We start from the raw sequence: 72089 nt of genomic DNA on the forward strand, positions 1-72089 counted from the left end.
ATTCTGGATTATGGGAGGGTAATGTCTTAAAAATGTAAAAACAACCATGATTTCCCATTCTTTTACATATATTTTGAATAAATGTGTCACTTAAACCCCTACTGAGTTGATGAAAAACACTTATTTTGGAGCCGGTCATACACTAAAAAGCCTAAAAGCAGAAAAAACCTGACTTGATATGAAAAAGAAACATCCAGATGAGTTCATATGTACCACATAAGCATCAAAACATGCATTTTAAAATATCTATCACTATATTGTGGCTGTAGGGATAAAATCTTAGTATAAATGGCATATTTACCAAAACCCGCAGTTTTACAACCCTGGTCCTGGCTTGATTTTAATTTCCCCATCTGATAGTTTACTCTAAAACACTGCCTCTGGTTCTTTTTAAAGTACATTCAATGTGTCTATAGCACTTTGGAAGCAAGTTTGGGTTGATTCATTCTTTTTTAGCTTCTAAAAAGGAGTTTTTATATAAGTACCCCTGCACTATGTGAAAATGCTCTAATATTGCAGTGTCATGTATTAAAACACATATTTCTGTCTTAAATCAGATGGAAAGCTGACTAGCTGGTCTTTTCTACTTCAGAAACATGCAATTGCAATGGAAATAAAGAAAAAAAAATCAGAAAATCTGTCAAATATTTGAATTGTGGCTATTTAGAGGACACTTCCTCACCCAATCTGCAAAAAGTTGAAGTCGCGACATATACCATTGATATAAAAATTGCCATAAATCATTTATTTTTCAACAAATCTCTGTAAAACTTTGCAGTTAGAATTAGAAATGAATAGGCTTTCCACAGATGAAGCCTTTACTTGAGTTTCAAAATAAGCCGATCTAATATAAGAGAGGTCGCATTTTTGTAAAACATGCTATTTTTCTATGTTTTGGGAGTTTATTTCTCAGAATTCATGGAATAAACATGAAATGCAGCAAAAAAACCTATTTCTTTTCTCATTTTTTGCATTTTAGTCCAAAAATGGGTTTCTATGGGACTTTCAATGTAAAACTCATAATTGCTTATGGCATCAGGGTACAATTGGGCAAATGAGCTAATTATTGTCTCATTTTGAGTTTTTTGCACACACAGTGTCATAATAACAGCAAATAAACACTATTCATAAGCAGTGGACAGGGTAAAGGTGAAAAATTTAACATTTAGAATCTGTTTTTAACCTGCGGCAAGGGTCATTTGGCAAAATTACAGTGTTAGTCAATTGTCTCAACTTCTTGGAATACTCCCTTGCACTGCATTGGTATGAAATTCTGGATTATGGGAGGGTAATGTCTTAAAAATGTAAAAACAACCATGATTTCCCATTCTTTTACATATATTTTGAATAAATGTGTCACTTAAACCCCTACTGAGTTGATGAAAAACACTTATTTTGGAGCCGGTCATACACTAAAAAGCCTAAAAGCAGAAAAAACCTGACTTGATATGAAAAAGAAACATCCAGATGAGTTCATATGTACCACATAAGCATCAAAACATGCATTTTAAAATATCTATCACTATATTGTGGCTGTAGGGATAAAATCTTAGTATAAATGGCATATTTACCAAAACCCGCAGTTTTACAACCCTGGTCCTGGCTTGATTTTAATTTCCCCATCTGATAGTTTACTCTAAAACACTGCCTCTGGTTCTTTTTAAAGTACATTCAATGTGTCTATAGCACTTTGGAAGCAAGTTTGGGTTGATTCATTCTTTTTTAGCTTCTAAAAAGGAGTTTTTATATAAGTACCCCTGCACTATGTGAAAATGCTCTAATATTGCAGTGTCATGTATTAAAACACATATTTCTGTCTTAAATCAGATGGAAAGCTGACTAGCTGGTCTTTTCTACTTCAGAAACATGCAATTGCAATGGAAATAAAGAAAAAAAAATCAGAAAATCTGTCAAATATTTGAATTGTGGCTATTTAGAGGACACTTCCTCACCCAATCTGCAAAAAGTTGAAGTCGCGACATATACCATTGATATAAAAATTGCCATAAATCATTTATTTTTCAACAAATCTCTGTAAAACTTTGCAGTTAGAATTAGAAATGAATAGGCTTTCCACAGATGAAGCCTTTACTTGAGTTTCAAAATAAGCCGATCTAATATAAGAGAGGTCGCATTTTTGTAAAACATGCTATTTTTCTATGTTTTGGGAGTTTATTTCTCAGAATTCATGGAATAAACATGAAATGCAGCAAAAAAACCTATTTCTTTTCTCATTTTTTGCATTTTAGTCCAAAAATGGGTTTCTATGGGACTTTCAATGTAAAACTCATAATTGCTTATGGCATCAGGGTACAATTGGGCAAATGAGCTAATTATTGTCTCATTTTGAGTTTTTTGCACACACAGTGTCATAATAACAGCAAATAAACACTATTCATAAGCAGTGGACAGGGTAAAGGTGAAAAATTTAACATTTAGAATCTGTTTTTAACCTGCGGCAAAGGTCATTTGGCAAAATTAGTGTTAGTCAATTGTCTCAACTTCTTGGAATACTCCCTTGCACTGCATTGGTATGAAATTCTGGATTATGGGAGGGTAATGTCTTAAAAATGTAAAAACAACCATGATTTCCCATTCTTTTACATATATTTTGAATAAATGTGTCACTTAAACCCCTACTGAGTTGATGAAAAACACTTATTTTGGAGCCGGTCATACACTAAAAAGCCTAAAAGCAGAAAAAAACCTGACTTGATATGAAAAAGAAACATCCAGATGAGTTCATATGTACCACATAAGCATCAAAACATGCATTTTAAAATATCTTTCACTATATTGTGGCTGTAGGGATAAAATCTTAGTATAAATGGCATATTTACCAAAACCCGCAGTTTTACAACCCTGGTCCTGGCTCGATTTTAATTACCCCATCTGATAGTTTACTCTAAAACACTGCCTCTGGTTCTTTTTAAAGTACATTCAATGTGTCTATAGCACTTTGGAAGCAAGTTTGGGTTGATTCATTCTTTTTTAGCTTCTAAAAAGGAGTTTTTATATAAGTACCCCTGCACTATGTGAAAATGCTCTAATATTGCAGTGTCATGTATTAAAACACATATTTCTGTCTTAAATCAGATGGAAAGCTGACTAGCTGGTCTTTTCTACTTCAGAAACATGCAATTGCAATGGAAATAAAGAAAAAAAAATCAGAAAATCTGTCAAATATTTGAATTGTGGCTATTTAGAGGACACTTCTTCACCCAATCTGCAAAAAGTTGAAGTCGCGACATATACCATTGATATAAAAATTGCCATAAATCATTTATTTTTCAACAAATCTCTGTAAAACTTTGCAGTTAGAATTAGAAATGAATAGGCTTTCCACAGATGAAGCCTTTACTTGAGTTTCAAAATAAGCCGATCTAATATAAGAGAGGTCGCATTTTTGTAAAACATGCTATTTTTCTATGTTTTGGGAGTTTATTTCTCAGAATTCATGGAATAAACATGAAATGCAGCAAAAAAAACTATTTCTTTTCTCATTTTTTGCATTTGAGTCCAAAAATGGGTTTCTATGGGACTTTCAATGTAAAACTCATAATTGCTTATGGCATCAGGGTACAATTGGGCAAATGAGCTAATTATTGTCTCATTTTGAGTTTTTTGCACACACAGTGTCATAATAACAGCAAATAAACACTATTCATAAGCAGTGGACAGGGTAAAGGTGAAAAATTTAACATTTAGAATCTGTTTTTAACCTGCGGCAAAGGTCATTTGGCAAAATTACAGTGTTAGTCAATTGTCTCAACTTCTTGGAATACTCCCTTGCACTGCATTGGTATGAAATTCTGGATTATGGGAGGGTAATGTCTTAAAAATGTAAAAACAACCATGATTTCCCATTCTTTTACATATATTTTGAATAAATGTGTCACTTAAACCCCTACTGAGTTGATGAAAAACACTTATTTTGGAGCCGGTCATACACTAAAAAGCCTAAAAGCAGAAAAAACCTGACTTGATATGAAAAAGAAACATCCAGATGAGTTCATATGTACCACATAAGCATCAAAACATGCATTTTAAAATATCTATCACTATATTGTGGCTGTAGGGATAAAATCTTAGTATAAATGGCATATTTACCAAAACCCGCAGTTTTACAACCCTGGTCCTGGCTTGATTTTAATTTCCCCATCTGATAGTTTACTCTAAAACACTGCCTCTGGTTCTTTTTAAAGTACATTCAATGTGTCTATAGCACTTTGGAAGCAAGTTTGGGTTGATTCATTCTTTTTTAGCTTCTAAAAAGGAGTTTTTATATAAGTACCCCTGCACTATGTGAAAATGCTCTAATACTGCAGTGTCATGTATTAAAACACATATTTCTGTCTTAAATCAGATGGAAAGCTGACTAGCTGGTCTTTTCTACTTCAGACACATGCAATTGCAATGGAAATAAAGAAAAAAAAATCAGAAAATCTGTCAAATATTTGAATTGTGGCTATTTAGAGGACACTTCTTCACCCAATCTGCAAAAAGTTGAAGTCGCGACATATACCATTGATATAAAAATTGCCATAAATCATTTATTTTTCAACAAATCTCTGTAAAACTTTGCAGTTAGAATTAGAAATGAATAGGCTTTCCACAGATGAAGCCTTTACTTGAGTTTCAAAATAAGCCGATCTAATATAAGAGAGGTCGCATTTTTGTAAAACATGCTATTTTTCTATGTTTTGGGAGTTTATTTCTCAGAATTCATGGAATAAACATGAAATGCAGCAAAAAAACCTATTTCTTTTCTCATTTTTTGCATTTTAGTCCAAAAATGGGTTTCTATGGGACTTTCAATGTAAAACTCATAATTGCTTATGGCATCAGGGTACAATTGGGCAAATGAGCTAATTATTGTCTCATTTTGAGTTTTTTGCACACACAGTGTCATAATAACAGCAAATAAACACTATTCATAAGCAGTGGACAGGGTAAAGGTGAAAAATTTAACATTTAGAATCTGTTTTTAACCTGCGGCAAAGGTCATTTGGCAAAATTACAGTGTTAGTCAATTGTCTCAACTTCTTGGAATACTCCCTTGCACTGCATTGGTATGAAATTCTGGATTATGGGAGGGTAATGTCTTAAAAATGTAAAAACAACCATGATTTCCCATTCTTTTACATATATTTTGAATAAATGTGTCACTTAAACCCCTACTGAGTTGATGAAAAACACTTATTTTGGAGCCGGTCATACACTAAAAAGCCTAAAAGCAGAAAAAACCTGACTTGATATGAAAAAGAAACATCCAGATGAGTTCATATGTACCACATAAGCATCAAAACATGCATTTTAAAATATCTATCACTATATTGTGGCTGTAGGGATAAAATCTTAGTATAAATGGCATATTTACCAAAACCCGCAGTTTTACAACCCTGGTCCTGGCTTGATTTTAATTTCCCCATCTGATAGTTTACTCTAAAACACTGCCTCTGGTTCTTTTTAAAGTACATTCAATGTGTCTATAGCACTTTGGAAGCAAGTTTGGGTTGATTCATTCTTTTTTAGCTTCTAAAAAGGAGTTTTTATATAAGTACCCCTGCACTATGTGAAAATGCTCTAATACTGCAGTGTCATGTATTAAAACACATATTTCTGTCTTAAATCAGATGGAAAGCTGACTAGCTGGTCTTTTCTACTTCAGACACATGCAATTGCAATGGAAATAAAGAAAAAAAAATCAGAAAATCTGTCAAATATTTGAATTGTGGCTATTTAGAGGACACTTCTTCACCCAATCTGCAAAAAGTTGAAGTCGCGACATATACCATTGATATAAAAATTGCCATAAATCATTTATTTTTCAACAAATCTCTGTAAAACTTTGCAGTTAGAATTAGAAATGAATAGGCTTTCCACAGATGAAGCCTTTACTTGAGTTTCAAAATAAGCCGATCTAATATAAGAGAGGTCGCATTTTTGTAAAACATGCTATTTTTCTATGTTTTGGGAGTTTATTTCTCAGAATTCATGGAATAAACATGAAATGCAGCAAAAAAACCTATTTCTTTTCTCATTTTTTGCATTTTAGTCCAAAAATGGGTTTCTATGGGACTTTCAATGTAAAACTCATAATTGCTTATGGCATCAGGGTACAATTGGGCAAATGAGCTAATTATTGTCTCATTTTGAGTTTTTTGCACACACAGTGTCATAATAACAGCAAATAAACACTATTCATAAGCAGTGGACAGGGTAAAGGTGAAAAATTTAACATTTAGAATCTGTTTTTAACCTGCGGCAAAGGTCATTTGGCAAAATTACAGTGTTAGTCAATTGTCTCAACTTCTTGGAATACTCCCTTGCACTGCATTGGTATGAAATTCTGGATTATGGGAGGGTAATGTCTTAAAAATGTAAAAACAACCATGATTTCCCATTCTTTTACATATATTTTGAATAAATGTGTCACTTAAACCCCTACTGAGTTGATGAAAAACACTTATTTTGGAGCCGGTCATACACTAAAAAGCCTAAAAGCAGAAAAAAACCTGACTTGATATGAAAAAGAAACATCCAGATGAGTTCATATGTACCACATAAGCATCAAAACATGCATTTTAAAATATCTTTCACTATATTGTGGCTGTAGGGATAAAATCTTAGTATAAATGGCATATTTACCAAAACCCGCAGTTTTACAACCCTGGTCCTGGCTTGATTTTAATTACCCCATCTGATAGTTTACTCTAAAACACTGCCTCTGGTTCTTTTTAAAGTACATTCAATGTGTCTATAGCACTTTGGAAGCAAGTTTGGGTTGATTCATTCTTTTTTAGCTTCTAAAAAGGAGTTTTTATATAAGTACCCCTGCACTATGTGAAAATGCTCTAATACTGCAGTGTCATGTATTAAAACACATATTTCTGTCTTAAATCAGATGGAAAGCTGACTAGCTGGTCTTTTCTACTTCAGAAACATGCAATTGCAATGGAAATAAAGAAAAAAAAATCAGAAAATCTGTCAAATATTTGAATTGTGGCTATTTAGAGGACACTTCTTCACCCAATCTGCAAAAAGTTGAAGTCGCGACATATACCATTGATATAAAAATTGCCATAAATCATTTATTTTTCAACAAATCTCTGTAAAACTTTGCAGTTAGAATTAGAAATGAATAGGCTTTCCACAGATGAAGCCTTTACTTGAGTTTCAAAATAAGCCGATCTAATATAAGAGAGGTCGCATTTTTGTAAAACATGCTATTTTTCTATGTTTTGGGAGTTTATTTCTCAGAATTCATGGAATAAACATGAAATGCAGCAAAAAAAACTATTTCTTTTCTCATTTTTTGCATTTTAGTCCAAAAATGGGTTTCTATGGGACTTTCAATGTAAAACTCATAATTGCTTATGGCATCAGGGTACAATAGGGCAAATGAGCTAATTATTGTCTCATTTTGAGTTTTTTGCACACACAGTGTCATAACAACAGCAAATAAACACTATTCATAAGCAGTGGACAGGGTAAAGGTGAAAAATTTAACATTTAGAATCTGTTTTTAACCTGCGGCAAAGGTCATTTGGCAAAATTACAGTGTTAGTCAATTGTCTCAACTTCTTGGAATACTCCCTTGCACTGCATTGGTATGAAATTCTGGATTATGGGAGGGTAATGTCTTAAAAATGTAAAAACAACCATGATTTCCCATTCTTTTACATATATTTTGAATAAATGTGTCACTTAAACCCCTACTGAGTTGATGAAAAACACTTATTTTGGAGCCGGTCATACACTAAAAAGCCTAAAAGCAGAAAAAAACCTGACTTGATATGAAAAAGAAACATCCAGATGAGTTCATATGTACCACATAAGCATCAAAACATGCATTTTAAAATATCTATCACTATATTGTGGCTGTAGGGATAAAATCTTAGTATAAATGGCATATTTACCAAAACCCGCAGTTTTACAACCCTGGTCCTGGCTCGATTTTAATTACCCCATCTGATAGTTTACTCTAAAACACTGCCTCTGGTTCTTTTTAAAGTACATTCAATGTGTCTATAGCACTTTGGAAGCAAGTTTGGGTTGATTCATTCTTTTTTAGCTTCTAAAAAGGAGTTTTTATATAAGTACCCCTGCACTATGTGAAAATGCTCTAATATTGCAGTGTCATGTATTAAAACACATATTTCTGTCTTAAATCAGATGGAAAGCTGACTAGCTGGTCTTTTCTACTTCAGAAACATGCAATGCAATGGAAATAAAGAAAAAAAGAAGAGAAAATCTGTCAAATATTTGAATTGTGGCTATTTAGAGGACACTTCTTCACCCAATCTGCAAAAAGTTGAAGTCGCGACATATACCATTGATATAAAAATTGCCATAAATCATTTATTTTTCAACAAATCTCTGTAAAACTTTGCAGTTAGAATTAGAAATGAATAGGCTTTCCACAGATGAAGCCTTTACTTGAGTTTCAAAATAAGCCGATCTAATATAAGAGAGGTCGCATTTTTGTAAAACATGCTATTTTTCTATGTTTTGGGAGTTTATTTCTCAGAATTCATGGAATAAACATGAAATGCAGCAAAAAAACCTATTTCTTTTCTCATTTTTTGCATTTTAGTCCAAAAATGGGTTTCTATGGGACTTTCAATGTAAAACTCATAATTGCTTATGGCATCAGGGTACAATAGGGCAAATGAGCTAATTATTGTCTCATTTTGAGTTTTTTGCACACACAGTGTCATAATAACAGCAAATAAACACTATTCATAAGCAGTGGACAGGGTAAAGGTGAAAAATTTAACATTTAGAATCTGTTTTTAACCTGCGGCAAAGGTCATTTGGCAAAATTACAGTGTTAGTCAATTGTCTCAACTTCTTGGAATACTCCCTTGCACTGCATTGGTATGAAATTCTGGATTATGGGAGGGTAATGTCTTAAAAATGTAAAAACAACCATGATTTCCCATTCTTTTACATATATTTTGAATAAATGTGTCACTTAAACCCCTACTGAGTTGATGAAAAACACTTATTTTGGAGCCGGTCATACACTAAAAAGCCTAAAAGCAGAAAAAAACCTGACTTGATATGAAAAAGAAACATCCAGATGAGTTCATATGTACCACATAAGCATCAAAACATGCATTTTAAAATATCTATCACTATATTGTGGCTGTAGGGATAAAATCTTAGTATAAATGGCATATTTACCAAAACCCGCAGTTTTACAACCCTGGTCCTGGCTCGATTTTAATTACCCCATCTGATAGTTTACTCTAAAACACTGCCTCTGGTTCTTTTTAAAGTACATTCAATGTGTCTATAGCACTTTGGAAGCAAGTTTGGGTTGATTCATTCTTTTTTAGCTTCTAAAAAGGAGTTTTTATATAAGTACCCCTGCACTATGTGAAAATGCTCTAATATTGCAGTGTCATGTATTAAAACACATATTTCTGTCTTAAATCAGATGGAAAGCTGACTAGCTGGTCTTTTCTACTTCAGAAACATGCAATGCAATGGAAATAAAGAAAAAAAAAAGAGAAAATCTGTCAAATATTTGAATTGTGGCTATTTAGAGGACACTTCTTCACCCAATCTGCAAAAAGTTGAAGTCGCGACATATACCATTGATATAAAAATTGCCATAAATCATTTATTTTTCAACAAATCTCTGTAAAACTTTGCAGTTAGAATTAGAAATGAATAGGCTTTCCACAGATGAAGCCTTTACTTGAGTTTCAAAATAAGCCGATCTAATATAAGAGAGGTCGCATTTTTGTAAAACATGCTATTTTTCTATGTTTTGGGAGTTTATTTCTCAGAATTCATGGAATAAACATGAAATGCAGCAAAAAAACCTATTTCTTTTCTCATTTTTTGCATTTTAGTCCAAAAATGGGTTTCTATGGGACTTTCAATGTAAAACTCATAATTGCTTATGGCATCAGGGTACAATAGGGCAAATGAGCTAATTATTGTCTCATTTTGAGTTTTTTGCACACACAGTGTCATAATAACAGCAAATAAACACTATTCATAAGCAGTGGACAGGGTAAAGGTGAAAAATTTAACATTTAGAATCTGTTTTTAACCTGCGGCAAAGGTCATTTGGCAAAATTACAGTGTTAGTCAATTGTCTCAACTTCTTGGAATACTCCCTTGCACTGCATTGGTATGAAATTCTGGATTATGGGAGGGTAATGTCTTAAAAATGTAAAAACAACCATGATTTCCCATTCTTTTACATATATTTTGAATAAATGTGTCACTTAAACCCCTACTGAGTTGATGAAAAACACTTATTTTGGAGCCGGTCATACACTAAAAAGCCTAAAAGCAGAAAAAAACCTGACTTGATATGAAAAAGAAACATCCAGATGAGTTCATATGTACCACATAAGCATCAAAACATGCATTTTAAAATATCTATCACTATATTGTGGCTGTAGGGATAAAATCTTAGTATAAATGACATATTTACCAAAACCCGCAGTTTTACAACCCTGGTCCTGGCTCGATTTTAATTACCCCATCTGATAGTTTACTCTAAAACACTGCCTCTGGTTCTTTTTAAAGTACATTCAATGTGTCTATAGCACTTTGGAAGCAAGTTTGGGTTGATTCATTCTTTTTTAGCTTCTAAAAAGGAGTTTTTATATAAGTACCCCTGCACTATGTGAAAATGCTCTAATATTGCAGTGTCATGTATTAAAACACATATTTCTGTCTTAAATCAGATGGAAAGCTGACTAGCTGGTCTTTTCTACTTCAGAAACATGCAATGCAATGGAAATAAAAAAAAAAAAAAAGAGAAAATCTGTCAAATATTTGAATTGTGGCTATTTAGAGGACACTTCCTCACCCAATCTGCAAAAAGTTGAAGTCGCGACATATACCATTGATATAAAAATTGCCATAAATCATTTATTTTTCAACAAATCTCTGTAAAACTTTGCAGTTAGAATTAGAAATGAATAGGCTTTCCACAGATGAAGCCTTTACTTGAGTTTCAAAATAAGCCGATCTAATATAAGAGAGGTCGCATTTTTGTAAAACATGCTATTTTTCTATGTTTTGGGAGTTTATTTCTCAGAATTCATGGAATAAACATGAAATGCAGCAAAAAAAACTATTTCTTTTCTCATTTTTTGCATTTTAGTCCAAAAATGGGTTTCTATGGGACTTTCAATGTAAAACTCATAATTGCTTATGGCATCAGGGTACAATAGGGCAAATGAGCTAATTATTGTCTCATTTTGAGTTTTTTGCACACACAGTGTCATAACAACAGCAAATAAACACTATTCATAAGCAGTGGACAGGGTAAAGGTGAAAAATTTAACATTTAGAATCTGTTTTTAACCTGCGGCAAAGGTCATTTGGCAAAATTACAGTGTTAGTCAATTGTCTCAACTTCTTGGAATACTCCCTTGCACTGCATTGGTATGAAATTCTGGATTATGGGAGGGTAATGTCTTAAAAATGTAAAAACAACCATGATTTCCCATTCTTTTACATATATTTTGAATAAATGTGTCACTTAAACCCCTACTGAGTTGATGAAAAACACTTATTTTGGAGCCGGTCATACACTAAAAAGCCTAAAAGCAGAAAAAAACCTGACTTGATATGAAAAAGAAACATCCAGATGAGTTCATATGTACCACATAAGCATCAAAACATGCATTTTAAAATATCTATCACTATATTGTGGCTGTAGGGATAAAATCTTAGTATAAATGGCATATTTACCAAAACCCGCAGTTTTACAACCCTGGTCCTGGCTCGATTTTAATTACCCCATCTGATAGTTTACTCTAAAACACTGCCTCTGGTTCTTTTTAAAGTACATTCAATGTGTCTATAGCACTTTGGAAGCAAGTTTGGGTTGATTCATTCTTTTTTAGCTTCTAAAAAGGAGTTTTTATATAAGTACCCCTGCACTATGTGAAAATGCTCTAATATTGCAGTGTCATGTATTAAAACACATATTTCTGTCTTAAATCAGATGGAAAGCTGACTAGCTGGTCTTTTCTACTTCAGAAACATGCAATGCAATGGAAATAAAGAAAAAAAAAAGAGAAAATCTGTCAAATATTTGAATTGTGGCTATTTAGAGGACACTTCCTCACCCAATCTGCAAAAAGTTGAAGTCGCGACATATACCATTGATATAAAAATTGCCATAAATCATTTATTTTTCAACAAATCTCTGTAAAACTTTGCAGTTAGAATTAGAAATGAATAGGCTTTCCACAGATGAAGCCTTTACTTGAGTTTCAAAATAAGCCGATCTAATATAAGAGAGGTCGCATTTTTGTAAAACATGCTATTTTTCTATGTTTTGGGAGTTTATTTCTCAGAATTCATGGAATAAACATGAAATGCAGCAAAAAAAACTATTTCTTTTCTCATTTTTTGCATTTTAGTCCAAAAATGGGTTTCTATGGGACTTTCAATGTAAAACTCATAATTGCTTATGGCATCAGGGTACAATAGGGCAAATGAGCTAATTATTGTCTCATTTTGAGTTTTTTGCACACACAGTGTCATAATAACAGCAAATAAACACTATTCATAAGCAGTGGACAGGGTAAAGGTGAAAAATTTAACATTTAGAATCTGTTTTTAACCTGCGGCAAAGGTCATTTGGCAAAATTACAGTGTTAGTCAATTGTCTCAACTTCTTGGAATACTCCCTTGCACTGCATTGGTATGAAATTCTGGATTATGGGAGGGTAATGTCTTAAAAATGTAAAAACAACCATGATTTCCCATTCTTTTACATATATTTTGAATAAATGTGTCACTTAAACCCCTACTGAGTTGATGAAAAACACTTATTTTGGAGCCGGTCATACACTAAAAAGCCTAAAAGCAGAAAAAAACCTGACTTGATATGAAAAAGAAACATCCAGATGAGTTCATATGTACCACATAAGCATCAAAACATGCATTTTAAAATATCTATCACTATATTGTGGCTGTAGGGATAAAATCTTAGTATAAATGGCATATTTACCAAAACCCGCAGTTTAACAACCCTGGTCCTGGCTCGATTTTAATTACCCCATCTGATAGTTTACTCTAAAACACTGCCTCTGGTTCTTTTTAAAGTACATTCAATGTGTCTATAGCACTTTGGAAGCAAGTTTGGGTTGATTCATTCTTTTTTAGCTTCTAAAAAGGAGTTTTTATATAAGTACCCCTGCACTATGTGAAAATGCTCTAATATTGCAGTGTCATGTATTAAAACACATATTTCTGTCTTAAATCAGATGGAAAGCTGACTAGCTGGTCTTTTCTACTTCAGAAACATGCAATGCAATGGAAATAAAGAAAAAAAAAAGAGAAAATCTGTCAAATATTTGAATTGTGGCTATTTAGAGGACACTTCCTCACCTAATCTGCAAAAAGTTGAAGTCGCGACATATACCATTGATATAAAAATTGCCATAAATCATTTATTTTTCAACAAATCTCTGTAAAACTTTGCAGTTAGAATTAGAAATGAATAGGCTTTCCACAGATGAAGCCTTTACTTGAGTTTCAAAATAAGCCGATCTAATATAAGAGAGGTCGCATTTTTGTAAAACATGCTATTTTTCTATGTTTTGGGAGTTTATTTCTCAGAATTCATGGAATAAACATGAAATGCAGCAAAAAAACCTATTTCTTTTCTCATTTTTTGCATTTTAGTCCAAAAATGGGTTTCTATGGGACTTTCAATGTAAAACTCATAATTGCTTATGGCATCAGGGTACAATAGGGCAAATGAGCTAATTATTGTCTCATTTTGAGTTTTTTGCACACACAGTGTCATAATAACAGCAAATAAACACTATTCATAAGCAGTGGACAGGGTAAAGGTGAAAAATTTAACATTTAGAATCTGTTTTTAACCTGCGGCAAAGGTCATTTGGCAAAATTACAGTGTTAGTCAATTGTCTCAACTTCTTGGAATACTCCCTTGCACTGCATTGGTATGAAATTCTGGATTATGGGAGGGTAATGTCTTAAAAATGTAAAAACAACCATGATTTCCCATTCTTTTACATATATTTTGAATAAATGTGTCACTTAAACCCCTACTGAGTTGATGAAAAACACTTATTTTGGAGCCGGTCATACACTAAAAAGCCTAAAAGCAGAAAAAAACCTGACTTGATATGAAAAAGAAACATCCAGATGAGTTCATATGTACCACATAAGCATCAAAACATGCATTTTAAAATATCTATCACTATATTGTGGCTGTAGGGATAAAATCTTAGTATAAATGACATATTTACCAAAACCCGCAGTTTTACAACCCTGGTCCTGGCTCGATTTTAATTACCCCATCTGATAGTTTACTCTAAAACACTGCCTCTGGTTCTTTTTAAAGTACATTCAATGTGTCTATAGCACTTTGGAAGCAAGTTTGGGTTGATTCATTCTTTTTTAGCTTCTAAAAAGGAGTTTTTATATAAGTACCCCTGCACTATGTGAAAATGCTCTAATATTGCAGTGTCATGTATTAAAACACATATTTCTGTCTTAAATCAGATGGAAAGCTGACTAGCTGGTCTTTTCTACTTCAGAAACATGCAATGCAATGGAAATAAAAAAAAAAAAAAAAGAGAAAATCTGTCAAATATTTGAATTGTGGCTATTTAGAGGACACTTCCTCACCCAATCTGCAAAAAGTTGAAGTCGCGACATATACCATTGATATAAAAATTGCCATAAATCATTTATTTTTCAACAAATCTCTGTAAAACTTTGCAGTTAGAATTAGAAATGAATAGGCTTTCCACAGATGAAGCCTTTACTTGAGTTTCAAAATAAGCCGATCTAATATAAGAGAGGTCGCATTTTTGTAAAACATGCTATTTTTCTATGTTTTGGGAGTTTATTTCTCAGAATTCATGGAATAAACATGAAATGCAGCAAAAAAAACTATTTCTTTTCTCATTTTTTGCATTTTAGTCCAAAAATGGGTTTCTATGGGACTTTCAATGTAAAACTCATAATTGCTTATGGCATCAGGGTACAATAGGGCAAATGAGCTAATTATTGTCTCATTTTGAGTTTTTTGCACACACAATGTCATAACAACAGCAAATAAACACTATTCATAAGCAGTGGACAGGGTAAAGGTGAAAAATTTAACATTTAGAATCTGTTTTTAACCTGCGGCAAAGGTCATTTGGCAAAATTACAGTGTTAGTCAATTGTCTCAACTTCTTGGAATACTCCCTTGCACTGCATTGGTATGAAATTCTGGATTATGGGAGGGTAATGTCTTAAAAATGTAAAAACAACCATGATTTCCCATTCTTTTACATATATTTTGAATAAATATGTCACTTAAACCCCTACTGAGTTGATGAAAAACACTTATTTTGGAGCCGGTCATACACTAAAAAGCCTAAAAGCAGAAAAAAACCTGACTTGATATGAAAAAGAAACATCCAGATGAGTTCATATGTACCACATAAGCATCAAAACATGCATTTTAAAATATCTATCACTATATTGTGGCTGTAGGGATAAAATCTTAGTATAAATGGCATATTTACCAAAACCCGCAGTTTTACAACCCTGGTCCTGGCTCGATTTTAATTACCCCATCTGATAGTTTACTCTAAAACACTACCTCTGGTTCTTTTTAAAGTACATTCAATGTGTCTATAGCACTTTGGAAGCAAGTTTGGGTTGATTCATTCTTTTTTAGCTTCTAAAAAGGAGTTTTTATATAAGTACCCCTACACTATGTGAAAATGCTCTAATATTGCAGTGTCATGTATTAAAACACATATTTCTGTCTTAAATCAGATGGAAAGCTGACTAGCTGGTCTTTTCTACTTCAGAAACATGCAATGCAATGGAAATAAAGAAAAAAAAAAGCAGAAAATCTGTCAAATATTTGAATTGTGGCTATTTAGAGGACACTTCCTCACCCAATCTGCAAAAAGTTGAAGTTGCGACATATATCATTGATATAAAAATTGCCATAAATCATTTATTTTTCAACAAATCTCTGTAAAACTTTGCAGTTAGAATTAGAAATGAATAGGCTTTCCACAGATGAAGCCTTTACTTGAGTTTCAAAATAAGCCGATCTAATATAAGAGAGGTCGCATTTTTGTAAAACATGCTATTTTTCTATGTTTTGGGAGTTTATTTCTCAGAATTCATGGAATAAACATGAAATGCAGCAAAAAAAACTATTTCTTTTCTCATTTTTTGCATTTTAGTCCAAAAATGGGTTTCTATGGGACTTTCAATGTAAAACTCATAATTGCTTATGGCATCAGGGTACAATAGGGCAAATGAGCTAATTATTGTCTCATTTTGAGTTTTTTGCACACACAATGTCATAACAACAGCAAATAAACACTATTCATAAGCAGTGGACAGGGTAAAGGTGAAAAATTTAACATTTAGAATCTGTTTTTAACCTGCGGCAAAGGTCATTTGGCAAAATTACAGTGTTAGTCAATTGTCTCAACTTCTTGGAATACTCCCTTGCACTGCATTGGTATGAAATTCTGGATTATGGGAGGGTAATGTCTTAAAAATGTAAAAACAACCATGATTTCCCATTCTTTTACATATATTTTGAATAAATATGTCACTTAAACCCCTACTGAGTTGATGAAAAACACTTATTTTGGAGCCGGTCATACACTAAAAATCCTAAAAGCAGAAAAAAACCTGACTTGATATGAAAAAGAAACATCCAGATGAGTTCATATGTACCACATAAGCATCAAAACATGCATTTTAAAATATCTATCACTATATTGTGGCTGTAGGGATAAAATCTTAGTATAAATGGCATATTTACCAAAACCCGCAGTTTTACAACCCTGGTCCTGGCTCGATTTTAATTACCCCATCTGATAGTTTACTCTAAAACACTACCTCTGGTTCTTTTTAAAGTACATTCAATGTGTCTATAGCACTTTGGAAGCAAGTTTGGGTTGATTCATTCTTTTTTAGCTTCTAAAAAGGAGTTTTTATATAAGTACCCCTACACTATGTGAAAATGCTCTAATATTGCAGTGTCATGTATTAAAACACATATTTCTGTCTTAAATCAGATGGAAAGCTGACTAGCTGGTCTTTTCTACTTCAGAAACATGCAATGCAATGGAAATAAAGAAAAAAAAAAGCAGAAAATCTGTCAAATATTTGAATTGTGGCTATTTAGAGGACACTTCCTCACCCAATCTGCAAAAAGTTGAAGTTGCGACATATATCATTGATATAAAAATTGCCATAAATCATTTATTTTTCAACAAATCTCTGTAAAACTTTGCAGTTAGAATTAGAAATGAATAGGCTTTCCACAGATGAAGCCTTTACTTGAGTTTCAAAATAAGCCGATCTAATATAAGAGAGGTCGCATTTTTGTAAAACATGCTATTTTTCTATGTTTTGGGAGTTTATTTCTCAGAATTCATGGAATAAACATGAAATGCAGCAAAAAAAACTATTTCTTTTCTCATTTTTTGCATTTTAGTCCAAAAATGGGTTTCTATGGGACTTTCAATGTAAAACTCATAATTGCTTATGGCATCAGGGTACAATTGGGCAAATGAGCTAATTATTGTCTCATTTTGAGTTTTTTGCACACACAGTGTCATAATAACAGCAAATAAACATTATTCATAAGCAGTGGACAGGGTAAAGGTGAAAAATTTAACATTTAGAATCTGTTTTTAACCTGTGGCAAAGGTCATTTGGCAAAATTACAGTGTTAGTCAATTGTCTCAACTTCTTGGAATACTCCCTTGCACTGCATTGGTATGAAATTCTGGATTATGGGAGGGTAATGTCTTAAAAATGTAAAAACAACCATGATTTCCCATTCTTTTACATATATTTTGAATAAATGTGTCACTTAAACCCCTACTGAGTTGATGAAAAACACTTATTTTGGAGCCGGTCATACACTAAAAAGCCTAAAAGCAGAAAAAAACCTGACTTGATATGAAAAAGAAACATCCAGATGAGTTCATATGTACCACATAAGCATCAAAACATGCATTTTAAAATATCTTTCACTATATTGTGGCTGTAGGGATAAAATCTTAGTATAAATGGCATATTTACCAAAACCCGCAGTTTTACAACCCTGGTCCTGGCTCGATTTTAATTACCCCATCTGATAGTTTACTCTAAAACACTGCCTCTGGTTCTTTTTAAAGTACATTCAATGTGTCTATAGCACTTTGGAAGCAAGTTTGGGTTGATTCATTCTTTTTTAGCTTCTAAAAAGGAGTTTTTATATAAGTACCCCTGCACTATGTGAAAATGCTCTAATATTGCAGTGTCATGTATTAAAACACATACATGTCTTAAATCAGATGGAAAGCTGACTAGCTGGTCTTTTCTACTTCAGAAACATGCAATTGCAATGGAAATAAAGAAAAAAAAATCAGAAAATCTGTCAAATATTTGAATTGTGGCTATTTAGAGGACACTTCTTCACCCAATCTGCAAAAAGTTGAAGTCGCGACATATACCATTGATATAAAAATTCCCATAAATCATTTATTTTTCAACAAATCTCTGTAAAACTTTGCAGTTAGAATTAGAAATGAATAGGCTTTCCACAGATGAAGCCTTTACTTGAGTTTCAAAATAAGCCGATCTAATAGGTACGAGATCACAATTCATTCCCCTTGACTTTTCGTTGTTTACGAATATAGTTCCTTGTTTTTTAGTGTGTTTCTTCCTGATTTTTTTTCTTTGCTGTCATAAACGTTATTGCTTTGTACTAACTGCAGAAATGTGGGGCAAGGATCAAATTTACAAGGTTTTTTTTTTCATTCTGTAATTTTATGTGGAAGTTGTGATTTGATCCTTTTAAAAAAGGTCAAAATTTATGACATTTGGCAGTGGTCACTTTTTATGTCTACGGGGTCTCCCAAGCAAAGTTTGCTAAAAATAAAATATGATGGTGAATTTTTCTAGCACTCTAATATAAATCTGCTTTTATACATCTTTCCATATTGGTGAAGTTTGAATCAGTTTGAAGAAGTGGAATTTTTTTTATATGTCAAGATGGGTCTGTTGAAATGCACTACGAAACTAATTGTGTCCTCGTACCTACAGTAAGTGTTGATGCTGCAGTCGTTCAGAAGCAAACGAATTCAACACAGCAATGAATGCATACGTCAAGTTCCGACTACAGTAAGTTAGGAGTTGTACTGCTCCAGTAAATCTGATTTGCTGACTACTTTGCTCCTGAAACAGTCCCCTCCTTTCCACAGGTTGGGAACTACATCTGAATTCTCGTGCGTTGTTTACCCATTATAAAATTAGAAACTTTTTTTTTATTTTATTTGATGGGGGAATTTTTATTGTATCTGAAGAATCTATTTTTGAATTAAGTTCACTGTAATTGTAACATTCAAAGATTAAAGTTGCACTTACCGTGGTCAGGGAATTTATAATACAGGGACTGGTCACTCCTTACCAAGTTTATAATATGGAGTAGGCATTGCCTAAATCAGCGAGCACCATGAGCTTTACTATATATGTACTGTCTGTGCGAAACTCGTAAAAATAATAATGGACACTACAAAGAAGGGGGGTGACCCGGATGAAAATTTTTGCTTTGCAAGTGCAATATTTTTATTTATATTTTACCAGGAAGCAAAGTCAATATTTCTATTTGAAATATGTCTTTTTAATTAATGGGGGAGTTTTTTTTTCAGCTATGCTTCGATTTTGATAAAATAAACGGAGTTATATTTTTTTCCAAGGTGGGTTAGGTTCTTGACAACAGCAACAGTGGAACAGCGGAAATACATGAAACTTAATCTTAACCTATATTTTTTTATTTGTTTGACTGAAGGAAACGATGAATTTTCTCTGTAAGGACAATCACTTTTGTTACTTCCGGGACAGGACTTTTTTTTTGGTTAGTATATTGGGGAACCTTAAGGGAAATTTAGAATGTACACGTAATAACGGTAGAGCTCACACCGCTTTGCGGTGTTCGCTATCATGTACAAAAATAACTGGTTTTTATTCATGGTAAACTTAAAGCCAGTTAGGTTTACATTTGACATATTTATACTGGGTTAAGAGAAATTATTCAGGGTAATTTTTTTTATAAATTATGAAATTAAGAAATTGATGATGAAAGTTATGATGAAAATACTGAAGAAGGGTATGTTGTCTTGGAATACGATTAAATTATAATGGAAAGTTTTGTTTAGCGAGAAAAAAGCTGATAAAATAAGTACAAAAAGCTTTAGTTGTGCCTTACAGACAAATCAGAAAAATATGTATACCTAACGATTAACAGTTGAAATTGTTTGATCCATTGGTCAGTCCTATTTTGAAAAAGGATGATATTCCTACTGAAAAAAAATCCACCAAAAATCTTGTAAGAATAATTTTTCATTTCTATTTACTCTCTGTATATTAAACTTTCTGTTTTCACCCAGTCTTTCTATCCTTTTTGTGTTAAATAATAATGTGAAGTGAATATACAAACTAATAAATGACAACAGGATGTTAATTGTCAATTTATTACCAATTGCTAATTCACAGGCAGTTTGTATATGCTGTATCAGGATTTACAAATAAATTATACAGGTAATATTAATAACCTGTATACATTAGGTAGGCAAAATTCATTGTCTGGGCATTACAAGTACACCTTCTCTTTTAACCTTAATCTCTAGATTTCATCCAAAATTGAAATATGATCCCAAAATACAAATGGTAAAAATGATAACCATCTTGTCCTCCTGTTATTAATTTATTATTATAGGGCCCTATGCACATGTAAAGGAGTGTATTTTACTGTAGAGTTAGCCTTGTCTCTCCAATACAGAGATTTAAAATTGGGGTGGGTTTTTTTTATGAAATCTTGATTTTTCACTAATTCTACCTTAAAATTTTTTTTTTTTAAAGTTTTGCCTGCTCTGCATTTTATTCTATCAATGCCTTCATAACCTGAAATTCTAGATCCGCCCCTGATATACAGTATATATAATAAGAAAGTACTCTGTACCACCTGACTGTGTGTACCACACAGTCTAATCTGATTGTTTCATTGCTGTATTTTTGAAATTGATTTATTCTGTACATTGTGCTAGTTACAATAATTTGATACAAAAAATATTATAAAAAAAACTTCTTATTGTCAAACTGTATATAGTAAGAATATAAGTAAAATTTTACTTTTGAACTCTGACATGAAGTAGGGAATACATGAACCTGAGGTACATGTATTAAGAACACATACTAAGCAACAAATCCAGTTGGAGGATTTTGGGTATTGGACCCCCATTGGTGGAATGTTTTTTTAATGTATGTTTATTTAGTGAAAAAATGAACACCCAGCCCTTTTTACAAATTTCTGGATCTGCCCAGTATATAGCTACTTATCTGTCAAAGAAGAATTACAGTATTTGTAATCAATTAAACCTCATTTGAACATTAATTACAAGAATAAGTCACAAGTTTTCAGTCAGTGGACTAGACTTTCTATTTGTTTACTTATAGTACAAAACAGGCACTACCTGACAATCCTGCAAACAATTAAATTCTTAATTGAACTTAAAATAAGATATGCTGTGTGCAAAGATTGAAATATGTTGATTGCCATTTGTTTTGTTTTGTTTTGTTTTGTTTTTTTTGGGGGGGAGGAGGATTCAGTACCAACAGAAATTTTCAACAGAACCATATTTAACTCAATCTTTACACATATGGCTTGCATTTCAATATTTAAAAAATATATATTGTTAGTGAATTGAAAAACTTGTACAAACTAAATTTGTCTAGCTGTATTTTTATTTTTTTCAGAACTTTAAGTGAAGACTTGTATTTAAAAGAGAGACACTTACACATTTCTTAGAGAAGAACATTGACCAATTAAAAAGGGCAATTATCATTTGACATATTTACTGTAACGGTAAGTTCTTATACATGCAATACTCAGTGATCATTAAATAAACAATTTTTCTTCATCCACATGTATGCATTTTTTTAACATAATCTTGATGACATTGTTAATAGGCTGAAACAGTTTTGCTTTGAATACACAAGAAGCTTTCATGACGAGCATTCTAACAGAAAGCACACTTAAACTTGCAAAATAGTAGTGGAGATTTTTTATTTTGTTTTTCGTTTCACAGACTATCAGAAACTTTCACTCATGCTATTTGAATGATAAAAAAGTCATCTAATTAGCAACAACCATTTTTCATATTGTTAAAATTGGAAAGTTAGGCTTTATGTAAAGATATAATATATGCACCAGACCCATAAAGGGAGATAATAATAATTAAACTGATTGGTTTTTAATGTGAAAACCTTGTTAGCACAGCTCCTCCAAAACCATTAAAAGATATTTTGATAAAATTTTATGTGAAGAAAAGCATCAGTAGAGATTCAGTGCAGTACTTTTAGCTTTGTATATTGTAGGGACAACCTGATAATACCAGATGACTATTAATACATTGACCAACCTGATGATGGATTGGGTTTTATATCCTGTATAACATGTGGTAACTTGCAATTACAGGTATTACTTAAACATACTATTAATGTTGTGCACTCTGTTGGTTAATTGAGCACAAGAAGCATATTACTTGTAGTTAGTTTTTCAACTTAGCACATTAAGTTCTGTCTTTATACATGAATGAGTTCCATATAAATCAGAATACATTAATAAGTTATAAATACTTGTAAGAAATCTTTAAGAGTTGAAGACCTACAGATTATGCTTTGCGTGGCTTTGAAAAGTGATGGGGGAGAGGTGTGGGTGTTACCTGCTGAAACTGACCAATCACCCTCATAGAATTAGTCAGCCAGTAACACAAATCATGTTTACTCTAGGTTGTTACAATTTTATATTTCAAGGTAGGTTTTTGATAATTGGCATGTTGTTAAGCATCTTCAAGATGCATAGCCTTCTACATACTCTAGGGTTAATTACCATTGACCTTGACATCACATTTTTGTGCTTTGTTTGCATTATTTTTTTTATTAAAAATCTACCCAATACTATGACATTTTTAGTTCTTAACTATTTTTAGGTATCATTATTGGTTGGGATTCTTTGATCAGAATAGCTACTGGTATGCAACAAGAAATTCCTACAAAATTTTAGGAGGATTTTCACATTATATTTAAGGGCAACACTATCATGATCAGGTCATCACTACAAAGTGTGCTGTACATAACATGAGCTTTTACTATTTTTACCATCAAATGAGAAATTGAGAATTTTCTTTTTGGTGATACTGGAGTACAGTAGTAAAGAATTCATAATTGCTACCTAAATATATGTACATACATGTATTTGTGACTGCTGATATCATTCTCACTGAAGCTAAAGTGTTGACATTCAAGGAAGAATAGATTAGATGCACCAGCCGCATTCAAAGAAGGGTACAATTGGAGGAAACTATAGGGAATTAGACATAAGCAACAAACATGTAAATTTTGAAATGTAGTTACACGTTTATTCATCAGAGGAAATCAATTCATTTTATTCAAAACCTCACCATTGCAAAAAAGCGGGGGCGTATCTAGGCCTGTTTTAGTTGTACGCAAAATTACGGCGAGGGGTCTTGGGGGGGAGGGGGTCGCTCAAGGCCCCCAGTGAGTCCGGCAAGGCAAAGCCCCGAGGGAAACTCCTGAATTTTAACAATTTTGGAGCCAGTTTTTCAGAGCCAATACTACATGGTATGCATATCATAAACGTATGTATATGGAAAAGTACAAAATTTCCGGAATTGATGGTTTTGATATCGCGAATTACTTTATGTTGTAATTTGGAGTATCCTTATATATTAAAAAGGATTTCTCATTGCATAAAACCTTTATTTCATCTTTAAAATGTGTGTTTTTATTTTTGTTACTTTTCCCGAAAGTGCGCAACTGCGTATTTGCGTATAGGCAGCTACGCCCTTGCAAAAAAGGTTTTAATTTTCTTAAATAATCATTAATAAATGTCTGCCGATTCAGGAAGAACTTTGAACATAATTATTGTACCTTACTTTGATTTGATATGCTGTAATGTGTATCAAGCATTCATTTTCTGTTAAAGTAATTTTATATCAGTTTACATTCATGACAATATTAGGTGTTTTTATTATGTCAATGTTAGCCAGATTGGAATAGTTTATTTGAACTGTGGTTCTTGCCCATTATATAAGGTTCAAAATGATAAGTTAAGACTTCGATTTAGACATTTAATTCCTGTCAAATTGCATGGGCATCTATTTCATATCCTTAGAAATTATGAAAGAGGGCTGTAGAGGGTTTTCATGCTTTAATTTGCTCATTTTTGCCAAAATTTTGCACAAAATCAACCCAATTTTTACACAAAAGGGGGTGTATTAAATAAAGTTGAGTTTGCATTTTAACACTTTTTGTGTCTGTAGTAATGAACAGAATGTGTTGAACTGCATGATATACTTTTTCAATATAATGATTTGTCTGTAAAAATGGAGATAAAATACAGATACTTTTGTGTTGAATGTGGATATGATTATGAAATGTTGTGAAAGACTAACTTTTTTGTAGTTTGTCAACAATATCAGTATTTTTGCAATGCAAAAAATTAACTATATTTTGTTATAAAGCATGTTCAAGAAATAACACTTATCAAGATAATTTAGCTTCAAGTCTTTTATGAGTTGAATAACTTAATACATAAAAACATGCATATTCCTTATAAAATTTAATAAAGTAATAAATACACTGTATACTTACTAAATGTGACAAAACATTGGTTATTACTTGCTTATAAATAATAGAGATGTAAAATTATTTAAATTCTATAGCTTCATTCAATCTACACATACATTTGTACTTTCTGGTATCTTATCATAATACCTCTTTATACACATGTGCCCGTTTGTATATGTTTATAACTGTATTGAATTACAATAAAAATCCTATGGGACAAAAATAATCCCATTGGACAAAAAAATCCCATGGGACAATGAAGAATCCCATGGGATAAAAAAATACCATGAATTTAAAATTGTAAATATAAGTTTATTTTTATCAAATATTGTAAAATAAAATGCATTTCATTAAATCCCATGCAAATCTGCATCCAATGGTTACTCACATGACATGGTAGGTTGAAGAAAAAGCAGCGCAAGATTTGCAATTTATTGTTTTGCAAATTTAAATTGTCTTGTGTTCCAAGTGAAAGTACAAACAGAACCGGTTGTGACAGTCACATGTAACTTGTACGGTGGTTGTATCTGGAACCATATATCAAATATAGTTCCCAAGTTATTAATTACTCATCTGTTGATCGTAAGTTTACTAGCTAACACACTATTTTTCGTCAAATGTACTCACACTTGCATAAGAAAATGAAGCTGTTTTTTTTTTTTTTTTTTTTTTTTTTTTATTTCGGGTCTTACTAAAGACGTAACGGGAGAGCATTATTTGACTCAAAAAAATTACACTCCACCACAGGGGATCGAACCATAGATCGCTCGGTGACAAGCAAAGCAACAAATCGATTCGGCTAAAGAAGTGATCCTGCAGCCAAGTCAAGTAACCGGGTATTTTAATCTCACTACTACAACGCATGTAGGCAGTCCTGCCACATTTACCCCATTTTAAGAGTCTTCTTACCAGGAACAACTCTCAATACTATCTCAAAAAACCAAACCCCGTGGATTTTTTTTTATTTGGGTGCCAAATATAACATAAGAGCATGATTTGAATCAAAACGTTATACTTTGCCATCAAGGATCGAAGCCAAGACATTCCAGTGACAAGCCAGTGACGAACTAAAGAATGAATCCTTTAGCCAAGTCAATTAATTTTAGGCTTTTTAAATCTCACTACCTACTTCAACACAGGTAGATTGTCACGCCCAAAGCTGGACTTTGCGCCTGGAAATATATACCCGGGGTAATATACTGCATGTGGAATGTAACATGAGCATGAAGAAGGTGAAAAACGCCGAGAGAGAATTTGTTTTTAATTCACTTAGCACAACTGGTTGATTTGGCTGAAATAGTTGACCTGGCCCCCATGGAAATTCGCCTCAAACGACATAAAAAGCAAAATGAAGTCATCCTCTCATTTCAGACATCCCCAATGATCGGGACTACTTTATCTTTTGGTGGTGTTTTGACCATATGTTGTAGTTGTACCTCTTGCGATAACAATTCAAACAAAAATGTCACCGATTTGAAAAAATACAAATGTCAGCTCTTCTAAATCTACTGAATATTCCTTTTAAAGCAATTATTTTTAATCAGATTTTGTTTCAAACTTTTAAGAGAGGATACGAAATGAACATTCTTCTCCCCAGCTTAGGATATTTGATGTTTTATCGTTCATACTTCATGAAACTTTCAAATCTTGGGATGAATTTATCTCAACTATTGATTACTCAGTGTGAAAACAAAGCACAGGGGTTGGAAAGGCCTTGCCCATGCACAATTGGCACTTCAGTGCTGAAAATGGTGCATTTGAGCACATTCAGCTGGGACCCGAGTGCACTACATGAATATTGGGTCAACATTAGCGATCTCGTAAATTGCTTCTTTCGTTTGATGAATGTACTTTCCTTTGTTCTAAAAATAGTATTTTTTAGATACATAACAAATCAGATTTGAGTATCTAGGGTTGATTCTCAGAACTGGTGACTAAAAATAAGGTTGCAATTAGCATGACCAAACAAATTGCATTGGTGCAAGATTTTGCGAATTCTTAACTTGGCCCATTCTTACTCATGCTTTTTTTGTTTATTTTCACATGAATTTGGTGGTGTAACAAATATTTTCTACAAAAAATAGATAGGTTTGTGATGTACATCTGCCTACAGTGTTTTAAATCTCTTCCTTTATTGAAATTTTTTTCAATATTGATGTTCAGGATCTTGCAATCAGGGTTCAATAATTAATTGATACCTGTATCAATGTGACTATTAACTGAAAGATCACATACTTCATGAATATATATGCATTGTTCTGAATAAAACAAATTCCATTGATATATGGAAATAATATTGTGTGATGAAATTGTCAAATGTAACTTATTTTTTGTATTATGGATGCAAATCAATAATTGGAAGATGGATGGATGGAAATTATAATGGCCCTGGCTTTACTATTCTGACAATTAAATGTATTGTAAATTGTGTCTTCCTCGAATGCCAACATTTTATATGTTACCTATTCTTTTAATGCCAACAAAAATATTTCAATAGATGTTAATATTATAACAATAGGTGTTTTTATAACAATTAAAATGTGTTATAACTATTTAACTGTTGCGATTAGTGAAGTCGATAAATGGAACATTATACCTTTTTTATATGGAAAACAGCAGAATTTTAAACATATGTTTAAATCTAATAAACTTGAATTATTAAAATTTGTAAAAATATAATAAAATTTAAACATTTTTTTTTTGCTTTTATTTCACGAAATGTATAAATTATATAATTACATGTATATATATATAATTATAATTTTAACATCAATAAACATTACTTTAAACTCTGAACCTCATATTAATGATTTATTTCATTCTTAATCATTCTAGTGCTATAACTAATTCACCTATTTAATTAAAATATGAATATATTTAGTTTCTACTTTTTATGCCCCAAAGTCATGTGATATCAAATTATGGTAAAAAGAGTATAGTTCTTAAACAACTTATGGCAAAACTGATCTTCTACATTGTGTAGCAATTACAAATATTTTATTAAATAAAAATTTCATACTTAGTAACTATTCTAGTGCTAGTATTCCTACATAAAGTAAAATGATAAATTGGAACATCTTCTAGTTATTGGACTAAAAAAATAATTCAAAAGTCTATTGCACTATACATATACATCTATGATTTTGTGAAGAAAAATTAAGTAGAAACAACCCAAAAAAAAATAAAATAAAATAAGATTTTAACAACTGGAATAACTATCTGAAATATGAACTGAAATAAGTCACCTGTAATTAACCTATCTGTTAATTAGTATGAATGTTTTGATAAGCATGCAACTTTATTGTTATAACCACTGACACCTATTTCTTGATTGCCAGCAAAATTTGACATGTAAATTGTCGGTAGATCAAAGGCTGTTGGCATTCGAGGAGTAAACCGGCAAAATAATAATAATTTTAACATCTGGATATACAACTTTAAAAACATCATCTGTGCAGAGACATCAAACTCTATTGATGACATCAAAAGTTGTATTGATGTCTCTGTTCTGGAAAATATACACATTTTAATTTTCGTCTCTGGTAGAAAATCAAATGGTCCTCTAAAATTTTTCAATGGCCCCATAAAAACTGAAATGACCTAAAGAATTGGTGTGTTCCCATTTCGCCTTAGCTGTGAATTACAGGTAAAAATAGGTAAAAAATTACTAGGGCGAAATTGGTATTTTTATGTTGTAAAAAACAAAACACTAAATGAATGTGGTGTTGTTACAATGATTAAGGCAAAATAATTATGAAATCAATTTTTATAGGTTTTTTCCTTTAAACCACTAATTTAAAATATTTGAAGACTTGTCAAGTTATGATTTGTCTCGATAAAAATTCATTTAAAAAAGATACTAATAATATATATATATAATTTGAATCATATTCTAATACACATACAATTCAGGGACTATTAAAAAAACAACAAATAATTATGTTAGAAAATGAGATATGATTTTTTAAACAAATCTAATGACTGTATATGTATATAATTGAATAGTTACTATCGAAGTACTTATTAAACATGTACACATATGTAGACGTGTAACTCATATTCTTTATTTATTTGTGAATTCAATAAATTGACATTATATATTTGGGAGCATAGATAATTGATAATTAAATGAATAAGCCAAACGTCATATAATTGGGCGATAACTTGCTTATACATAAAGAGAATTCACTTTGGAGATGCAGCCTCACCATCTTTAAGCTTCACTGATTATTGTATATGGTCTATGAACCTTTGCAATAGTGCCCGCTGACCTCAGCCTGATACTGTATTCTGCTGCTGTTTTTAATTTTGTTCTGCAGGAATCCTGCTTTTATTACGATTTTGCTAGTATTTGTTATTTATGTTCGGGTTATTCACAACTGATACTTCTTGGATTCTGTTGGTGACCTGTGGCGATTTTCGTGGTCAGAATTTACACAACCATATAAAAAAAATAATAAAAATAAAAAATGCAAAAAATGGGAATTTCAATTATCCCGTAAAAAGTCGCATAACTTCGACTCTACAAGATAATACTCGACTATAAGTCTCAAATTTTGAATCATTCGGTAGAAATTAAATTTCTTGTATTAAAAAACCACCATTAACTGACTTCCAAGAAAGATTTTTTTTCAAATGTTTAAAAATATTAACCTTACTCCTAGAAAACTGGTCTCAGTATCAAACATAATCTCGCAGCAGTCAGCATACCGACACTGTGAAACTCATAGGCATTCATAATTTAAAAGATGATTATTTACCCAAAATATCTTGTGTAATGTGCACCTGTCAAACTACTGTAACCCCGTCCACTTCCCCTCTTTTGCAAACCCTTGTCAAAGGCAACTGACATTTCATGGGGCATAGTAATTTTGATCATGCAGTTTTCTAAGGAATTGTATCAGTCTACGGTATGGTGTTATTTGTAGCACTTAAGTTATAGCTTATCAACTGATAACAAGTTGTATTATGAGAAGTACATATTAAAAAGGGCATCTGGAGCTAAATTGAATTTTGAGTTGAAAAACTAAAAAAAAGGCAAACTAGTAGTTTGTAGTTCAACTATGCAAGATGTCACTGGGTTTTGTGTTCACTCATCTATATATAGGTTTTCCATGTAAACTGACAACGAGCCTGAATATCACACGAACTGGCGCACTGGTACAGTGCCAATTCAATTTTATTGTGCTACTTTAAAGACAAATTAATCGTCATTTGTAATCAGAATAGTGAATTTAAATAAATGAGTTTAATTTTGACATTTACACAACATCAAGCTTGTGTTAAGATACGTTTGAAAACGATCTCGATTCTTTCCTTCTATCTTAACCCTATTTTTGCAAATTGACGATTAATTTAAACAATCGATGTAAATTGATTCAGTACAAGAGTACTTTGATTTATCTGACAGTTTGTTGTTGGGATGCCGATTTGATATCTTCTGCTTTTTCCCTTGAACCCCACCTTTTCCCGATTACCACATTATTTGAGTTTGATTTCATATACCAGTGGTGGATCAAAAGTCGGATAAAAAATTTCACGCCGTGTTTTGACAAGAGTGAGCAAATATAATTATGTAACCCCTCTGAAACCCACTTTTCAATATAGGTGAATCCACCCTGGTCTCATATATCTTGTGGTTTTCTGTCTCCTATTTATTCTTATGAAGCGCGGTGAATATACATAACAACTTTGTAGGTATATATGTACATCACTGTATAATTCTAATCATAAGATTCTTCATGCTAATAGCTGTTTTTGATTGGTCGAGAACGTCTTTGCCAGAAAGTTCATACTTGCATGAACTTCGCCAGATCGCTCATACATGCATGAACGCTAGTCAACTTGAAACCAATATGGCGGCCGTGTAGTTCGAAAGAGTGTGGCAACGACCTAAACGGCATAATATAGCCGTAAGAAAAGTTTATTACATCCATGTTGATTTTACCGGTACAGTTTGTTTACAGAGAGTAATTTTCAGCTCGGGGAAAAAACTTCAATGCTTGATATTTAACTACAAGTAAATTCGCCCCCAAATTAAATTGCTCCAGAACTAAATCTATCAATACATTTACCGGTTCAACACATTTCCCAAAAAAATCCCAAATGTCGTGATTGAATTATAAGAATTAAACAGCTTTTTTCGGTCGTTCAAGCATGTATGAACGACCGAAAATAGCTGTTTAACCCTATAACATTTTGTAAACCGTACTTTTTCAAGGATATTTCCTCTTGTATGGCTCTTTGGCAAGACACATCAGCGCAGCTTTCAATCCTTTTACCTCTTTCTTTTTCTCTTTGTTTTTGTTTTTGTTTTATTTTTTTTTTCGCTCATTTGTGGTATGTCCACAAAAATGTAATAACACACGCGAACCCACTCTTCCCATACCAATGATTTTTAATTATCGTTCGTCCAACTTGTTTTCATATATATTTTATTCGTCGAAACAAGACTGGCCATTTATTTTAATTGGAGGATATTTCCAAATTTCTCTTTTTTTTTCATAAAGAATACTCCTAAGACCATATCTTCGCTTATATTCGCAATTATGAATTATATGCAGTTTTTACACGATGGACGAACGACGAAAAATAATAATATTGACATATAATGGGCACAGAAAAAATAAAAAATAAAATATATAAATTATATAAATTAATAATAGCAAAAAATATAAAAATAACAGCTAAATCAAGGAAATAATCAAAGTACAAAAATAAACGAACGCTTCTATCGTTTGTTTAAACGAACGCTCCTAGATTGCGTTTAAATGAAAACAATTTTCCCTGTACCTGAATGGTGTTTTTTAATTTTTTAACACATACAATGCAACATTTTGATACTTGTAGCATGTTTTGCATAGTATCACTACGTTTGAACTTGAGACACAAAAAATGACAGAAAATAAGTGTGTTACTGTGGAAAAAAGTAACTGGATAACTTTCTGCTGACACTACTTCATCGAGTAAACACACACTCACACCTGCATGACTTGATATAGAAGTTTTCAGTGTAGGTGCATACATATTATACACATTTGAATGTAAGAATCGCTCACTTAAATTTATTTTTGCTACTTTGTATTAATACCTTTCTAAAAAATAATGTTTTATGCAGTTCTTGAGAATTTTGTGATAAACAGTTATTACCCCTTATACATATTCATTCATGTTGACAATTTTTTTAACAGTTTTGCTGCAAATTACTGTTATGAAAATTTTGTAGTTTACGACAAGTCTGGAATAACAATATTTTATCATACTTTAGTCATATTTCTTCCATTAAGCCTTGACTTGTCTGTAGTCCGAGGCCTCACTTTCATAGCATAAACCATATGGATTTCATGTATTGTGGTAATATGTTGGCAAATTGTGATATTTTTTCATGTAATAAATGGAATATTCTGTCTTATATAGGTTTAAGCAATCAAGAATAGATGTCAACTGTCATGTATTAGAGGTTTGACTGAACAATTGTGCCCTGCCACAGCACTGCAGCCTTATGTATTTGGACATTTGACTTGAAAATAACCTTATTAGAAGATTCATGTAAGCATGCGTATTTGTTAGCATACATCACACAATCATATTGTGCAGTTAGAATGCTGATTGTATCCTTTACTAGAAAAAATGCATTTTAGGTAAAAATATATGTAGTTCATTACCTTATTTCCCTAGGCCAATAGCAAGAAGTGAATTTTACATTTATTTATGTATTGGGGCTATGTTTTTATACGAAATACACTACTTTATCTTTATCAAATTGATGAAACAAGGGTGTATTTTGTTCAGCTTTCTTTATGGAATGAACAGCATCATTTTTTCAGGAGGGAAAAAGCTGTCTTGCATGATGTGCACAGCGATTCCAATATGCCTTGACAAGGATCAAACCGAAGTATGAGAGCTCTGTGACTTTTTATTTTTGTGTCATTAAATAGATGTACTTAGTGAAAAAAGAAGTGTGTTCAGTGCATTAAATATAGTTATTAAATTTACCATGTGTTTTAACTTTTTTTAGTTCATTAACTATAGGGGTCCATGCTACTTATGTTTTTAAGTTCTTTGTTGATTTTATTTTTTTGTGTGCTTTATATGCGTTTGTATATATGCATGTTGGTTGTTTTATCTAATTTACAGGCTACCGTTCATTGAAGATATATAGGTCGCCTTAGGCTGTCGATTTTCCATTCCTGGTTGAGTGGTTGTCACCTTGACATATTCCCGATTTCCATTCTTTTTATACCTTGGATTTGTAATCTCTTGATTATTTTCTGGGGTTTTTTTGCACCTAGCCTTTGTAATATAGTAAATGATTCTACCATAGATTTAATGATTGGATATGAACTGAACACAAAACCAATAAATACAAAACACAAAATTGAAAGAAAAACTTAACACTTTAATATTTCAAAAGAAAAAAACAAAAAAGTAGATCACAACATGTGATTTTGACTAGAAATGAAGGAAAATATTGTAAATGTCTAAAACATAGTCTTCCAAGCAATGCAAGACAATGGCGGAACATAAACATTTTTTTAACGTTTTCTTTATCTGTTGATTTTTTTGCTAGGAATTGGGAAATATTGTCTGTTTGAACTTTGTTTTGTTTTTCTGGTCTACCACATTTTAAAACTGCTCGAGCTTTCCTCTTCTCCACTTTTTTCTTGTTTTTTTTTTTTTTTGGTGTTTATCTTACAGTCCGCTTTTCTCTAGCTAAAACACCAGACCTTTCAGTGATTTTTTTCTTCATAATTATATGTTCAGCTTTATTATATTAAATAGTTAAGTTTAGCTAAGATGATTGTCACGTAGCTTTTACCTATGTTTTATTAATATCATTTTATACTCATTCATGTATACATATATTATGGTGTAATTTACATTATAGAACCATTACTATTGACGCTAAATATCTCTAGGGATCATTTGTTGTCACTGTTCAAACCTGATATTCTCTGAAACAAAACAAAAATAATGCAAAAAGATGTTTAAGTATGTATTTACGTATGATTTTTTTCATGTATTCCTTGCTTGCGATAACATACGGAAATGGAAGACATTTTAATTGCAACATGAAAATTCAAGGATCTTGGTATCTCTATGATAGTCTAAGGGAGTACCATAGTGCAGGAACTGGCCTACTGAAACTATGCTCACCAAAACCAAGACAAGGCTATAGACAAAATTGTTTTATATTACCGTAACAAAATATCACCTTGAACCATGTGCTTTATAATATGCATTTTTCTATAAGCATATGCTAGGATATTGCTCTTGCAGAGATCAAAAAGCATACATTTCAGGAAATTCCAAAAAAAAGATTAGTTTCTCAAAAAATAATAAATAAAAATATTTGCTGGAAGTGTAAAAAAAAATTCCATTGTTATTTTGGTCTGAAAAAAAATTTAAAATTAGGAAATTCCTAATAGTACCATAGTGCAGGAACTGGCCTACTGAAACTATGCTCACCAAAACCAATTTGCTTTCAATTTCTAGATTTACGTGTCAACATCAACTATAAAGTTTGGGGATGCCTCACAGTATATACCTAAAATCATTAAATGAAATTTCCTGTTATGTGGTATAGTGTTACATTTGTAGCTACCTGTCCATCTATCTTACATTAAGGAGGTACCTATGTTGTGTATTATCTTACATTAAGGGGGTACCTATGTTGCGTATTATCTTACATTAAAGGGGTACCTTTGTTGTGTATTATCTTACATTAAGGGGGTACCTATGTTGTGTAATATCTTACATTAAGGGGGTACCTATGTTGTGCAATATCTTACATTAAGGGGGTACCTATGTTGTGTAATATGTAACTCGAAGAATACTTGATTTTTTTTAAAATATGTTGTGCACCTCCTATTAAGGAGAAATATACTGTACTATAGACAGCTCTCACGTTGTCCATTTACGTTGAATCTGGTGCTAACTGGTTTACGATTTTTACTAAACAAAGAAGTCTGCAAGAACAGTAATTATAAATAATTGGGAAATATATATATACATTTACAAATTCATTGTAGTAATCAGTTTCTGTTCCATTATACCTATTGACCCCAGTTTACTTTAATATAATTGAAGAACTTTTCTGGAAGTGAATTTGAAATTGTCTATTACTTATTAGTAGTTCAAACATTTTTCATGAAACTTAGGAAAATAATTTATTGCTCACATTTCAAGATATTTGGGTAGTACAAGAAATACTACAAAATCATGCACTACTTTCCTGTTCAAACTCTAGTTTTGTTTGTTCAACACTTTGCTTTAAAATATCCAGTTGGAAACAAGTCATATTGTCACTTGCTTTATATAACTGTATATTTAGAAGAATTTAGTCTTTTTGTAATGAATTTGAGGAATCATTTTTCACCTGGAAATTTGTTTACAAGACGCAGACTATGTTCCTCTCAGGGGGTTGGGGATGGGGGCTTGGGATTTTATATTGAGTTCAAAATTATTATTCAGGCAAACACACTTGAAAAGCAGGCAGATATAGTGATCATGGCCTCTGTCCGTCCGTTTGTCCATTCATCCCTAGTTCTAATCTGCAACTCCCCTGAAACTGCAGACAGGACTTGGATGAAACTTTCAAAAATTCTTTGTTAAATGTAGATGATGCCATTATGACCCTTATATTTTGTTTTTCAATCTGATTGGCTTTTCCTCATGTAAATCATTGGTTGACCAAGTTGGGGGAAGGGCATTTTCTTATTCTCGACTCCTCAGAAATTGCTGAAAGAAATTTAATGAAATTTCTACAGATTCTGAATTCATAATGCTATTGTACACCTCATATTTCTCCCCATCTGAATGCCTTACATCACTATACTGGTTTTTGGTGAGGGAGCCTAGTTTTGGCAGGGGCAGGTAGTACCAAGTAATTTTTGCTCACAAGTTTTCCAATTCTTGATATATTTTTTATGTTAACTTCATGTTTTCTTTTCTTTTCTTTAGCTACTTCATTGGATGTGTACTGAAGCCTGATACAGATGAAGGGAGAATGCCTGATGCTACACAGATAAGACAATGACTTGCTGAAGTCCCACTTTCCCCCTACATTGACTTAGAATGTTTGATGCCCATAGTTTTTGCTTTCAGCCGTATCTTATACCTTATGTAAGTTAAAGGTTTTATGATTTGCACTTTGTACAGTTTTCACCTTTGTCCAAACTAAACTCTTTCGATTAGTCCTAGTCTGTGTATTAAGCCCATTTTAATTAAGTGCTCTATCTGTAAATATGGTAAACTCTTGCAAACAAAATTTGGGAAAGGGACAGTCTTTCCGAAGGTTCGTCGGATTGTCGGAATGTGACAGGACAGGTAAAAAATCCGGAACGCCAGACCGGGAGTCCGGAAAATTTCCGATATTAGTCATTCTTGATTCAGGTCAAAAATGGACAATAAAATTTGGTTCAGTCCTGAAAATAGTATCATAGTATGTCATCACAGGACCGAATATCCTGAAAAAAAAACAGAACCTTTGGAAAGACTGAAGGGATAACAAAAATTTCACTATCTGTGCACATTTCTAGTACACGTAGCTAAGTCACTTGATTAGGTTTTATAGGAAGGTATTATATGTAGATGTGCATGAAGGAATAGGATTATGTCGTATTACTACAAAGAGAGAAAATATATTTTTCTTTCAAAACTCCATTTTTAGAATCTGATAATCATTTAGTTAGAAATTGTTTATCATGTGATCATCTTATTTGAAGTATATTTTGTTTTGTTGATTAGTGTTATTGTAATCACATATATATGTTCCACTTGTTCTTGTCCAAACAAAATAATAATTGGCCTTGGGCTGTCTGAATTTTTTTTTTAAATAGTATTAGCTATGACATCTATACATTTGTATGAAAGTACCTTTGAAAAACTGTAATTAGATTAAGTAATCTATAAATTTCTCTTACTAACATGTTATTTGTATTCATTTCAGTCTCAGCTTCCTGATTTAGATGCAACAACCACACAGGTGTCATGGAGATTGGAAATTTGGTGAAATGTCTGTTTAAGGTTTTGTCACAAGTGCATATCATGATCAGCTACTTTTGTAAAAAGGTATCTCTATTGGAAAAATAAATTTATAAGTGCTTTGGTGAAATATATGTTCATTAATTAATACCAAAAATGTCAAACAGACTAATGAATCTGTATTATAAGTTTTAAATAGGTTCTGTTATTGTTTGCCTGTTATGGAATTTGGCTTTATAATTATGTTGTACTGAATTTCACTCACTGTGTTACAGTCCCTGAACAGATTCTTACAACTATTTGGCAGAACAAAGAAAGATTATTGATTATTCACTGATAGTTCAATAACCAATAACCAATCTGATCAGGGCTTTAGTATGTTATAATAGTGGATGATAGATTCATATTAATTTCAGATTTTCATGGGAATGAATCTGATATTATTATATTGTAGTGTAAATAAAGTTAGAATTGGAAATATTCAGTTCACTTTTTGTTATTCATTAAAAAGCAAATTTTAAAAGACAGTTTATGTCTTACTAAATATCATTTGGAAAATTCATGTAAAAATTTAAAATAGAACACACCAATTATATATATTAACATATCAGTGATCACGAGATGTACCATAATACAAAAATAATCACCCATTTTGTTGATCGTTTTATGATCGTAGACTGATCATTGATTGATGACAAATTGCAATTATAGTTTAACAGATTGCTATAATAATTTAACAGATCAGTTCAGGCACTGTAGTTGTATTTGTAAAAAAAATATATATTTTAAATGTAAATATATGTTCACTTTTTGTGGGATCTGTCCCATTTTTAATTGTTGTTTGTTCGATGAAATTACGTGTATACGCAAAATTGCACATATATAGAATATAAAATTTGGATGGCTTTTTTTGCCTGTGTCACCAACTGTGAAAGCAGGTCTAATACAGTACCTGAACTGATCCATGCAACAAAAATTGTGATCGGTCATTGATCACCGATCAGTTTCCGGTCAGTCAATGATCTGTCAAACCAATCCATTAAACCGTTGATTGCATCAAGTGACCACAGAGCGTTAACTGTATTTTACGGTTTTTGTTGTTTTCTTTGTTAATTCTACACATATTTACATAATGTAATAGATAATTATATAGTAATTAATCATCAATTTATACTTTTTTTTTTACATTTTTTGTATTTCAAACAGATCTTATGTCATTTTACATAACCAAACTACGATCAGGTCGGTCATCGATCCGTCACATCGTTGCAGTTCGGTTCAAGTACTGTAGCTACTTGTCTATTTCATTCTGTCCATCTATCTTACATTAAGGGGGTACCTATGTTGTGTAATATGTTACACAAAGAATATTTGAATTTTTTTGAAAAATATGTTGTGCAATTTTCAGATATTGAAGATGTGCACCTACTATTATGGAGAAGTATAACTTTTATACCTTTGCTCCACTATAGCTTGAACACTGGTAAAAACAGTATACCCCTATAGACTGTTTTGACAGGAAGATCTGCCCGCCTTTTTCTAAGCGGCACCTGTTCCATTTTCATGGTGCCCTTTTGAAAGTCAGTCTGCCTGCCATTTTCTAAGTGATGCCTGTGCCATTTTCAAAGTCCAAAAGTTTTTTTTTTTCATAATTGTATACTGTATTTTTAATGTGTTTTCGTACTAGTAAGTTTGATAAAAATAAAATTGATTTTCATCACAATTTTCTCAGTAACTATTAACCTTAGGTTGCTGATATGTTAAAGGGTATTGCTGAATTTGTTTATAGTACTTGTATGCCAACATCTAGTTCGCTGGAAAAACTGAGGATATAACAATCTTTTGTCATTAATATATACATGTATGTCCATCACAAGTTGCCCATATACATTGTATAGTAATTAGCTTCCTTCAGGAAGGTTGTGTTGGTGGATTTGTTTTCATAAAATCTACTTCTGTTAGCCCCCCCCCCCAAAAAAAAAAAAAAAAAAGAAAAGAAAAGAAAAACATCACTTTTCCTTATGTAATGATGGGAAGGTATCAGTAGCTTTTTGTTGCTGACTGATTTTTTTGTTTTGTTTTTGCAATATGCCTTGCTGAACAACTTCATGTGGACAGTATGTTATTTGTGTAATTTAAACATGTTAAACAGTATCTACAAGCAATGGTATTTAACCTTTGCACAATGTTTATATATAAACATATTGAAGACATGCCACTCCTGATTTCTGGGAAAACAAGTTGAATACAAGTCTATGGATCTCTTTATAATTGTACAAGGTGACCTATCCCCTTCTTTGGAATGCTTATCATTTTTTGAAACTGTGAAAATTGATACTGGCGAATATGTTCACTCAACAGAATCGGCGAAAATTAATATGTAAACAGTAAACTAGGGAACCAAATTTCTAACAGAAATCAAAAGAACGTAATTCAGGAAATAAGACAAGACATGGTTAACAGACATACACAATAAGGAACATAGAATAACCAAAATAATACATACAAAGCAACTGAAGTAAATGAGCAACTCGAACTCCATTAAAAACTGGGAGCATATAGCTGGTGCACTGATAGGATAAGCGTCTTTTGTTTTTCCAGAAAAAAACATCCGCCTAGCTTATTGGATACTTGTGCATTATAATTAATATTCTACCTGTTTACCTTGCAAATCTGAGCTGAAAGTGCAGATGTGCATACTACCACCATTTTGATTAAATAAACTATTAGAGAGCTTCAAATTTACTAGCAGAGCTTTACAGGAATGTAGTTTAAAATATTATTTGGCAGACAATGAAATACCCTTTCTATTGATCTGCAAAACAGCTATTTTTAATATAGTTAGCCTTATACTCTTTTCCAGTATTGTTGACACTAAATAGTTTGGTAGACTGTACTTAAGATCAGAGAATGGTTCTGGTATGGATGATAAAGTGGTTTCTAGCAGCTTTACATAGAATAACAGAGGGACATATTAATCTATTATCTGAACCAACTCCATCACAGAAGTATTTGTGTCATATATTGTGAGTAAGAGTCAGTATTAGACTTGTTGAAAAATTATTATATTTAACTCCAAGTTGCCTACTACTAATTAGAGTTATTGCCCCTGTAATGCAAAATATATGTATTTTGTTTTTGTTTTTTGTTTTGGTTGTAAATTGAAAACTGTAATAGTTAGAAAACATATTTCAGTACACTAGCACCCAAAATTTTTACTGAATCGGCCATTTCCTACTTAACATCTACTGAAAACTCTTGACAAATTTAATTTCAGTAGTTTTAAGAGTTTCAGTGCCTTTTCAGTGGAAATTCAGTGCAAATTCAGTATCTGTCATTAAGAGTTGTCAAGAGCAATTTCAGTAAATTCAGCAGCATCACTCAATATCGATTCAGTAATGTTAAGAGTGTTCAGTATTGTCTGTCAAGGGAAAACAAGTATATGTCTAGTATTGTTAAGTGCACACAATTTCAACAGACCAACAATATACACAATGTATTTATACTAGAATTATACATTAAATCAGATTGAGTTACCTCCCTTAAATTTATTTTAAAGTGCAAATTGAAAATGTAATTACTAAGGGTGTCGTAAGAACAGTGTGTTCCCATTTCGCCTTAGCTGTGAATTACAGGTAAAAATTGGTAAAAAAGTACTAAGGCGAAATGGGAATTTTAATATTTTTATGTTGTAAAAACAAAACACTAAACGAATGTGGTCTTGTTACAATGATTAAGGCAAAATAATTATAAAATAAATTTTTATATGCTTTTTTTTTTTTCTTTTAAGCCGCTAATTTAAAAATATTTGAATACTTTTCAAGTCATGATTTGTCTTGACAAAAATTCATTTAAATAAGATACTAATAAAATATATATAATTTGTTTCATATTTTAGTACACACACAATTCAGGGACTATTAAAAAAAAACAACAAATAATTCAGTTTGAAAATGAGATATGATTTTTTTTAAAACACATGTACACAAATATGTAGATGTGTAATCTTCAAATTCTTTATTTGCAAATTCAATAAATTAACATTATATATTTGGGAACATAAATAATTGATAAAATAAATGAAATAAGCTAAACGTCATATAATTGAGCGTTAAGTTGCTTATACATAAAGACAAATCACTAAGGAGATGCAGCCACACCTTCTTGAAGCTATATGGTCTATGAACCTTTGCAATTGTGCCGCTGACCTCAGCCTGATACTGTCTTCTGCTGATCTCAGCCTGATACTGTCTTCTGCTGACCTCAGCCTGATACTATCATCATCTTTAGGTTACAGACCACCAATTCAACCAATGAACATTTGGAACGTACGCAAAAATAGTCCTACGCAGAAATTACCCCTGTTCCTCATAGTGCTGTGAAAAAAGTTCTCATCTCATTTAAAAAATTTAAACAGTTTCTGAAAGGAAAAACATTTCTGTACATTTGATAGGTGCATTTTGCTTCTTATGATGTGAAGCCTAATCTCCATAATGATTTCTAAATATACCCCTATCTTGTGAAAACACTGGGATTTCCCATGCTATTTATAGACACTTCACTTCCGGTGACCAGTACTGCACTGCAAGTCTGCTAACCCCACATGCCATTCTGAGGATTGTGAGCTGACATATGTAGAATCATGCTGATATATAGTCATCTGCAGGTTAAAGTTAAGGTAAAGTCCAGAGAAGCCATTGAATATTGTGAAATTAGCATAGAAGCCTATGGGAAGTGGAATTAGTGGTTTTTAGCCTGAAATGTAAGCGGATTGCTTCTATGGTTTATAAGCTTTTCATTTTTAAAACGGTAGTTTGGTGAACTACTGAGATTTTAAGTGAACATGCCTTTTGTGGTTATTGGTGTCATAAAGGAGTTAGTAACACGGGAGTATAGAGGTTAAATATATCTTTTCTTACAGAGTATAGTTATTGACCTTTAATAAATTAAAAGGGACTTAGTGTATATACACGTATTTGTGTAATGAATTGTCAACCTAACGCTGATGCACGTTTTTATTAAACTGTGTTTCTGTATATTAATCTTTATCATATAACACGTATGTTTTATTTCTAAATTTAAGGCGATCATTTAAAGATTTTGTCAACATATTATAATCAAAGTATTCATGTACTGAGTCAATTTATATCGATCGTTTGAATTTTTACGCCTCAAATAATCGTCAATTGCAAAAATATTGGATAAAAGGAAAGTTAGGGAATCGAATCCAAACGTTTAACTAAACACAAGCCTATGTTATAAATGGTTAATATTGAACTCTTTGAGTTTTCTTTTTAGCTCACCTGGCCAAAGGCCATGTGAGCTTTTGCCATCCGTTGTCCGTCCGTAAACTTTTACATTTCAATCTTCTTCTCTGAAACCACAGGGCCAAATAAAACCAAACTTGACACAAATGTTCACTGGTATGAGGGGATGAAAGTTTGTGATTTTGGTGCCGATCGGAAATTCAAGATGGCCGCCACCGAGGATCTTAGTTTAACATTGGACCCTATGGGAGAAACATGTAAAAATCTTCTTCTCGGAAACCACTTGACCAAATTAAACAAAACTTGACACAAATGTTCACTGATATGAGCGAATGAAAGTTTGTGATTTTGGTGCCAATCGGAAATTCAAAATGGCCGCCACCGAGGATCTTAGTTTAACATTGGACCCTATGGGAAAAACATGTAAACATCTTCTTCTCGGAAACCACTTGACCAAATTAAACAAAACTTGACACTATTAAATGTTCACTGATATGAGGGGATGAAAGTTTGTGATTTTGGTGGCGATCAGAAATTCAAGATGGCCGCCACCGAGGATCTTAGTTTAACATTGGACCCTATGGGAAAAACATGTAAAAATCTTCTTCTCGGAAACCGCTTGACCAAATTAAACAAAACTTGACACAAATGTTCACTTTTATGAAGGGATGTAAGTTTGTGATTTTGGTGCCAATCGGAAAATTCAAAATGGCCGCCACCGAGGATCTTACTTTAACATTGGACCCTATGAGAAAAACATGTAAAAATCCATATTTATATTCTTGTTGATAAAATGAGTCAATTTCTAACACAAACATAACCTAGAAGCACTGATAAGCATTATAACTACAGAAAAAAATATTGAATTTGCTTTCAATTTTTTGGGGGCCTAATGTTATGGCAGACATAACTTTTTTATTACCTGTTGTTTATGCAAAAATGTATCTATTAACAAGCTCCATCCTGTAAGGTTAATTTCAGATTTGTTCATTTATTAAAAGTGTTGAAAAAAATATATTGTTTACCTTTTTGTGAAGCCTTTAACAGAAGTCAAGAAAAAGTGACACTTTGGTATGGTGAATATGGCAGCAAACATGGAGTTAACATTATTGTTTTAAGTTGTTCAACATTAACCACTTATAGTAACCCTTTGATATGCAGTTGCATTAGCACCAGTGCGGATCAGTTTTGCCATCGTTGTATGTCTATGCCTCCACAGTCATTACCCACTGCCTTTGACATTTCCAGCCATTAATGTCAAATGTTAATGATTTTGATTAGGTTTAACATCAAACACTGACGGTAGCTTATTAGAATTTGGTATGCACTTGCATCAGTACAGATCAGTTTTAGTACCATTTTATGTCTGTGACTATGCACCAGCAGTCACACTTCACTGACTGTAATTAGGGCCCCCGCATCGTGAGATTCGGAAGCCGTATAGTTTTCACTTTGTCTGTCTGTCCGTCCGTCCGTCTGTCTGTCAACAATTATTTTCGTCAAAGTTATCTTAGTTACTACTAATGGGAATGATTTTATATTTGGTCTGAAGCTTGATAATGATGAGTTGTACCGTGTAGCCAATTTTCAGTTCAGTCTTGCGACCACTTCCTGTTTGCCAAGACTTTGAAATTTTCCTTTACCATACAACAAAATAAAATTTTCGTCAAATTTTCTCAGTTACTACTAATGGAAATAATTTGATATTTGGTATGAAGCTTTATAATCGACTTTTGTAGAAACCAGATTATTGACTTAACCAGAAACAATCGGTGTTTGGTTTTATTTATGAAAAAGAACGGATATGGAGTTAATGTCAAGGAGACAACCTCCCATCTCCAAAGTTTCCGCTCGAGAAAATATACATCTAGAGGTCGCCACATGATCTTCAACAAGTGGGAAATTTCCTCCATGTAGCAAGCTCTAAATTGCCCCAATAAAAACAAAGTGGATAAATCAGTGAACACAATACTGAGGGGGGCTGGAGGGGGTCTGATCCCGGAATCCCGACTTTATTTTTACTAAATCCCGAAATCCCGAACAACAAAGGAACTTAAAAACTGCTAAAATCCCGATTCCCGGTGGATTTATTTCCCGAAATCCCGGGCTTAATTCTCAGAAATCCCGAAATCCTGAGCTTAAAAACCTCTGATCCCAGCATCCCGAAAAAGGTCCGGCCCTTCCTCAATACTATATCAGTTTATCATTTATGGTAAGAAACTAAAATGTTTTAAAAAAAGACAACTACATGCCAGTGACTATATTTCCTGCCTTGGGACAGGCGCAAACAATATGCAGCGGGGTTAAACTAGTTTTGTTGGATCCAAACCCTCCTCCTCTATACGGTCAAAGGCTAAAATAAATACAAAGTTAGACACACAGTAAAAATCAACCTGAAATACATCCAATTCATTAGAAAAGTACCTCAACAATTATTAACAATAACATAGAAGACAAACAAATGAGGTATAAACAATGAATGCTCGCAGTTACTGAAAGCAAGCTCAGGACACAAATAAGGATGACAAATCTTCAAGCCTCCCAACACAAAAAATATCAGTTACAAAACTTCCAAAGGATTTAGAACTGCAACATCATAGACTATGTTGGTCTAGCAAGAAGTTGTGCAATGACTAAAATGCTAAAATATGAATGATTAAGTTATAATGTAATGATCTAATAAGAGTATCAATATTTTTTCCTACAAAGACAAGATTTAATGATCTGACAACAATGTCGAATTTATATCCTTTATGAATCAGTCTATTTAAATAATTCTTAAAGATTTGATGGACATTGTTTGCATTTATGTGCCTTGTAAACTATATTTCCATACAAAACTGGATGTGAAATGCCTTGTTTAATAAGATTAGTTTTTTAGCAAAGTAATCATGTTGGAGGCTAAGAAACGCTGTGTTTTGCAGAAATTTCATGGATTCCGCAAAACAATGGCAATTTCTGCATTTTTAAAGGCCTGGTTCCGGATTTTAGTATGTTGGGGTTGCAAACTATGCATTATGTCCCCTTTCCAACCTGTCCCATGCAATAATTCCTGTTTACCAATGCTTTAAATTGCAAGAAAATCTTCATCTAAGGAAAATTCCTTGTAAATTTACGCAAAATTATATGAAATATTTAGCAAGTAATTAAACCAGGTGAGCGATACAGGCTCACGTGAGCCTCTGGTTTCAATTCACAATTCTGATTACATGAACGAAGGACATTTAATGAACACACAAGAAAATTCGTGATGCATCTTAGCAGTGCGCCAGTTTGCGAAGTATTTAGGTTTGATGATGGTTTACATGAAGCACCAATATGAATTCACACAACGCATTCAACATACTGCACAATTGAATTACAAACTACTAGGTGGCCTTTCCGTGTTTATAAATTTTCAAGTCGAAATTCAACATAAAGATCTCCATGTCATTTGTCAAATCATTCAAACTTCAGCCACAATCATAGAAATAAAGCATGCCCTTAGATACATATCTTTCTTAACTAGCTACATGTCACAGTTGATAAGCTATAAGTAAACGTAAGGAAAGTATATCCTTATCACGGTCATCGGTCGACTTACTCTCTGACCGATGAAGTGTAGGACACGTGGGGTCTGGGAGTAAGTCAACGGCAATTTTACGGTAATCATACACCGGTACATATACAAGAATGCACTACATACAAACCCCAGCGCGCTAATTAATTATGCATGTGAACGATACATGTGATGTACCTCCGTAGCCAGTTGTTTCAAAAGCTGGATTCCGCCACCAACATCCGTTAGGTATCTACTAACAGCCAGATATACCCCCTAACCCAGGTAAGGGGCGAACGTGAGAGATCCGAAAAGTCGTTCAAGACTAATAGGGTCTTACATTATTTATTAAAGATCTTAGATTTCTTCCGCGACTGTGAACAATTCTAAAATGACGTCCTGTACAGGCTTTGAGACCATAACTGTGATTGATTTTCGATTGCCAAATGAGCAGCACGCGACTTATTAGGCGTATCTTTGGGCGTGGCTTGTGTGTTTGTAAATTACTGTCCAATTTAATGTAAACAAACACACGTATCATTCCGAGGTGTGTCAGCTGTTTTCATTCCTTTCAGTAGCGTGAATGAACATCAAATTTATATTTAATATTTAATATAGATATTAAACATTATGTTTTAGAAAAACTATAATAAACAATTGTTAATGAATGGAACAGTGTACCTGTCCATGTGTGAATACTGCATATAATGCAAACGACCATTGCCATATCTAACAACGTTCTACTTAATTCGCCCTTTACTTCATTAAAAAAAACTCAAAGCAAAGTTTTACTGACGACCATTTCAACTGACATAGCTAGCGTAAAGTGTACAATGATAAAATGGAATTTCCGTGATTTATTTCTTAATTCTGCCTTTTGACGTGTGAAGCACATCGGAACGAGTGATGAGACAAACACAATTCTCACACGTTTATAGGTTATATACCCTACATATTGAGTATGGCTTTATAGGTAGAACGGTACTATTTATTTCCCATAGGCGACAATAGTGAAACTTCACACCTTTAAAACAATGACGGAGCTATAAACCGACTTTTTTCCGGTAATATCTTCATTTCTCTATCTAAAATTGCGATCAAAGTCATAGCAAAACCATCTCGATTCCTTTGGTATTTTAAGCAGATGATGTTTGGGGTCAAAGTTCCCCCTTTTTCTGCGAATGGCACATACATTTTAAAAATTCATAGGATTTATATAAAATGGTTTTCAAAAAATAAAATGCATTTTTTTTAAAAGTATAAAAATGTTAGAGCCTGGAATTAATGAAACATTTTCGGTATCAGCACAATTTGTCCAATCACAGTGTCTGGAAGCATTTACCTGAGTAAGGTAAACGGAAGGTCAACCTAAATAATGAGAATTAGTTGATTGATTGTTGGGGTTTAACGACCGAGTAGCAATATCTCAGATATATTCAGTCGATGAACATGAAATGATGATGATGAAATGGAAAAAGGGATGAACCACAAGGATAACGGGGTTGACAAATTTTGATTGCCACAAGAAAAAGGGAGGGATGGGTAGGGTCGGGCAACTTAGCCTCCTGTGGCGGAGCGCTAAGGTTCTTACTCCTATCGAATACCACAGCAGGGTTTTTTAACGTGCGAGGAACGTGGCATTTTTCCCAACACGGTGCACCACTATAGTTTGCGGTCATGTTTTCCGTATTATAGCCTGACAACCCCAGCATGTAACACGCCAGGGGTACCCCATTCCACCACCTGGGGATCACATCCCAGTTGCTCTGTGGGCAGAGCGCCTAGCCCCCGGCTAGGTTTCTGAGCACTATTTAATCGCCTTTTACGACAAGCTTAGCGCTATGAGAAATAGTACCGTTCTACCTAATGCAAGAATTAAAACCATGTCATGTGTGTGGAAATGCGCTTTCTAAATCCAGGATCTTTCATATGGTGTTATACATGCATAAAAGCATAATAACTTTTTTATTCAAAATTGAACATTAATTAATGGTACACTAATTTTTTTTTTTAGTTTTCGAAAGTGACATTACACAGCATGATTACGTTTAGGAAAATACGTATACATGTGTACTAGAATAAATTAAGCGAGTGTACATGTTATTGCTCTATATTCTTGCAAGTCTTTCATTAAAACGGAAACAGACAAATTAATGGGGGGGGAAAATCCGATTTTGATATAGAACATTTTAGTAATACAAGTTGGGGTCAAAGTTCAGTTTGTTGACGGTTATTTGATTATTTAATTGTCGGGAGTTGCTGTTATAGTACTATACCATTTTATACACAAAATATGAAGAAAAACCCTTGTCAGACCCCCATATAAAAGTGCCCCACTCCCCCCGCAATTACAATTAGAAAGTTTTAAGAAGGTGGGATTATTATGGGAATAATCACACTTCATAAAACAGAACACCAGCATGCATACGTTGTACGGAAAATAGTTTGAAATCTGTATGTACATGCAACGGTGTACTTTGTAACAGGGTATTATACTCGGCGTCACATAAATAACATACTGTTAAAATTTGAATAAAAAATATTTTCTACGACTTTATTGACACCTACCGTCGTTTAAATTGTCTTAAATGACTTGCTCATTGGTTTAGCCAAACGGTTTCTCCCTAAACATTGAATCGTTAAATTCCGGTCAGATTTTAATTCTCGGTGCCAATATTTACATTGTAAAAAGTCGGCCATGTTTACAGTGATCGGGTTGCTAGGAGATGTTGTTTACGTTTAAATGGTTTGTTCAAAAACCGAAGAACCCAGAATGCATTTCGGCGTTATTTCGGATATCTCGGATTTATTTTACGCGAACAACGTACAATACCGAGAAGTTGATCAAGCAGCCGATTGTCACCGGAGTTCGACGGGAACTTACGAACTTCGTTTGTAAACAAATCGCCCCGTAGAAACCAACATGGCGGATATTAGTATGGGATTTTCCCGTTAGGATTTGTTACGCATAATTTAAGCTAATAAGCGACTTGTTTAGGGAGAAGCCGTTTGGCTAAACGAATGAGCAAGTCATTTAAGACAATTTAAACGACGGTAGGTGTCAATAAAGTCGTAGAAAATATTTTTATTCAAATTTTAACAGTATGTTATTTATGTGACGCCGAGTATAGTGTAAATCCAAACGGGTTTCACATCTAATTGCAATTAGAAATAACATGCAGTTGAAACTCTAATATAGATCAAGAGCAAGAAGTGATTTTAAAATCAATCTTCAATAAAAAAAAGTAAAATTTTAAGGGTGCGTCTAAACACTGCTAAGGAGTCCTTAGTGCACTAAGGACGTATTATATGCCACTAAGCACTAGATGAGGTGCTGCTAGATGTAATTTCTTTTCATATTATGGTAAATATTGATATTTAATGCATTAATTTTAAATTTTATAGAAAAATAATCACAAATAAATGAGTTATTGAACTTGGTTTAGACGCGTACCTGCTTTTCTTTGATAAGCCGAAAATCAATGAATCGTTGGACAGTGCCAAATTGCATAACTAATTACAGGGGAATCCTGCATTCTGTTGTGTATATTTTTATAAGAATTTAATTCATCAACTTGAGGAGATGTTGTTTCATAAGACATGTTATAAAATCGAATTTTATGCTATGATGTTGTTGAAAAAGTAAGAACTTCTAAACTTTTTAAAATTACTTTTGAAACAGAATTATATCTAAGCAAACCATGCAGATCAACTCACAGATATAGAAGCGCATTTGCAAAATTTAGGTGTGTCGAGCAAAGAGCTTTTAAGACGTGCGACACACGATGAGTTGAGGACGAGATTTATTTCCTTATTCATTGTCCAATACTCAGACAGAAGAAACAAACTTTTTGATGATATTCGAGTGACTTTCCGTGATATATCAGACACTGAAAAATTGTGTGAGCTTCCATCCAACCATAACTTATATAAGCAGTGCAAACTTGTGGCAAACTTCATTACAGACAGTTATTGCATAAGAACTGTAATCTCTTGATAATTTAACTATTTTCTATTTTGTAATTTATAGTTGAAAATGAAACACTCTTACAAAACATGTATTCAAGTTCGAGTTTAAAGTCTCAGTTTTAAAATGTATTTATAATTTCGACCTGATAGTGCTCCTACACTTTCGTTAAAAGTTCGCAACCCTCCCCCGTTTTATGACTTACGCCTTTTAGTTTGGCTCATTCTAATTTTATATCAACCATGCAGACAGCTTTATTTTCATTTAAGTTTTGAAAGATGTGTGATTGCACAAATGTAGAGCAATGGAAAGTCCCTAAGTATAGGAAATATCGCAATATACCATATAGTCTTAAAACATGCATGTATATCAGTGGCGGATCATGCATTCTAATTAATGTAGGTCTATCTAGAGCTACATTTGTAAATATTTGAACAAAATTTAATAATCACAATTAGTATCTTAAGTAGATACTGGATAGAACCAGTTCTGGTAACTTAAACTAAAACACACTTATTTGATAAATGTACAGGGTGGCAGGGTTCCTCGGAGAACCGCAAACAGAAACTCAAATTAAAAAAAGTTATTAAAATATGAATCATTTTAAATTAAAGTGGGCTCAACACAAGATTATAACTAATTAATCTTAATAGTATTGTAACCTTTGTATTGCAGATCTAGTGGTATATTTTTTAAAAAGACCTGTAAGGCTTTATTATTAGTAGAGTAGGTGGCTTCTTTTATCTTTGCACGGTTCGGCAGTCACATGTTAAAAACAAAATCGACGTGACGCCATAAATTCAGTACGAAAAATAAATTGACATTAAATAATTCAATTCGGACATTTCGAAAACAGTACATGTACATGTACAGTTACAATTTAATACGTCTAGTTAACATTTGAAATAAATTGGCATTTTTTTCAAAATCGAAACCATGATATTGTAATTAACATAAATTGCTTATTTCTTAAATGACTGCACGCGGAATATTTTAAAGACTATTGGGCATTACAATTAAATTACAATTAAGCAAAAACAAAAAAAGATAGAATTAAAAATACAAAAACAAAAACAAAAACGAAAATGAAATAAAAACAGACAAGCATAAAAACAAAATATTAACGAACAAGTTGTTTGTGTACCTGGCATATGTAACTTTGCATGCATGTACATTATGTACTATTTAATTGGAGGTCAAAGGGAGATAATAAAGCTATAATTTCTTATACTGAATCACACTGAACAGGCTCTTGTTTCGTACTGAACCCAATCACTGAACATTACTGAACAGCTACTGAACATACTGAATTTACTTTGAAGCTGACTACTGAAAACACTGAACGGTATACTTAATACACTGAACACGACCCGGGCAAAACGCACTGAATTTGCACTGAATAACTGAATTATACTGAACGATTTTATGTTCAGTAAATTGAGTGAATGTTCAGTGCATTTTGACCGTTTCAGTAAATATATGGCCTACTAGTGGTAGTATAAATAATTTGAGATATTTTATAAGGCCTACAATTGGAGCAAAGTTAAAGAAGAAATTCTTGTTAGAGCTGTTGTCCTATGAAAGGTTAAACTAACATTTTGTGCAGTTACTATCAAATATGTGGACAACCATGATAGATTGTAAGAAACTTACAAAACGTTAGTACCCCTGCCTATCTAAGGAGGGTTTATGGTGCAATGGTGTTGACGCTTCTTATATCTCAAAAATGCATTGACGAAATTTTGTGAAACTTCGGTGAATTGTTACTTTCTATTGATTTGAGCTCCCTTTTGAGTTTTAGAAATTTCCTCTTTTTGTTAGCTCACTTGGCGTCCGTCGTCGTTAACAATTTTTCAAAACTCTTCTCCTCTGAAACTACTTGACCAATTGGAACTAAACTTGGTATGAATGTTCCTTGGGGTATCCTGCATAGAACTGATATGGGTTTTTCGTCGAAAAGCATGGCCGCCGTTACTAAAAATAGAACATAGGGGGTCAGACAATAGTTTTTTGCATACATCTCCAAAACGGTTAAGTTGAGCCCATTTTGTAAAGAGGTAAAAGTGTTCAGCATGGTGAGATCTATCTGCGGTCAAATTTTCATTTTAATCTATTAAGCCATGTTGGAGTTATTGCCCCTTTTCAAAGGTTTTTGCTACTTTTAATATTATTTCATTAAAAAATCTTCTCCTCTGACACGACACTATTTTTCCAATTGAAACAAAACTCGGTATAAGTGTTCCTTGGGGTATCCTGCATAGAATTAAAGTGTTTTTTTTATCTGTCGAAAAACTTGGCCACTGTTACTAAAATAGAACATGGGGGTCAGACATTAGTTTTTCGCATATATCTCCAAAACCGTTAGGTTTAACCAAATTCGTTTAATAGCTGAAATGATCCTTTTTTTTAGGACTACAAAAGTCTTCGGGCATAAAATTTGTCAGACACTTTCTTATAAGAAATATTGCCGTTGACAGGAGAAAATGACAGTTTTTTTTTACAGTTTTCAGTCAATGTCTTGAAAACTATGATAGATTTAGACTTTCATTTACTGAAATGACCCTTATGATAAGTCCTATCAAAGTTTTCTTGAGTCAAATTTGTTGGACAACTTCTTGTTTAATTTATTGCCATAGAAAGGCCAAATTCAACCAGGTGAGTGATTCAGGCTCCTGTTAGCCTCTTCTTTTTTTAGTTATAGTACTATATCTGTATCAAAATGGGGTGATTTATGTTTTTGGACAGTAACTCAGAACGTTTATGAAACTTTGGTGAATTGTGACTTTATATTGATGTAAGGTACTTTTCAATTTTTTTAGATTTTTAATTTTACATTTAAGTTATGGGACATAAGTTAAGTAAAGACATGTAAAATTCACCCATAATGAAGGTATCTTCTCTATGAAATAGCTGTCACAATATTTCTACTTTGTTGCAGTGAAAAAATACACCTTCTATTAATATTGAAACTTGGCTCCAGCCTAATATATTCCTGTAGTTCTTAAACTCATCAAAATCTTGTTTGCAAAATTAGTGATATTATCTTTGACTGTTATTTATTTCTTGCAGAAGTGTGATGTGGTGCTGGATTGTGATGGCTTAAAAGTTGTTATTACACTCCAATTGATATTCCTAATAAACATGGAATTATATTGAGAAATTTACTATCATGATTGCTGATGCCAAGGTTTGCTTTACTAACAAGCAAATGAGGAGACATATTGGTGAAAGAAAGAATACTGAGCACCATGAAAGTTGCAGTGATAATATACATTATAGATGTCTTTTTAAATATTTTCAAGTAAGATGATGGTGGAGGAGTTCTTTTTTAACACACGTTTTACTAAACACAATAAATTTGTTGCTTTTTCTTAGATTTGTCCTATGATTCAATGCCCAGTTATCAGTTTAAATAATGATTGACTTCAAGAGCGGATACGTTACAAATACACACAGGTTCCATGTAAAGTCATAAATTAACTGCATTATAAAAGTTTAAAGTCTTTTATCATCCAGCAGTTAAGTTGCAATCTTTAAAAAAAACAGACAGAAGGTGAATCCTGCTTGTCAAAAAAACCCAATAACATTTAAATTTATTTCTAATTGAGAAACAGTTACAGACCACATAACCAGTCATTTGGTTGTTGCCCTTTCATAGATTGTGTATTGAATTGGCACAGAAGTTATCGTTCTTGATTTGGTTGATTTTAGAGGAGATGAATATATGGTTTTCTCCAAAATGTAGATCAAAACATAGAGAGGACTATTGTTATTAAAAAAATAGATCATACAGAGTAGACCAAAAACGGCATCATTTGATCCATGGGCTTTTCTACAACATGAATCACCTCTTCTATCACCTCTAGATGCCTTAACCAGTCGCCATTTTTTATACGTGTCGTTTTTCGAGCAATGTAAGCCCTTACCTATAATTGGCTTTAGTCTAAAATTTAGCATAAACACACTTAACTCAATGGAAGATAAAACCCTCATCAAGTAGATTTTGACGTTGCATTTTTTGAAAATTTACTTCTTTAGGGTGTAAAATTGACAAAAAAGTTCACTTTGTGTGAACCCTTATGGCTACAAGAATACCGGGAAGCAAATAAAAGCAGTAAAATGGCTTTCAATTGAACACTGTTTGGTTTCAAACTTTGAAGTTATTTTCCTTAGTCCACGCTATCTCTACAGACGTTAGCTTAAATTCTAGATCTCTAACAGTTTCATTTTGGAGTTTAATTGCTCCGTACAGGAGCAATTAAAGTCAAAAATGAAACTTACAAAAAAACTGCGTTTAATACACTACTAAGTCATTAAATTCTGAATAGGGTACATTTTGTTCTAACTTGTGCTAACTCTGTTTTAACTTCTCTTAATATGTCTGAAAAATACTTGGATTGTCTCGACTGTGTCTCACCATGTCCAATAAAGTCTCAACAAGTCTCGACTGTGTCTCGACTTGTCTTGACCCAGTCTTGACTTGTCTGATCTTGTCTTGACTTGTTTCGACCAAGTTTTCATCAGTCTCAATCTGTCTCGAACAGTCTTTAACAGTCTTACCAGTCTTGAAAAGTCTTAAAGAAGTCTCGACCAGTCTCAAATAAATCTCAAATTGTCTCGACAACCTATTCCAAGTCTCGACTGGTCTCGAGTAACTAATGTATGTCTCAAGCAGTCTCATCAATCATAACAAGTCTCGACTTATCTCAATAATTGTTAGTGTGTCTTGATTTATTGTTTTAATATTAATGTAAATAGCACCAAATTGAACATGTTGAAGTAAAGAAAAGAGCAGTATGAGAACATTTTATTTATTATTGCAAACATAAGCATTACATAAAATCACACAACAATGGAACAAACAACATCAAGATAGTTTTATTTGGAGTTTAAAATAATATTCCATTTTAGCGTAAAGAATTTCTAAGTTCTATAAAGAAAAAAAATATTCTCTGCTTTCAAACCTTCTATTTTTTTAATACCGGTAGCGAAATTCCAATTGTAATCATTTATTTGTTTTTCTTCAGGGTATATTCAGTTTAAATTGATTTAAATTCATTCATAAACATGATGGAAGGACAATGTGAAAAAAGTATTAACAGAAATGAAAGAAAATAAGAAAAATAATTGATAATTGTCTAAGGGTACAATCAATGATTTAATACACATAACAATATTACATGTATTTTATAGTCTTTCATCATTATCATTTACTAAAATACATGATTAATTTCAAATGACGGTTGAAATTCAATTTCAAAACATTCTCTGCACAAAAGATTATAGTTGCATTAAGCACATAAAAAGGAAAGTATGTAACAATAGCATTTTTTGATACCTAAATGAAATTTACTCCGCCTAATTTAAATCAATGCATGCATACAATCACTTTCAGTAGATTCTATATACTCTTAGGATTTAATCAGCAATATTGTACTTGAGAAATTGAATAAGTAACGACTGAAAAATGTGGAAGCTATATAGTGACCCAATAGATAACATTATAATATATATATATATATATAGGAATTAAAACAATGTCTTTTAATTGTCCTTCACTCACTGCATAGTAGACTTGCAGTTCCATGGTCTGTCCTTAATTGCAAAAATGTGTTGATGTGAACACTCTCTGTGTATAAAGAGTCCTTAGACAGGTACCATGGCACTAAATTAATACTGTTCTTTTTAAGGTATGTAACATCTACCTTGGTTTGCCACACTTTTTCAACCTTGGCGTAGTCACAGGTATTTTTTGAACGTGCGATACAAACTGTATCGCCAACAGAGAACTTAGCACCTGTGACACTAGTGTACAATTTTTTTTCTGTCCACTGCCTCTGCTTGAAACACTTGATTTTGAGCTGGCAGGGCTTGGTGTTGTTATAATCATTAAATAACTCGTGCTTGCATTATCTGTCCTCCTGGTGTTGAGCAACTTCTACTCTAGGTTGATTGATGCTTTGTTCTGGAAATGTGAGGGAGCGTTTAACTGCAACTGACTGGCATATTTGTGCACTTATACCATGTTCTGCAGCTAGTTTCCTACAAAACAAATGAAGAGTTAGTACAATAAAAGAAATGGAAAAGGTTTGAATTCAGTAAGCACACTAATCCATGGCTTGTAACAAATACAAACTTTTGATATGGCCCCAGCCGGTTCCTAGAAGTGTGTAGGTATTGTTTGTACGATCTTATGACATCAAAATGCACAAAGATGGTCTTTTTCTACGCCTTTTTGTGTTCATTCATTCTCAACAAACAAAAAAAGGCATTTTGTGCATGAAGAGCATAATTTCTTGTGTGTATTTTCAATGATGTTGCAGTTTAGCTCATATCTGATGACAAATGAAGCAATTTTTAGCCCTTTAAACTTGTTAAGCTAGGAATAAAAATTACTTGTAACTACTTAAGTTATAACCCGATGTATAAAAATTGCACCACCATAAAGCACCTCTAGACAGCCTTCAGCTCTACCTCTGGCTTAACAGAAGCATTTTCAGATGATACATTTCCCCTACAGCTGAGTAAGAAAGGTAGGCAACTGATAAGATCTCAAGCTGAGGTTATGTGCCCTAAAATCTATAGTTGGCATTATTGGTTGCTGAGAAAAATAAAACAAATAAATTTGATAGTGAATTAACATAAATAGGTATAGAAGCTTTGAGACAAGAACAGCATTGATGAAATATGCTGACTTACCCATAAAAGTGGGTGTAGCTAAGTTATGTTTGCATGCAATGAGTAACCACTCCTTGATGTTTCAACTACATGTATATCTATGTACATTAATCATATTACATCAATCATTTATAATAAATGTTTACAAATGTTACACCGATATAAGTCTATTCATGAAATCATGTTTCAAAACTGTGGTTTTTAATGTCTTCTTTGTAACTGAACTCTCGTTTTAGCTTATGGGCACAAAATGCTTTGAAAGAGCTACCTACCTCCAAAGAAAAGCCACTGACATTTTTATGCAGTTGGCACATTAGCCAATCAAACGGTTACCGAAAGCATCTAACATTCTGTCGCTTATCCCATGGCATAATCTTGTATGAATCATTTCAGATCACACATTCTTGCTTTTACTGGACGTTTGACCAATAATAGTGATATATTATGTCTCATATGTCACCAAAACAGACCGAATTTAACTTGACATTAACATTGGTTTGACAGACAATTTAAATCTGGAATTTAGCGTTACAAAGCTAAAACTTATACAGAAATCCATTTTTATGAAATTTTATTTATCTATTTATTCATTAGCATTAATCAAAACTACTCCTGCCAGAGAAATGTTCTGATTGTAACTATATTTGGATTAATTGCCTTTTCATGCTTACAGTAACTCGAAATATAATCGAATACGGATAGCTTATAAGTCCAGTTTGCACTTTTGTGGTTCATGTGAAAGAACATTTACACAAAATTCGCTTTTTATGTTATATTAATTAAGATATTTACCTTGCAGCATCATAACTTCTGGTATTGTACATTTTCTTTGTAAGTCTTTTACGGACTTGGCTTCTGGTGGATGGAGGATTAGGTAGGTCAGAAATATACTCAATGATGCTCGAAACTGCATTTTCAAAGCCATGGTCTAAGGTACTGTTAAGATTGTTGGTCTGTAACACCCTTGATAACTGTGCCTGAAAGAAGAATTCCTTGAAACAATTATTGCATTTCAAGCACAGAGCAGAATTGTTTTTTTTATACAATGAGCCTACTTCTTATGCCCTACTAACATGACTTAGGCCTAATGAAATGCAAAAGAAATGTATCATTTTGTATGTAATTTCTTACAGAAACTATTGAACCAAGAACCCATTCCCAGACCATATTTAATTGACACATCAAACAATTTCCTGATAGCACAGACCTTTACAAAATGCACATCTCTATTTTGGTTATTAATCTTAAACTTATTCATTTCTTATTTATAGTATGGGAATTCTGCAGGTGTTGCTATTGAGATTGACACAAACAGAAGTTTTACACAAACAGACCACTATGCCAAACCTACCAAGACATTTGTATTGCAGGGGGTATTACAAGTGTAAAAACCGTTGAGATCTAGTCGCCTTGTGTTTCAATATTAAAAAAAATAACTTCGAGTTGATCCGTTTCATACTAAATACACGGGTTCCTAAAGCTTTGTCAGCAAGACTTGCAATCTCTTGGTGAACTGAACAAAGAACAGAAAAGAAAATAAGCCTTAACATCAGAAAGTTAGTATATCTGTGTACAGACTCAAAATTTCAAATGGTTCCAGCACCCCTCCCCCCCCCCCACACACACAAAATAAATACCAAATACATAAGCTCGTTTCCAGAGATCAAGGTGAACATTCTGCACTTAGCCAAGTTAAACCTGCAGTACTAGTGTTAACATTCTTATTTCCAAAAATATTGTTATCAATATCTGGTTTATAGTGACATTATTAAAAGAAGATTGAGAAGTTATCAATGTAGCATAGAGACTTTTTGGTATTCCAGATAGATAAAAAAAAAAACAATCATCATGTTGAGAATGATAGGCATGTCATGTTCAAATGTTATTTTCTGTATACAGATTTAAGATTTACTTTATGTAATAGGTTAACAAAAAAAAACTCATAATATTATGGAAAAAAATCACAATAGTCACAGAAAAAATTAGGATGTGCTGAAATGCTTGAAAACATACAGAATCCTCAAGAACATCATACATTTTAGTATGATGTATCATACTCCTTTTAGCCATGTTTCATATCTTATTTTTTGTTATTTCATTCACTCATTAATTGTCTCTCACTACTCTTTGAGGGGTCTAAATAATTATCTGATATAAAGTTTATATAACTCTAACTTTTAAATGCTATTTCATAAGTTATAGAATTAATATTTCAATTTACATCATAATATATAAGTTGTTTTAAATCTCTGGCCTGTGTATTAAAATATTATACACAGCTACATTATATATCACTTCGGAAAGTTTAACTCTTTGTGTATAAGTCATGTTAATTAAGTTATACACAAATAGCTTTAGGGAGGAGTTTGGATGATGTAATAAATACATGTACAATGGAACTGAGTCGATGTTGGACAACAGTTAATTATTTGTTTGGTGGAAACCTGGCTAAATGTTTCGAGTGCTATTTGTTCTTTTGAGTTTTAATTGTGTACTTACCTGCCAGCATGTGACAGAAGAAAATTTTTGGTAGGAGTATTATTATTTTATGCATGCATATAAAAGTATAGATATAAACTTCCTATTTTATTTTATTATTTCTGAAATAAATATCACTTTTCCCTTTATTAACCAGTGATTAATTCAATAGTACTTAATTAATTGTTCATTATCATTGAAGAGAATATACATCTACATTTCTATTTATAGCACTATAAAGTACATGCATTGTACATGTAGTTGTTGGATATCGACCAGATGAAATTATTCTCAAATACAGCATTTGTTATACATGTTTTTTTTATTATGTGTATATAAATATTAAACTTAAATTGCTTCCCAGAACAGATTTCTCAAAGGATTTAAGTGTATGAAAGAAATCATCTAAGACTAAGATGCATTCATTTAACAATTTAAATTTCTCCTTAAGTATTGGTATCAAAGTTGTTCATAGAATATGATTTTACGTTATTTACATGCTCAGTATCATTTTTCTGTCCTTTCCCTTTGAAAAAAGTAGTAATAAAATTTGCACAGAAAACGTTGGAAATACTAAATGTACATGTAGAGAACTTAGTTCAGAATTTTTGTTAAAAACTTCAAATATTTGTAGATGGTTGATTATGCAGTCTTTATTTTGGAAACTTGTAGATTCTTGAAAAAAATCATCTAAATCATGACATACATGTACACTGTACAATTAACAAAAGTATAGGTAGCAAATTTTCCCCATGGCCAACACCTATAATTTAGTTATTAGAAAGAAATCAAAATATTTTTCACTGAGGACTATAGACTTATTACATATTGATATAAATTCATCACCCATGTTAAACCATACAAGTTAATATTAACATTTTTATTTTTATTCTAATTCATGGATCAAGAATAAATATGTCAGGTAAAATATGAATGACCAGGTCAGAACTAAGCCCTCGGGTCGAAATATACCCCCATCAATTAAATTTCTTTTAACTTTAAAAAAAAATTGTTTCTGTTCGGTTTCATCATGTCCCACCTCTTTGTTTCCCACCATCTCTCAGAAACTGAACTAAATTAAACAAAATTCAAGATAGCAGCTACATGTACTACTATTACTGCTCCCTTAAAAATAGCATTTTCCAAATTATAGATGGGACAATCATGAATATATCTATCCACTTACATGTATCTCTTGGTGACCTTTATAGCAAACTATTTATTGGGATGAGATAACTAAAGCTTGTAAAATATCCCTACAAAATGGTGAATCTAGACCTCATACCCAATGTATTGATCAAATATAGCATCCAGCAGCTACTTGAATCAATTCTAAAAGTCTTTAATTTTATCTTTATGAAAGGCCAATTTCCAAAACTTACGAACGAAAACTACATCTACTTATACACAAGAAAGGAGATAAATCCAACCTGTCCAATTTGAGAGGAATTTCTTTGACTTCCAATTCAGGGAAATTATTTGATAAAATCTTACTCAATAGGACCATGAATATTGTCAATGACAATATACTAATATATGAAAATCAAAGAGACTTCAAAGAGAAATCTAGGATAACCAATCATATTTTTACACATAAATCTATAACTGAAACTTACAAATCTAAGAACAAAAACGGTATTCACTAGTTTAATAGATGTAAAAAAATCTTTTGACACTGTATGGAGAGTGGGAACATTTTATTCCCTTTTGTATGTTTAATATAATCTATTATATTTACCAAAAATCTGTCAATTAAAAATTCATCAAGGGCTTAGCAGATATAAATATTTCATTTCCAAAAGTGGTGTAAAACAAGGGGATGTTGGAATCCATTCTTTTTAACCTATACAAAAATGATCTTATTTCCAACCTTGATGAAGGGTTAACAGACCCAGTCATGATTGTGGACATATCAATAAACTCCCTCCTATATGCAGATGACATTATATTGTTATCTAGCTCTTATATAGCTGTTATAAAGGTTTACAAAATTCATTAGATATCTTGAATAAATTCTGTACTTCCTTGAAACTGGAAGTCAATAAACAAAAATCTCAAGTTAGAGTTTTCAATTCAAATGGGAAATCATATTTGAATAAATTAACATTTAATAGAAATATCATAGAAACAGAAAAAATCATACTGACATTTAGGAATTACAATCAAGTATACTGGTAATTTAAACACTTCCACCAACTTTCTAATGGAAAAAGGTCGAAAAGCATGGTTTAAGAAAAAGAAATCAATAGGATTGGATAATCCTTGTTCCCTCTTAGAAAAACTATTTGATACTTTAATCAACCCCATCATTTTGTATGGATGTAAAGTATGGTGAATTAATTGCAACTTTAAAGACACAGACCCATTTGAACACTTACACATAAAGTTTATTAAAGAAATAATAAAGCAAAGCAACAAATGTCTTGCAGAACATAATAGATGTCCTTTAACAACAAAAGTAATGATATAAGTATTCAAATTTTGGGAACACAAATGTAATTCAAAATACACACTTGTTAATAAGATATATAATAATAATATCCCCCAAAATAAGAAATAGGTATCAACAATCCGGAATTTGGATATTGGAATGGGATTTCCTGATATTAAATACCCATGTTATTAAACGAAATAAATCAAATCTAAAACAAAGAATACTCGATTAAGCTAATCAAAATCAATATAGCTGCTTAAGAGAAAATAAACTACGCTTTCATAAAAGTTTATACAAATCAAAAAGTAGACCTGCTTACGTGAATGTATGCAAATGTAAATCTGACAGATCCACAGTTTGTAAATTTAGGATAAGTGCTCATTCTCTTGCAATTGAGAGGGGACGCTACCAAAATATCCCCAAAAGTAACTGTATTTGCACTTTATGCAATACTTCACAAATTGAAGATGAAGTGCAGTTTTTCATACACTGTCCAGCCTATTAAGTACCCAGGAAATGTCTCATAAACAAGATAAAAAAAACAATGACAAAAGTTTTTTTTCTCAATAAGGTATGTAAGTCTTGTCATGTGACTCCGCGGCTTCGTAAGGATGGGTCCTAGTGTACCATTCAAATGTATGGAGATTCATCATTAACATAGCATTGAGTTCAATATTAAAAGTGAAGTATATTTTTTGGGTAAAAATACTGATTAAAAATGACAAATATCTAGTTCCAAAGGATAAAAATGTTAAGAATAGCATAAAATAGAAGATTTTGCATTGTGAAGCAGCGTTTTAATTTCCTGGAAGTACACAATAAAATGCAGATCAGTCTTCAGATTTCAATACGTTCTACATCGAAAATTCCAGAAGGGAAACTGAAACTAGAACGAGACTTACAAACCCTATAGCAGAAAATAATATGTCTTTAATTTTAAACAGTAACTGTTTGATTATTATCAAAGCCTTAATTGAATATGTACACATGTAAATAAATGTTCAGCCTTGTCAATTAAATAAGGCATTAGTTCAAGACACCTCCACTCAAGTTTTTCAGTATAGTTTTTTATTACAATTGTCATTTTATGTATGTTTGGATTTGTGTATTTTTCATAACTATTAATGTGTTTGAACACAAATATTTATATTTGTATTTTGGAACAAGTCCTTATTCAAAAGTAGTCCGAATTTCCTCTGACCCTGCAACCCTCCTTTTTTTCATTTGGATATTGATATGTCGGGTTGGGGTCAGAATGAGGTGCCATACAAAAAGTTGGATATTTAGCGGTACCGCGGAGTATCACCCATCAACCGCTTGTAACGACTTTCAAGTTGAAATTGTGCATTTCACACCTACCTAGTTCGATTCCGGCATCATTTTCCCGTATGCTGATACCAAATTTGCTGGAAAAATTACATTTATTATTGAAGTTTCGATAATTTTCCACGAGAGACCCTCTTTTGTTGACATTTTGAACCGTAATAGAGAGTATGCGGAGCTTGTTACTTTTGGAACGGAATATATCTGCAAATTGAAACAGCTAATATTTGTCTTTGCTCTCAAATCCTAAAATCACAATGTTTTTTGTACAGAATGATGTTTTTGGCATTGATACAGAAAAAATTATTTGTAAAATGGACCATGTCTTATGATTTATTATTACGTCTTTGTTCAATCACTGAAGCATCAACCATTTTATTAGCAAGGTGAGAGTGATCTTTAAAAAATGTTCCAAATTCTGAAAGGAATATTTTACTCCTCCAATGAAAAGTAGAATAATAATGATTCTATGTTTCCCCAATTACTAAACAAGGCATTTTTTTCAAAATGAAATATTGATTTCAGTTGCTTCTGAATTAAAACTAAATATTTGTACTTGTGCAACATAAATTTCTTATCTGACATCAAATCCCTGCCCCCTAAATCCTACAAGAATAATGTCACTGGAAGATGTAGCTAAGTTTACTAGTGTATAAACATGTTTTATTTATGATGCATGCACATAGTAATAGAGACAAGTGCAACATTTTGTCTAAACATGTGGGTACTCAAGTAAATTCCAAATAAAATTTTAATTAACTAATGTGAATGTTAAAACTTTCGCCATAACATACATAGGTGAAGAAAACTCCTCGGCAATTAAACAAATTGAAAGAAAATGAGAAACCCTACAAAACAAGAATGTGTCCAAGTTAAAATAAAAAGCTTTGCCAAATGCAGCATGATACAACCACAGACAATCAAACTCCGCAAGTGTGGACACAATGTTAACTATTGACACACTTAACATAGAGACTTACAGTTCATTATGGACACAATAAATCATTTGGACACAATATTGCACATTTTGAAATTCAATATAAAATATAAAGGTCTGCTTTAGAGTGTATTCATGGATCACTTTGTACTTCATTATCTCAAAAAATAGGGTTAATTTGGTAGGCATACTTCTTAAATCTTTTGTATTTAGGCTTGGATTTCAAATGGCATCCATTGGAAAAAAGTTTAAAAATTGCACCTATTAACTCAAAAACCGTATGAATTATCTGAAATCTGATTGAAACATGTAGGCATGGACTTTCATAAGGAATGTTATAAAAAAAAAATTGAAAATGCACCAAACATAAAAAAAAATATGATTTGTTAGGTATGGCTTCCTTTATAATTTGTAAACAGTGAAAGATGTTTGAAATCAATTGAAAAATGCAGGCAAGGATTTTGATGTGACATCTACAAATTTTTTTCAAAACCAAACCAGAAATAAACAAGTATTTTTCCCCTTTATTTCTTGAATCATGGGGAAAAATACTTGTTTGAGGCCCCTTATTCTTACTTGGCTTAAGTCACAACCCAAACAATCAATACAAGTCTGTTTATTGTGGTATAGAATATTGTGAAACAATATCATAGGCATTGTTATACTTTTATTAGAGTTGTATTGTTAAATTCAATGAACCTCTTGTTTTGGGACCCATTTATGCCCCTAATTCTAACCCTAAAAATCTATACCAACCTTCCTGTTGTAGTTTGCAACCTTGTTTTAAAATTTATATAGATCAACCAACTAATACTAAAATTTTCACAAAAACCAAGTGTCTCCAGATGACCACAACAAATCCAAACTAATATACGAGTGAACAATTTTTGGGGTTGTATAAATATTTGAGATAATTTGGACTCAGACCTGTGAATACATGTAGATATCAAAGAGTATAATTTGGAATTTATGTCCTCATCTATGGTAACTTATTAGGACTTACATGTAGTCAACAGAACCACAATGGTATTCAGTTGTAAGAATCAACCATACATTCATAAGAGGTAGTACATATATGTATTAGTGATAGTTTTTATTTTTTATAAAATGCAAAGAGATATGGCTGGATTTTTTCGGAAAATAATATTAATCTTTAACTTAGATCGAATTTCCTCTGAAACTGTGACCCTCCTTTTATTTGGATATCGCAACTCAACATATTCATAACTAATTAAAAAAAGGAGAATTGCAGGATCAGAGGAAATTTGAATGGTTTTAAGCTAGTTGCAAGTACTACATTTGTGTGTAGAAAGTCAGACATGAACATAATGAAACAAAAAAGCTTACATATGCTATATATAAATACATGCAGAGATATTTGGCAGTGAAAGAAAAAAATATTTCACAAGCTTAATATTATTGGGTTCCCTAAGCCCTCTCTTCCCCATAGAATCTGAACAAAAAAACAAGAAACAGGTATACAGACATCCAGTTCATCACAAGTTACACTGCAAGTTAAAATCTCACATTGAAATAACATTATGTTAAACTTCAATATATTAAGAATCTAAGCGATTGAAGATTAAAAATAAGTGCAAAACATATTTATATACTGCTATTTAAAAATATGAAGCAATTTAAAAAAACAGCAGAAAATGCATATGATTGCCTTCATGATTCTAAATACTTTGGAAAGTTTCATTATCATATTCTGTATAGTTATAAAGAGTTTCGCTCAAATTATGGTACAAGTACATGTAGCTTACACTTAAATTTTAGTATAGATTTTTATTGTAGTATAGGCTATGCAAATTAAGGTGAGGCAGGAACAGTTTTGAGCTTAAACTTTGTGCAAAATGCTTCATATAAGAATTTCTTTCTCAATTGTAGGGTTGTACAAAGTTTTCCCACTTATGATGAATATGGGGCTGCCTCTGATCACTAAAAAAGATAATTTCTATTTCTAAGTACATCTTATTCCCCACATTACCATTATTACGTTCTTGATCGGGTTTTAATCATTTTTTATTAGGGTTTAAGACTGTTTGAGAAAAAAAAGCAATCAGGGTTTTCCCCCATTTCAGTTGAAAGTAATTACTCCACTCCCCCTCCTTTCACCTGGAGTTCTGAACTGTAAAGCAAATAAACATATCCCTTACCTGTAAAACTTTGATAGCTGAACTCTTTACATTGAAGTAGTCATCTTTCTGGAAGTTGAGGAGAACACTGTCTGTCTGTGTAGACACTGTTGTCTTCTGTGAGTTGCAAGGACACTCCTTGAAACTACCAGTCATAACAAATGCAGCACAACATTTACAGCACCGTAGTTAAAGGTTGACTTAGCACACGATTGTACACTCTTTGTTGTGGGTATGCAGATCTCGGTGTGTAAGGCTGCTGGTAACTACACATTGTATTCTGTCTGAACAGAGCACTCTGTGGTACTGCTGTATTTGACAAGTCTGTGTAAAGCGGCTGTTGATTCATATTTCACATAAATGACTTTTTAAAATGAGTACTTAATTCCATCAAAAAGATTTATACGTAAATTAATTAACCAATCAGGATCTATTAAGCTTAGGCATTTATAAGACTGGTGAGGTTAATTGTCCAATAAAATGTTGGTTCTTTGAAAATTTAATATCAATGTTGTATATATACAGGTGGCATCTTTTGAAGTCATTCTGTTAATTTACTCCAAGCTCGTTATAAGAAGCCATTTGCAATATTGATGTTAGTCAATATTTACTAACGATTGTTTGGTTTTAATACCCCTATAATTAATGAAGAACGCAGTAACAACAAACTGCAAAGAACTCTTTGATCATTATGATCACAGGATTTTTTTTTTCAACAGGGATCACAAAACTACTTTTACACAATGTAACTTTTTGCATGAGAAATACAACATTTTTAACACTTTTTTGATAAAAATAACAGTTATACACAGACACTGTATACATGATGTTCTGGCAGTTTTTTAAGTACTTGTACTGATGAAATTATGATTCTGCCAAGTTCTTGGTCATGTTAGTGGAATTGAGTTATTTAAATCTGTTGAGATACAAGAATATGTATATTAATTTAAGTTGCTTCAATGATGCCCCTATATTTTAGGAGATATCAAATGAGAACAATACAGCAAAATTCAGCAGTTAAAAAATTCTTGATATGATGGGTCAAACCTGTAGACCCTGCTGGTTTAAATTTCATAGGAAAAAAAAGGACTAAGTCTAAAAGCCCCTCCCAATGTGATCTTTGCATAATATTAAATGAAATGATTTAATTAAAACTTCAGTAACATACATGTATTTACCAGTATCTAATTATTATTGAATATTGCTATCATCATTGCCTTAATTTATAATGCAAATCACCTGGGGTGGATCCAGATATTTAATAAAGTTTGCTCTGGTAAAAAAAATAAAACTAGGAGGTTCCATGTTATTATCAGCTCATTTTTGCATAAATTTTGCTCAAACTTAACAATGTCCTCAATCAAATGAAGGGGTATCACCCCTGCAAATGCAACTATATATACACTTAAGTAACAAGTATTTAATTTTTTTCAGTGATTGTACATACAGAAACCTTGTCCATAAAGTATCTGCATATGGTATGGAAGGTAGAAGAGACATCTGATTTTGTTCCTGCTGTATGTGCAGGGGTAAAGAAGTTAACAAAAAAACTTTCTATAGAATATAAAACTTCTTGTAAGTCAGCATGCTTAAAATGAGAAGACCCATCATAGCTGCGACAATAAATCAACAACTTATGGTACGAATGATCCATGGAAGGGAACAGACAAATTAAAGCTACCACTGTATTCAGGATCAAACAGAACATTGCAGTGCTATTTCTGAACAGATGTTCATTTTTGACACAAACAATGGAATGTCAAAAACAGCCCTTTCCCAATGTCTCCTGCACGAGAAAGAAGCATTGCCTAAGCAAAATCTCCTTCCATCATCATTTCAGGAGGCAGTTAACATGATCCGCCCATTTCTGATTCCAATACATCAGTATAAGTGTTGTGTAAATGACTGTACAGTTTTCCCAGTTAAAGATAAGACAAGTGAATGTCCAGTGTGTCATGAGTCATTGACTTACAATAACAATAGACTGAAAAAGACATTTCACTATATGCCTTTTGTTGCCAGGATTGCAAGGTGGTTTGGAACAAAAATCTTGCTAAAGTGCTGTATTCAAACAAGTTGATACAAAATGGTAAATTGAGTGGGTATACTGATGGATATATTTTCCAAAGACATTTAAGTGCTGGAGTGTTCAAAGATACAGATGAACCCCATTGTGTGCCTTTTGCTCTTTTCACTGACGGTATGAATCCTAATAAAAATAGTGCTATTCAAAAATCAATGTGGCCTATTATGCTGTCATTGATCAGTCTTCCACAAGACATTCTTGCGATACATTCTTGGTCCTATGATGTTGGTAGGAATTGTACCTACATGGTTATGGACCGAAATAATTAGATCCATATATCAACATACTTGTAGACGAGCTGCTGACAAATCTTGAGAATAACCTTTATGACATTTACAAGGAATCACCAGTAAATGTTAAGAATGCTTTATTGCAGTATATTTGTGATATACCCGCCTTCTCCAAGCTCCTTCACTGTTCTGGACAAGCAGATCTTAGGTCCTGTATGTTTTGTACAGATATTGAGATTAGAAATCCTGATATGAGCAAAGTCATTTATTTAACAAATCGACAATTTCTTCCACTAGAGTCAAACCTAAGAAATGATACTACCTCTTTTGCTTTGAAAACAGAGATAAGGAATGAAAAGCCAGAACCCTTTTCAACATAAGAAGAAGAACTTGAGTTAAGAAGACAATTTGACAGTAAGCCAAACAAGAACCAGCAAGGGAAACTACAGAAAGAAACTGGATTTAAAGGTAGGCACCCTTTACATAAACTTTCGTACTTTGATAGATCCTCTCAAATGCACAGATAGGATGTATACAATATCAGATGTAACTGGAAATATTCTTGACCTGGTCAGTGGAAAGACAGACTCGATCAAAGTGAGGCAATGTGAGAAAACCTACAATAGATTTCCTTCTACATGGGTTGGTCAATCTAAAAAGAGGAAACAGACTGATGACCTTCCTTTACTAGGGAAAGCAGCAAAGAAATAAAAAAAGGTAATTAAGTGTACCGCTACACGATCATCATGTGGTTCATTATTTTTTCTGGTATCTGAAATTATATTTTCTTTTGGAAAAACATAATTTTTTTGAAGATTTTTTTATCCTATATTGAATTTTTTTGATAACAGATTCATACCTGCATTATACTATCAGATTTTCAGATATTGTTTATGGTTATCAAATGTTTTTTTTTTCTTTAGATTTGGAGAACTATTTAAAGTTAGATTTCTCTTTAAAAAAGCCTGTTTTTTTTCAATTAGGTTTCAGTTGTCTCTTTCTACATATATTTTTTTAGTTTAATAAAGGGTCAGGATGCAAATTTCTGTAGTTTGCACCCTTTAAATGGAACTCTATATGAATTTCAAATGAATGCCAAAGACTATTCAAAGAAGTCATCACTTCATGTAGCTCTTCGTGATCTTTTTTAGGCCAAAATCATTTATTGCACATCATCAGATTGTGGTTTCTATTTCTTCAGATATGACAACTACTGAAACTGATACCCACCATGAAGAAGATAAACTTCCAGAAACCCAATGGCGACTTAGTAAGGAAAAGTTGAAGATTGCTGATAACAGAGCTTCTAAAATCAAGTACCCAAGAGGTGTTGATTATACTCCAGCTGATCACTTCACCAGACAATGGACTCTTAGAACCATGCATGGAAAACAACAGGTAAAGTTGAACTTTGTAAAATGTCAAAACTTTCCTTGCAATTTTACATTGTAAATCTTACCAGACAATGTTGCAATTTGATACTTATTCTATTGTTTACTGAAATACCTTGTTGTATGATGTTTATAAGTTGTGGCAATATATATTTATATTAATGTTCCTTTATAGAAACATTCTTAAAGTCTTAACAGAAAATCTCCCATAACATTTTTCATAATGATGCATGTATTTTTACTTATATTTTCAGTTTATCACAAAGAATGTAGCAGCATGGTGCTTGAGAGAATTACTTGGCAAAGAACAGGAGTCAACACTATTCAGTTTGTTTGGTGTGATCAAAACACTGGTTCAGCCAAACATTAGTAGAGATGAACTGCCTTCATTAATTAGAGACACAAGTACTGCAATGACCTTACTAGAACGAGATTTTCCATTGACATTACAGGTAAGAAAATTGTGTAAGCATTCACACAGCAAGGACTGTCACATCTAAGGAAAACAGGAACGGTGGTTCCACTTGTGTTTCAAAAGCATCCCAATTCTAATATATCATAAATAAAGTATGTAAAAATATATTTAGAAGCAAAGTTATGCACTTTTCAAGTTTTCTGTAAGTAAAAGTATTTTCTGGATTCTTAGCTTTTGATTTATATAAATTTAAGTTTAAAACTATAAATTCATAAAAATTACACCCATTCTTAAGTTGATTTCTTAAAAATGTAATCCATGAATACTGTTATCAATTTTGGGGTTACCGGTACATGTATTTCAGACCCAATCACATAATAGCTGAAACAAAAAATATTGCCCAATTCCTGTGATATAAGAAGTTACCCCATACTTGTGCTGTAATATGCAAAGCTTGATAATTTCAAAACAGTATCATTTGAGGATTCAAAACAACAAAAAATACCTGTAGACTTTATGCCAGTGTGGTTTGTTAATACATGTACTACATTGCTATGGTATGAAAATAAATGTAAGAGGATTCATACAAAACATTGTTATAGTATGTAAATACATGTATAATAATTCATAGTTCATACACAGCTTTTCTATGGTATGTAATATACATCTATTGATTCATACACAACATTGCTTTGGTATTTGGTATTGTAAATGCATGTATGCCAATTCATACACAGCAGTTGTATTAAAAAATAAATGACAAAAAACTGTTTAAATACATTTTTTTCTTCAGAAATGTGAATACAAACTTGTACAGGCCTATTGTGTTGTTTTAAATACTGGCACATACATGTATAAAATATGCACATGTAAACATATTCTATTGCCAATGGCAAGTAATTATAATGAAAATCCTCTAATTTAAATCACAGAACCTGACTACACATTTGTATATTCCTGAAGGTTTCAGAGACTTTGGGCCTTTATATGATCCTTGGCTGTATCCTCTGGAGAGTGCCAATAGTTGGATAGCAAGACAAATTCTTCGTCATGGACACGAAAACGCATCAGTAATGCAGACATACAGTGTATGTAAATGTTCTTCAGTATATCTACATTGCTTTAAACAAACTTGTACTCCCATTTATGGAAAACAGACCAGTATATTTGTATCATGATAGGGGTAAATGGATTTTTATTTCTAATTTTATTCTACAGCTTTCATGGCAAACCTTATTATATATAAGTGAGATATGACATTTGAAGTAATGTGATCAGCATAATACATAGTTGGATGTTATTTCAATACCAACGATGAAGCTTCAGTAATATTTTGCTGACAGTTAGAACTTAGATTGTTAGGATTTTTCATGCCTGCGATGCTATTTATAGTTTTTGATAACATTTTTTATATGAAAAGGACGTAGATAAGGTTATCATATTTTTTTATTTATCTTGTAACATTCAGAATTTGACCTTTATAATCTGTATATTATATTTGAACAATTATTTGTATGTCATTTTAGATTTATGACTGGAGTGCTTATAATCTCCTTAGTGGAGGTGTAGAAATTGACTCAAGTAGAAAGTCATCATTGGCACGTTTGGCTGAACGTTTGACTGATGATTCCATTAAATGTGAGCCACAGTCCGAGATTGGGACTGAATCACCATGCATGACGTCAAAAACAGGATTTCTAGACTTTGAAGAGAGACAGATGCTGCTCAAGAGATATTCTGAAACTAGCAATGTTGATTTTAAATTAAGTGATATAGACCCTGTTGTGAAGAGTGTCAGCTATAAAACCCGTTTCGACAAATCAAGCAGGAGAAATGTGTATTTTAGTACCAAAAACCAGAACTCAACAAGAACATGTGACTATATAGTGTATGTACGTTTCGGAAATGACAATTTAGTATTTGGCCAGATCATCAAAATCTTCGAACATTCATTTCTAGATAAAGTTTCTACATGGGTGAATTTGTCAACCTATCCACAAACAATAAAGCATGGAATGTTTTATTTGACAGACAATATAACTGATGGAAAGACAGTGGTTCAGTTTGATCAGATTAGTAATCCCTTAGTATCTGCTGAGGAATCAGGCAAAGTCTTGTTTTTGAATGTATAGACACGGACATATATTATGAAAGTTGGTTATGTATGCATGAGTATTATACTTTATAGTAGATAAATGTGGTACATTAAATTAAACCCTGGCTTTGTTTTTCTAATTGATTTTTACAAATGTAAGGAAGTGTTGTATCAACATACCATAAAATATAAGGAATTTGATTTAATTTGTATTACTATGTGAAGTTCCTAATATATGTACCTGTTCTATAGCTTAGTAATGATAAATGATTTCTGAACTAAATTGTGTTATTCTTTTTTGTGGTGAAAGACCTTCTCAAATACTTCAGATGTGAATCACTGCAACATTATTGGGTATTTACAATAAGGGTAGCAATTTATGCTCTGATAATCATAACTGTGAATCTTGGAGGACACTAGGAATTATAATT

At 32.4% G+C, this 72089-nt stretch overlaps 1 protein-coding gene, 2 long non-coding RNA genes and 1 pseudogene across 6 annotated transcripts; 3 read left to right on the forward strand and 1 right to left on the reverse strand.

Moving 5' to 3' along the window:
- The first annotated feature begins 21575 nt into the window (after positions 1–21575).
- Positions 21576–24451, forward strand: LOC148600283 (uncharacterized). The gene is made up of 3 exons (XR_015917937.1): positions 21576–21910; positions 22423–22522; positions 23037–24451. It is a non-coding gene; the product is annotated as an uncharacterized LOC148600283 (long non-coding RNA).
- An 11614-nt stretch (positions 24452–36065) lies between these two features.
- Positions 36066–52827, forward strand: LOC148600284 (uncharacterized). 3 transcript variants are annotated; one of them, XR_015917931.1, is made up of 4 exons: positions 36066–36139; positions 36647–36768; positions 39545–39707; positions 52523–52827. It is a non-coding gene; the product is annotated as an uncharacterized LOC148600284 (long non-coding RNA). The 3 variants fall into 3 exon arrangements; XR_015917930.1 differs by lacking the exon at positions 52523–52827 and adding an exon at positions 41235–45424; XR_015917932.1 differs by lacking the exon at positions 52523–52827 and adding an exon at positions 42068–43080.
- Positions 52828–55008: 2181 nt separating this feature from the next.
- LOC148600285 (uncharacterized) lies at positions 55009–65617 on the reverse strand. Its single transcript, XM_088558127.1, has 4 exons — positions 65463–65617; positions 56924–57108; positions 55396–55495; positions 55009–55290 (listed from the first exon to the last, which is right to left on the reverse strand). Exons 1-4 carry the CDS (start codon positions 65595–65597, stop codon positions 55009–55011), a joined length of 702 nt encoding a protein of 233 aa, XP_088414253.1. The 5' UTR covers positions 65598–65617.
- A 1052-nt stretch (positions 65618–66669) lies between these two features.
- Positions 66670–71941, forward strand: LOC148600286 (uncharacterized; annotated as a pseudogene). Its single transcript, XR_015917884.1, has 6 exons — positions 66670–66717; positions 67044–68505; positions 68959–69155; positions 69403–69600; positions 70496–70651; positions 71090–71941. The product of XR_015917884.1 is annotated as an uncharacterized LOC148600286 (transcript).
- The last annotated feature ends 148 nt before the right edge of the window (positions 71942–72089 follow it).

Source organism: Perna viridis, chromosome 13, assembly GCF_037379345.1.
Source record: "Perna viridis isolate PV_CMFRI_1.1 ecotype Kerala chromosome 13, ASM3737934v1, whole genome shotgun sequence".
Taxonomy (NCBI): domain Eukaryota; kingdom Metazoa; phylum Mollusca; class Bivalvia; order Mytilida; family Mytilidae; genus Perna; species Perna viridis.

What these genes read in the sequence shown, in the direction of transcription:
- LOC148600285 (XM_088558127.1), bottom strand. Translation starts at nt 65,597, where the DNA reads ATGACTGGTAGTTTCAAGGAGTGTCCTTGCAACTCACAGAAGACAACA. An exon ending in CAGCTATCAAAGTTTTACAG is followed by an intron (nt 57,109 to 65,462) that starts GTAAGGGATATG and finishes TTCTTCTTTCAG; the next exon opens with GCACAGTTATCAAGGGTGTT. An exon ending in AGAAGTTATGATGCTGCAAG is followed by an intron (nt 55,496 to 56,923) that starts GTAAATATCTTA and finishes TTTGTTTTGTAG; the next exon opens with GAAACTAGCTGCAGAACATG.